This window comes from Aegilops tauschii, chromosome 4 (assembly GCF_002575655.3).
Source record: "Aegilops tauschii subsp. strangulata cultivar AL8/78 chromosome 4, Aet v6.0, whole genome shotgun sequence".
NCBI lineage: Eukaryota > Viridiplantae > Streptophyta > Magnoliopsida > Poales > Poaceae > Aegilops > Aegilops tauschii.
The window spans coordinates 487180918-487253006 of NC_053038.3; the positions used below are offsets into that span (position 1 = coordinate 487180918).

The 72089-nt window shown below is 45.8% G+C and overlaps 3 protein-coding genes across 3 annotated transcripts; 2 read left to right on the top strand and 1 right to left on the bottom strand.

The window, feature by feature from the left end:
* The first annotated feature begins 2273 nt into the window (after positions 1 to 2273).
* LOC109738152 (cortical cell-delineating protein-like) lies at positions 2274 to 2952 on the top strand. Its single transcript, XM_020297249.4, has one exon. It carries the CDS (start codon positions 2277 to 2279, stop codon positions 2754 to 2756), a length of 480 nt encoding a protein of 159 aa, XP_020152838.3. The 5' UTR covers positions 2274 to 2276; the 3' UTR covers positions 2757 to 2952.
* Positions 2953 to 28705: 25753 nt separating this feature from the next.
* LOC109738151 (uncharacterized) lies at positions 28706 to 38629 on the bottom strand. The gene is made up of 8 exons (XM_020297248.1): positions 38243 to 38629; positions 35618 to 35704; positions 34612 to 35547; positions 33789 to 33890; positions 33581 to 33631; positions 30305 to 30309; positions 28851 to 29085; positions 28706 to 28771 (listed from the first exon to the last, which is right to left on the bottom strand). The coding sequence occupies exons 1-8, from the start codon at positions 38627 to 38629 to the stop codon at positions 28706 to 28708; spliced, it is 1869 nt and encodes a 622-aa protein (XP_020152837.1).
* LOC141021432 (putative ripening-related protein 5) lies at positions 30951 to 31520 on the top strand. Its single transcript, XM_073497290.1, has one exon. The coding sequence runs from the start codon at positions 30951 to 30953 to the stop codon at positions 31518 to 31520; it is 570 nt and encodes a 189-aa protein (XP_073353391.1).
* Positions 38630 to 72089: the final 33460 nt, after the last annotated feature.

The window sequence follows — 72089 nt, forward strand, 5'->3', positions numbered from 1 at the left end:
CGCTGGTCAATTTTGTTTCTATCCACACACACACACGAATGGATAGATAGGAACCTTATCTCTTTGTCATGTTTCACCTAAATCCATCCATTCTTCTGTAATTCGTAAATTCATTTTTTTTTGTAGCTGCATGATCTAACTTTCTATGAGGTTGCAACCTACCGACCATGACAACGTAATGTGCAACTAGTCTACTGCGCCGGCCAACAACCTAGTAGTCGATGTGCAACCCTCATCCCTGCTCGTGGATGTGTAGTTTTTCACACTTTGCACACCCTGCCCCACCCCTCTACCAGTGCTATGTTCAACTTAGTCTGTTGTTCACGCCAACAACTTATTAGTCGATGTGCAACTCCCTCCCCACCCTTGTGGATATGTAGTTTCAGTTGGCGGGGGCAATATACGGAGTTGCACACGTCTGCTAGGCAGTTGGCCGGGGCAACATACGAAGTTGCACGTCTCACAGGCAGGATAGTTTGATGGTGAAAACTCCACATTCATGAGTGGAAAGTTGCATATAGACAGGACGCTAAAGTTGTACATCTCACTAGCAGGGGTGGTTTGGCCTAGGTGCTAGCAGGGAAATTACACATTCATGGGATACAAGAAAAAGTTGCACATCACTGTTAGACAGTTGGCCGTGGCAGTATCTGAAGTTGCACATCCACTGGTAGATATTTGGCCGATGCAGCAAACAGTGAAAGCACATCCATGAGCAGAGGGAAAGTTGCACATCAACTACTAGGAAGTTGGTCTGGGTCACAGACGAGGTTGCACATCTAAGTGGAAGGAGTTAGTTTAGGGGTGGAGGTGTCATCAATGAAAACCGCACGTCCACTGGGTAGGTGGAAAGTTGCACATCCAGTGTCAGTAGTTGCACATCGACGATTAGATAGTTGCACAAAACAGGGACTAAATTGCACAAAAAAAATTCATCAAAACATGCCCATGCGAAATTGCCCCTCACGCGCGGCAACTACCAAGCATTTGGCAGTGTAGTTAGCCGGGGCAGTTAGACGAAATTGCACATTTCACTGTTAGGGAGTAGTATGGGACGGTGCCATTAATGAAAACTGCATGTCCATTGTTAGAGGGAAAAGTTGCACATCGACTATCAACTAGTTGCACATCGATGGCTAAACTGTTGCACCAAACGGGGACTAAATTGCACAGAAAAAAGTTCGTCGAAACATACCCATGCGGGATCCAGTTTCGAAGAGCACGCCGCGAGGGTTCCAACGGTGAAAACGGATCTTAATTCCGAAACACAATTTAAAAATTATGACTTTTTAAAAAATTTAAAACTCAAATTAAATACGTTCATATCTGTTCACATGTATGCTTTTGTAGTATTTTTCTTGTACGTGGTACTTTTTCTAATTAGAATTGTTTTATTAATTGGAGGGGACAAATTATTATTTTTTATGGATTAGGGATCAAAATTTTCTGTTTTAGACCGGCCGCTTGAGACGACTAGCGAGCAGCCGGCCGCTCGCTAGATCGGTCCGGCTCAATATTGGTCTCACATGGAGGTAGCATAACCATCGATGTCGGCTTACCTTCCGGTACGGTGGCTATGCGCGCCCATATGCATATTATTATGGACTCCACTACCAATCTGATTTCAGATTTACCATGGTAAATCAAACATTTTTCATGGCAAATAATGTTCTCTGAGGATGGCATGTTTAGTTGGCAAGTATGTCAAATCCATCCCAGTTTATTTTAGCAAAAGATTGCCGTGCTTTGCAAACTAAATTTGTCATAATTGCGCAATATAAATTGCCATAAAAATGTCAGATTTATCATGCCTAAATTTCTAACGTCAAATTTTTAGTGTTTCCGATTATTATTTCCTTGTCCATTGCGCCGCGCGCGCATCGCTAATGAAGTCCAAGCGCTCGCACCGCATGGTTTAATTCTCAACTTGCTTGCATAATCTTGTCCTTTTTAATCTAAAATATGTTGTGTAGCATGACAAGGTTGGCTAACATGCATGAACATGCAAGGGTATTGCTCAACTTGTTGCCGTATATATCTTCAGGACTGATATTCCAAAACCATCAGTCCCTGATCATTCTACAATCTCGCCGTATCAAACAAATGATACACCCGGATGACAACCTAGCAGTCTCGACGCCGATCGAATCGCACATGGCCACGTACGATCGATCATGCATACATGCCCAAGCTACTACGCCAAACAGCTTGATCCCATGCACCACGCACCCATGCATATCCCCCGGCTATAAATACAACACTCTCTTCAAGCTCTCATGCATCCCAAACCCAAAGCACTAGTAGCTATCCCACTCAAGCACACGCTCACGATGGCATCCAGAGCTGCTACCTTCGTCGCCCTGAGCCTCCTCCTCTCCGCCGTCGCCACGCACGGCTGCGGACCCTATTGCCAGCCGCCAGTCGTCGTGCCGACACCGCCCGTTGTCGTTCCGCCGCCGTACCATGGAGGAGGAGCGCACGGCCACGGCGGGCAGTGCTCTATCGACGCCCTAAAGCTGAGGGTGTGCGCCAACGTTCTCGGCGGCCTGCTCGGCCTCAAGGTCGGCGTTCCGGCGCACGACGAGTGCTGCCCGCTGCTCCAGGGGTTGGTCGACCTTGACGCCGCCGTCTGCCTGTGCACCGCCGTCAGGGCCAACGTCCTCGGCATCCACCTCAACGTGCCTGTGGACATCAGCCTCCTCCTCAACCACTGCGGCAAGACGTGCCCGTCCGAGTTCACTTGCCCAGCCCATTAACGGACGCCTACTGCTCACGGGCGCCGAATAAAATTTGCTTTCGATCCGTACGTCGTTGTTATTTTCGTGTCCACATTTGAATCCTTGTAACCAGTACTACTCTTTTTGTAACAATCATCAGCCATCCAAATCATGATCTATTGACACATGGAACCTGAGTAATAATCCTGCATATATATGGCAGGCTTCGATGCACGGTAGCTCTTTTCACATTGTCCGTAGTAAGTAAAAACACTAAGAACAACTCCAACGCGCTGACTAAACGAACACGCCATTTGCTCGTTGTTTGTCCGTTTGGGTCGGCAGCCCGCTCGTTGTCCGCCCCTGTTTGCGTCTGCCGTGCGTCCAACGCGTACACCCATTTCATGTCCGTACATCCCAATTTTAAAAAGGTCCGCGGCCATACATCATGCCAGCGGTCATGCCATCGCCCAGAGTTCATGCATGCGCCATGTCAGCCATACATGCCAGTCTCCAAAAAACCACCACACAGTTCATGCTGGCACACTTGCCAGCGGCCGACACACATCCCAGCACATAAAAAAGGGGCGGGAGTTCAACCACGCCATCTCGGCCGTGGTCATGCCAGCGGGCATTTCCTCTGGTCCCCGGAGGATGATCCACCCGCCACAGGTGGGGCATTGAGGTCGATGGACATGGGCGCGAGCGTGGACGGCGCCACCATGCTCACCTGTCGTGAGCATTCCCCAGAGAAAACGGGAGGCTTGCGGATAGGGATAAAAGCCGGGAATCAAAGGCGTGGTAGACATGCGCTGCGACTCCGGAAGTGCCACATGAGGAAAGGCCGACGAGCCCTAGCTGGCTGCGGCCACAGCGGCACTGACGAGCTCGTGCTGGCCAGGGTTTAACCCTAGGAAGAGCAGGGCCTAACTCGTTGCCGCGACAACTCTGACATTGTTTTCCTCTTGCTGTGCGGCGGCGGCTGAAGGAAATATGCCCTAAAGGCAATAATAAAGTTATTATTTATTTCCTTATTTCATGATAAATGTTTATTATTCATACTATAATTGTATTAACCGGAAACTTAGTACATGTGTGAATACATAGACAAACAGAGTGTCCCTAGTGTGCCTCTACTTGACTAGCTCGTTAATCAAAGATGGTTAAGTTTCCTAGCCATAGACATGAGTTGTCATTTGATGAACGGGATCACATCATTAGTGAATGATGTGATGGACAAGACCCATCCATTAGCTTAGCACTATGATCGTTTAGTTTATTGCTATTGCTTTCTTCATGACTTATACATGTTCCTATGACTATGAGATTATGCAACTCCCGGATACCGGAGGAACACTTAGTGTGTTATCAAACGTCACAACATAACTGGGTGATTATAAAGATGCTCTACAGGTGTCTCCAATGGTGTCTGTTGAGTTGGCATAGATCGAGATTAGGATTTGTCACTCTGATTGTCGGAGAGGTATCTCTGGGCCCTCTCGGTAATGCACATCACTATAAGCCTTGCAAGCAATGTGACTAATAAGTTAGTTGCGGGATGATGCATTACGGAACGAGTAAAGAGACTTGCCGGTAACGAGATTGAACTAGGTATGATGATACCGACGATCGAATCTTGGGCACGTAACATACCGATGACAAAGGGAACAACGTATGTTGTTATGCGGTTTGACCGATAAAGATCTTCGTAGAATATGTAGGAGACAATATGAGCATCCAGATTCCGCTATTGGTTATTGACCGGAGATGTGTCTCGGTCATGTCTACATAGTTCTCGAACCCGTAAGGTCCGCACGCTTAAATTTCGATGACGATTTGTATTGTGAGTTTATGTTATTTGATGACCGAAGGTTGTTCGGAGTCTCGGATGAGATCACGGACATGACGAGGAGTCTCGAAATGGTCGAGACATAATGATTGATATATTGGAAGGCTATATTCGGACATCGGAAAGGTTCCGAGTGATTCGGGTATTTTTCGGAGTACCGGAGAGTTACGGGAATTCGCCGGGGGAAGTAGTGAGCCTTAATGGACCATACGGGAAAGGAGAGAAGGGCCTCAAGGGGTGGCCGCCCCCCCCCCCCCCCCCCATGGGCTGGTCCGAATTGGACTAGGAGGGGGCGGCGCCCCCCTCCTTCCTTCTCCCATCTTCCTCCTTCCCTCCTTCTCCTACTAGGAATAGGAAAGAGGAGGGGAATCCTACTTGGACTGGGGAGTCCTAGTAGGATTCCCCACACCTGGCGTGCCCCCTTGGGCCGGCCACCTCTTCCCTCCCCTCCTTTATATACGTGGCCAGGGGGCACCCCATAGACACATAAGTTGATCTTTAGCCGTGTGCGGTGCCCCACTCCACAGTTTTCCACCTCAGTCATAAAATTGTAGTGCTTAGGCGAAGCCCTGCGCCGGTAACTTCATCATCACCGTCACCACACCGTCATGCTGACGGAACTCTCCCTCGGTCTCAGCTGGATCTAGAGTTCAAGGGACGTCACCGAGCTGAACATGTGCAGATCGCGGAGGTGCCGTGCGTTCGGTACTTGATCGGTTGGATCGCGAAGACGTTCGACTACATCAACCGCGTTACTTAACGCTTCCGCTTTCGGTCTACGATGGTACGTGGACACGCTCTCCCGCTCGTTGCTATGCATCACATAGATAGATCTTGCGTGATCGTAGGTAATTTTTTTGAAATACCGCGTTCCCCAACAGTGGCATCAGAGCCAGGTCTATGCGTAGATGTTATATGCACGAGTAGAACACAAAGAGTTGTGGGCGATAATAGTCATACTGCTTACCAGCATGTCATACTTTGATTCGGCGGTATTGTTGGATGGAGCGGCTCAGACCGACATTACGCATACGCTTACGCGAGACTGGTTCTCTCTCCCGACGTGCTTCGCACACAGGTGGCTAGTGGGTGTCTGTTTCTCCATATCACCTGCAGTCTAGTGGTCAAGTAGAATTGAGTAATAGAGAGCTCAAATTAATTTTACAAAAGACTGTTAATAGATCTAGAAAGAATTGGTCCAAGAAACTTGATGATGCATTATGGGCCTATAGAACTGCATATAAAAATCCTATGGGTATGTCCCCGTATAAAATGGTTTATGGAAAAGCGTGCCACTTACCTCTTGAACTAGAACATAAGGCTTATTGGGCTATTAAAGAGCTCAATTATGATTTCAAACTTGCCGTTGAGAAGAGGTTATTTGATATTAGCTCACTTGATGAATGGAGAACCCAAGCTTATGAGAATGCCAAATTGTTTAAAGAAAAAGTTAAAAGATGGCATGACAAAAGAATACAAAAGCGTGAGTTTAATGTAGGTGATTACGTATTGCTATACAACTCTCGTTTAAGATTTTTTGCAAGAAAACTTCTCTCTAAATGGGAAGGTCCTTACGTTATCGAGAAGGTCTATCGTTCCGGTGCCATAAAAATCAACAACTTCGAGGGCACGAATCCGAAGGTGGTGAACGGTCAAAGAATTAAACATTATATCTCAGGTAATCCTATAAATGTTGAAAACAATGTTATTGAAACCGTAACCCCGGAGGAATACATAAGGGACACTTTCCGGAACGTTTCAGACTCCGAAAAGGAATAGGTATGTGGTACGGTAAGTAAACCGACTCCAAAACAGTTCTAATGGCAATATTTCTCCGTTTTGGAATATTTAGAAAAATAGAAAAATAAGAAGCAGACCGGGAAGGACACGAGGCCTCCACGAGGGTGGAGGGGGCGCCCCCCCTACCTCGTGTGCTCTCCGGACTCCGTTTTCTTACACGTTACGTATTTTGGTCGGTAAAAATTCATTATATAATCTCCTGAAGGTTTTAACTCCCGTATCACGCAAATATCCTCTATTCTTGTTTCAAGCTGTTTTCTGTCAGGTTTGTCAAGGCCGGGCATCATGTCGTCCCCCTCCTCCAACAATGGTGACAACGATGCTTGGCTAATGAAGATGGAGCTAAAGAGGGAAGAACCCATGGAGATCAACAAGGATGAAGGGATTAAGAAGGCCACGGAGGACCAAGTTCCGGCAATAGAAGACATCCTTCAACTTGATCACAATCCTCTTACCCCAACTGAGATCGAAGCTTTCAAGATGATTGAGTTAGCTTGTATACAAAACAAGTATCTCACACGTGAAAATATTTTGTTGAAGGAGCATATCGTTGCACTCAAGGGCATTATCCGCAAGCTGGAGGACCTCTTACGCACGATGTGCGACTATCCATCATCACCTCCACCTTCTTCACCGTCGCCGAAGAAGGAGACATAATCACATGGGTATGGGCACTCCCCTTGGCAACTGCCAAGCTTGGGGGAGGTGCCCCGGTATCGTATCTCAACCACATCTCCTACCTTTACCGTTTTTCTTAGTTCGATCCTATTAAGTAGTATCTTGATCTAGTAGAATAAAGTTTTGGTATGATCTAGTTTTGAGTTTTTTCGAGGTTTGGAGTCCCTAGATATTTAATGACTGATGGTGGTTCACATTTTATTCATGGTGCTTTTCGTAAAATGCTTGCAAAGTATGATGTTAATCATAGAATTGCATCTCCTTATCACCCGCAGTCTAGTGGTCAAGTAGAATTGAGTAATAGAGAGCTCAAATTAATTTTGCAAAAGACTGTTAATAGATCTAGAAAGAATTGGTCCAAGAAACTTGATGATGCATTATGGGCTTATAGAACTGCATATAAAAATCTTATGGGTATGTCTCCGTATAAAATGGTTTATGGAAAAGCGTGTCACTTACCTCTTGAGCTAGAACATAAGGCTTATTGGGCTATTAAAGAGCTCAATTATGATTTCAAACCTGCCGGTGAGAAGAGGTTATTTGATATTAGCTCACTTGATGAATGGAGAACCCAAGCTTATGAGAATGCCAAATTGTTTAAAGAAAAAGTTAAAAGATGGCATGAGAAAAGGATACAAAAGCGTGAGTTTAATGTAGGTGATTACGTATTGCTATACAACTCTCGTTTAAGATTTTTGCAGGAAAACTTCTCTCTAAATGGGAAGGTCCTTACGTTATCGAGGAGGTCTATCGTTCCGGTGCCATAAAAATCAACAACTTCGAGGGCACGAATCCGAAGGTGGTGAATGGTCAAAGAATTAAACATTATATCTCAGGTAATCCTATAAATGTTGAAAACAATGTTATTGAAACCGTAACCCCGGAGGAATACATAAGGGACACTTTCCGGAACGTTTCAGACTCCGAAAAGGAATAGGTATGTGGTATGGTAAGTAAACCGACTCCAAAACAGTTCTAATGGCAATATTTCTCCGTTTTGGAATATTTAGAAAAATAGAAAAATAAGAAGCAGTCCGGGAAGGACACGAGGCCTCCACGAGGGTGGAGGGCGCGCCCTACCCCCTGGCCGCGCCCCCCTACCTCGTGGGCACCTCGTGTGCTCTCCGGACTCTGTTTTCTTGCACGTTACATATTTTGGTCGGTAAAAATTCACTATATAATCTTCCGAAGGTTTTAAATCCCGTATCACGCAAATATCCTCTGTTCTTGTTTCGAGCTGTTATTTGTCAGGTTTGTCAAGGCCGGGCATCATGTCGTCCCCCTCCTCCAACAATGGTGACAAAGATGCTTGGCTAATGAAGATGGAGCTGAAGAGGGAAGAACCCATGGAGATCAACAAGGATGAAGGGATTAAGAAGGCCACGGAGGACCAAGTTCCGGCAACAGAAGACATCCTTCAACTTGATCACAATCCTCTTACCCCAACTGAGATCGAAGCTTTCAAGATGATTGAGTTAGCTTGTATACAAAACAAGTATCTCACACGTGAAAATATTTTGTTGAAGGAGCATATCGTTGCACTCAAGGGCATAATCCGCAAGCTGGAGGACCTCTTACGCTCGATGTGTGACTATCCATCATCACCTCCACCTTCTTCACCATCCCCGAAGAAGGAGACATAATCACATGGGTATGGGAACTCCCCTTGGCAACTGCCAAGCTTGGGGGAGGTGCCCCGGTATCGTATCACAACCACATCTCCTATCTTTACCGTTTTTCTTAGTTCGATCCTATTAAGTAGTATCTTGATCTAGTAGAATAAAGTTTTGGTATGATCTAGTTTTGAGTTTTGCTTTATGATCCCTCTATGTAATCGAGTCCGTGAGCTATATAATAAAGATTAGTGTTGAGTCAAAGGCTTGATTATCTTGCTATGATCTTGAGTAAATAAAAGAAAAGAGAAAAGAATAAAAAGAAATAAACAGATCATATTGATCTTATGAAGAGTAATGACTTCACATAGAAAGAGTATGATGATTAAAAATTGTTGGGAGTTGACAAACATAGCTTTGGTCATCGTTGCAATTAATAGGAAGTAATAAAGAAAGAGAGGTTTCACATATAAATATACTATCTTGGACATCTTTTATGATTGGGAGCACTCATTAAAATATGACATGCTAAAGAGTTGATGTTGGACAAGGAAGACAACGTAATGGGTTATGTTTTCTTATATCTAAGATAAAGTATATTGTCATGGATCATCCAACATGTTGAGCTTGCCTTTCCCCCTCATGCTAGCCAAATTCTTTGCACCAAGTAGAGATACTACTTGTGCTTCCAAAAACCCTCAAACCAGTTTTGCCATGAGAGTCCACCATATCTACCTATGGATTGAGTAAGATCCTTCAAATAAGTTGTCATCGGTGCAAGCAATAAAAATTGCTCTCTAAATATGTGTGATTGATTGGTGTGGAGGAAATAAGCTTTATACGATCTTGTGATGTGGAAGAAATAAAAGCGACGGACTGCATAATAAAGGTTCATATCACAAGTGGCAATATAAAGTGACGTTCTTTCGCATTAAGATTTTGTGCATCCAACCCTGAAAGCGCATGCCAACCTCTGCTTCCCTCTGTGAAGGGCCTATCTTTTATTATTATCTTCTACCTTATGCAAGAGTCATGCTGATCTTCACCTTTCCTTTTTACATTTTATCCTTTGGCAAGCACAGGGTGTTGGAAAGATCCTGATAAATATACCTAATTGGATGTAGGTTAGCATGAGCTATTATTGTTGACATTACCCTTGAGGTAAAAGGTTGGGAGGCGAAACCATAAGCCCCTATCTTTCTTTGTGTCCGATTAAAACTCCGTAACCACAAGTATTGCGTGAGTGTTAGCAATTATGAAAGACTAAATGATAGTTGAGTATGTGGACTTGCTAGAAAGCTCTGACATAGACTCTTTCTGATGTTATGATAAATTGCAATTGCCTCAATGACTGAGATTATAGTTTGTTAGTTCTCAATAAAGTTTCTGATTCATACTTTGCATTGTGAATAGATTATTACTTGAGCATAAGAAATCATATGACAATACCCATATATGTTGCTGTTATGAGAATAATCATGATGCCCTCATGTCCGTATTTTATTTTATCGACACCTCTACTGATACGTCCATTTTGCATCATGCTTTTATATCGATATTTATTGCATTATGGGCTGTTATTACACATTATGTCACAATACTTATGCCTATTCTCTCTTATTTTACAAGGTTTACATAAGGAAGGAGAATGCCGGCAGCTGGAATTCTGGGCTGGAAAAGGAGCAAATATTAGAGACCTATTCTGCACAATTCCAAAAGTCCTGAAACTCCACGAAAGTTATTTTTGGAAATAATAAAAAATACTGGAAGAAGAATCTACGTCAGGGGGGCTTCCACCTGTCCACGAGGGTGGGGGGCGCGCCCTACCCCCCTGGGCGCGCCTCCCTACCTCGTGGGCCCCCTGTTGGCCCTCCAGTGCCCATCTTCTGCTATATGAAGTCTTTCATCCAAAGAAAAATCATAAGCAAGCTTTCGGGACGAGACTCCGCCGCCACGAGGCGGAACCTTGGCGGAACCAATCTAGGGCTCCGGCAGAGCTGTTCTGCCGGGGACACTTCCCTCCGGGAGGGGGAAATCATCGCCATCGTCATCACCAACGCTCCTCTCATCGGGAGAGGGCAATCTCCATCAACATCTTCACCAGCACCATCTCATCTAAAACCCTAGTTCATCTCTTGTATCCAATTCTTGTCTCATAGTCTGGGATTGGTACCTGTAGGTTGTTAGTAGTGTTGATTACTCCTTGTAGTTGATGCTAGTTGATTTAATTGGTGGACGATCATATGTTCAGATCCTATATGCATATTAATACTCCTCTGATTATGAACATGAATATGCTTTGTGAGTAGTTACGTTTGTTCCTGAGGACATGGGAGAAGTCTTGCTATTAGTAGTCATGTGAATTTGGTATTCGTTCGATATTTTGATGAGATGTATGTTGTCTATCCTCTAGTGGTGTTATGTGAACGTTGACTACATGACACTTCACCATTATTTGGGCCTAGAGGAAGGCATTGGGAAGTAATAAGTAGATGATGGGTTGCTAGAGTGACAGAAGCTTAAACCCTAGTTTATGCGTTGCTTCGTAAGGGGCTGATTTGGATCCATATGTTTCATGCTATGGTTAGGTTTACCTTAATACTTTTGTTGTAGTTGCGGATGCTTGCAATAGAGGTTAATCATAAGTGGGATGCTTGTCCAAGTAAGGACAGCACCCAAGCACCGGTCCACCCACATATCAAATTATCAAAGTACCGAACGCGAATCATATGAACGTGATGAAAACCAGCTTGACGATAATTCCCATGTGTCCTCGGGAGCGCTTTTCTCTATATAAGAGTTTGTCCAGGCTTGTCCTCTGCTACAAAAAGGATTGGGCCACCTTGCTGCACTTTATTTACTTTTGTTACTTGTTGCTCGTTACCAATTATCTTATCACAAAACTATTTGTTACCTATAATTTCAGTGCTTGCAGAAAATACCTTGCTGAAAACCGCTTATCATTTCCTTCTGCTCCTCGTTGGGTTCGACACTCTTACTTATCGAAAGGACTACGATAGATCCCCTATACTTGTGGGTCATCATCTACCTCTAAACATGTGGACATATTTATCATTATCGGCTTCCGCTTGAGGACAAGCGAGGTCTAAGCTTGGGGGAGTTGATACGTCCATTTTGCATCATGCTTTTATATCGATATTTATTGCATTATGGGCTGTTATTACACATTATGTCACAATACTTATGCCTATTCTCTCTTATTTCACAAGGTTTACATAAGGAGGGAGAATGCCGGCAGCTGGAATTCTTGGCTGGAAAAGGAGCAAATATTAAAGACCTATTCTGCACAACTCCAAAAGTCCTGAAACTCCACGAAAGTTATTTTTGGAAATAATAAAAAATACTAAGCGGAAGAAATACGTCACGGGGGCCTCCACCTGTCCACGAGGGTGGGGGGCGCGCCCTACCCCCCTGGGCACGCCCCCTGCCTCGTGGGCCCCCTATTGGCCCTCCGGTGCCCATCTTCTGCTATATGAAGTCTTTCATACGAAGAAAAATCAGAAGCAAGCTTTCGGGACGAGACTCCGCCGCCACGAGGCGGAACCTTGGCGGAACCAATCTAGGGCTCCGGCAGAGCTGTTCTGCAGGGGACACTTCCCTCCGGGAGGGGGAAATCATCGCCATCGTCATCACCAATGCTCCTCTCATCGGGAGAGGGCAATCTCCATCAACATCTTCACCAGCACCATCTCCTCTCAAACCCTAGTTCATCTCTTGTATCCAATTCTTGTCTCATAGTCTGGGATTGGTACCTGTAGGTTGCTAGTAGTGTTGATTACTCCTTATAGTTGATGCTAGTTGGTTTATTTGGTGGAAGATCATATGTTCAGATCCTATATGCATATAAATACTCCTCTAATTATGAACATGAATATGCTTTGTGAGTAGTTACGTTTGTTCCTGAGGACATGGGAGAAGTCTTGCTATTAGTAGTCATGTGAATTTGGTATTCATTCGATATTTTTATGAGATGTATGTTGTCTATCCTCTAGTGGTGTTATGTGAACGTCGACTACATGACACTTCACCATTATTTGGGCCTAGAGGAAGGCATTGGGAAGTAATAAGTAGATGATGGGTTGCTAGAGTGACAGAAGCTTAAACCCTAGTTTATGCATTGCTTCGTAAGGGGCTGATTTGGATCCATATGTTTCATGCTATGGTTAGGTTTACCTTAATACTTTTGTTGTAGTTGCGGATGCTTGCAATAGACGTTAATCATAAGTGGGATGCTTGTCCAAGTAAGGGCAGCACCCAAGCACCGGTCCACCCACATATCAAATTATCAAAGTACTGAATGCGAATCATATGAACGTGATGAAAACTAGCTTGACGATAATTCCCTTGTGTCCTCGGGAGCGCTTTTCTCTATATAAGAGTTTGTTCAGGCTTGTCCTTTGCTACAAAAAGGATTGGGCCAACTTGCTGCACTTTATTTACTTTTTTTACTTGTTGCTCGTTACAAATTATCCTATCACAAAACTATCTGTTGCCTATTATTTCAGTGCTTGCAGAGAATACCTTGCTGAAAACTGCTTATCATTTCCTTCTGCTCCACATTGGGTTCGACACTCTTACTTATCGAAAGGACTACGATAGATCCCCTATACTTGTGGGTCATCAAGACTCTTTTCTGGCGCCGTTGCCGGGGAGTGAAGCGCCTTTGGTAGGTGGAATTTGGTAAGGAAAATTTTATATAGTGTGCTGAAATTTACTGTCACTTGTTACTATGGAAAGTAATCCTCTGAGGGGCTTGTTCGGGGTATCTTCACCCCGACCAGTAGAGCAAAGAGTTGCTCCTCAACCTACTGAACCTACTGAAGATGAAAATGTTTACTTCAAAATTCCTTCGGGTATGTTAGAAAAATTGCTAGCTAATCCTTTTGCAGGAGACGGAACAAAGCATCCTGATGAGCACCTAATCTATGTGGATGAAGTTTGTGGATTATTTAAGCTTGCAGGTATACCCGGTGATGTTATCAGGAAGAAGGTCTTCCCTTTATCTTTGAAGGGAGATGCTTTGACATGGTATAGGCTATGTGATGATATGGGATCATGGAACTACAAACGATTGAAATTGGAATTTCATCAGAAGTTTTATCCTATGCATCTTGTTCATAATGATCGCAATTATATATATAATTTTTGGCCTCGCGAAGGAGAAAGCATCACTCAAGCTTGGGGGAGGCTTAAATCAATGTTATATTCATGCCCCAATCATGAGCTCCCAAGAGAAATAATTATTCAAAGTTTTTATGCTCGGCTTTCTGATAACAATCGCACCATGCTCGATACTTCTTGTGCTGGCTCTTTCATGATGAAAACTATTGAATTCAAATGGGATTTATTGGAAAGAATTAAACGCAACTCTGAAGATTGGGTTCTCGACGAAGGTAAGGAGTCAGGTATGACACCTAAGTTTGATTGTGTTAAATCTTTTATGGATACCGATGTTTTCCGTAAATTTAGCACTAAATATGGACTTGACTCTCAGATAGTAGCTTCCTTTTGTGAATCTTTTGCTGCTCATATTGATCTCCCTAAGGAGAAGTGGTTTAAATATCATCCTCCCATAGAAGTAAAAGTAGTTGCACCTATTAAAGTTGAAGAAAAGACTATCACTTATAATGATCCTATTGTTCCTACTGCTTATGTTGAAAAACCACATTTCCCTGTTAGGATAAAAGATCATGCTAAAGCTTCAACTGTGGTTCGTAAAAGCAATATTAGAACTTATACACCTCCTGAGCAAATCAAAGTTGAACCTAATATTGCTATTGTTAAAGATCTCTTGGCTGATAATATTGATGGGCATGTTATTTATTTCTATGATGAAACTGCTAGAATTGCCAAACCTTGTGCTAAAGATAAACATAGACCCGTGGCAGGCATGCCTATCATTTCTGTTAAAATAGGAGATCATTGTTATCATGGCTTATGCGATATGGGTGCTAGTGCTATACCTCATGACTTATACAAAAAAATTATGCATGAAATTGCACCTGCTGAGATAGAAGATATTGATGTTACCATCAAACTTGCCAATAGAGATACAATATCACCCATTGGAATTGTTAGAGATGTTGAAGTCTTGTGTGGGAAAACTAAATATCCTGCTGATTTTCTTGTTCTTGGTTCCCCACAAGATAGCTTTTGTCCCATTATATTTGGTAGACCCTTCTTGAACACCGTTAATGCTAGGATAGACTGCGAAAAGGATGTTGTTACTATTGGTTTGGGTGATATGTCTCATGAGTTTAATTTCTCTAAATTTCGTAGACAACACCGTGAAGAGGAATTGCCTAGTAAGGATGAAATAATTGGTCTTGCTTCTATTGCTGTACCTCCTAATGATCCTTTAGAACAATATTTGCTAGACCATGAAAATGATATGTTTATGAATGAAAGAAGGGAAATAGATGAAGTATTCTTTAAACAGGAACCCATCCTGAAACACAATTTGCCTGTTGAAATCTTAGGGGATCCTCCTCCACCCAAGGGTGATCCCGTGTTTGAGCTTAAACCGTTACCTGATACTCTTAAATATGCTTATCTTGATGAGAAAAAGATATATCCTGTTATTATTAGTGCTAACCTTTCAGAGCATGAAGAAGAGAGATTATTGAAAACTCTGAAAAAGCACCGGGCTGCTATTGGATATACTCTTGATGATCTTAAGGGCATTAGTCCCACTCTATGTCAACACAAAATAAATTTGGAGAAAGATGCCAAACCAGTTCGTGATCACCAACGACGACTGAATCCTAAAATGAAAGAAGTGGTAAGAAAGGAAATACTAAAGCTCCTTGAGGCAGGTATAATTTATCCCGTTGCTGATAGCCAGTGGGTAAGTCCTGTCCATTGTGTCCCTAAGAAGGGAGGTATTACAGTGGTTCCTAATGATAAAGATGAATTGATCCCGCAAAGAATTATTACAGGTTATAGGATGGTAATTGATTTCCGCAAATTAAATAAAGCTACTAAAAAGGATCATTACCCCTTACCTTTTATCGATCAAATGCTAGAAAGATTATCCAAACATACACATTTTTGCTTTCTAGATAGCTATTCTGGTTTCTCTCAAATACCTGTGTCAGTCGATGATCAATCAAAGACCACTTTTACTTGCCCTTTTGGTACTTTTGCTTATAGACGTATGCCTTTTGGTTTATGTAATGCACCTGCTACCTTTCAAAGATGCATCATGGCTATATTCTCTGACTTTTGTGAAAAGATTTGTGAGGTTTTCATGGACGATTTTTCCGTCTATGGATCCTCTTTTGATGATTGCTTGAGAAACCTTGATCGAGTTTTGCAGAGATGTGAAGAAACTAATCTTGTCTTGAATTGGGAAAAGTGCCACTTTATGGTTAATGAAGGTATTGTCTTGGGGCATAAAGTTTCTGAAAGAGGTATTGAGGTTGATAAAGCCAAGGTTGATGCTATTGAAAAGATGCCATGTCCCAAGGACATCAAAGGTATAAGAAGTTTCCTTGGTCACGCCGGTTTTCATAGGAGGTACATTAAGGACTTCTCAAAAATTTCCCGGCCTCTGACTAATTTATTACAAAAATATATACCATTTGTCTTTGATGATGATTGTGTAGAAGCATTTGAAATACTTAAGAAAGCATTGATCTCTGCACCTATTGTTCAGCCACCTGATTGGAATTTACCTTTTGAAATTATGCGTGATGCTAGCGATTATGATGTAGGTGCTGTTCTAGGGCAAAGAGTTGATAAGAAATTAAATGTTATTCAATATTCTAGTAAAACTCTAGACAATGCCCAGAGAAATTATGCTACTACTAAAAAAGAATTCTTAGCAGTTGTATTTGCTTGTGATAAGTTCAGACCTTATATTGTTGATTCTAAAGTAACTATTCACACTGATCATGCTGCTATTAAATATCTTATGGAAAAGAAAGATGCTAAACCTAGAATTATTAGATGGGTTCTCTTGCTACAAGAATTTGATTTGCATATTATTGATAGAAAGGGAGCTGAGAACCCCGTTGCAGACAACTTGTCTAGGTTAGAAATTGTTCTTGATGACCCACTACCTATTGATGATAGCTTTCCTGATGAACAACTGAATGTCATAAATGCTTCTCGTACTGCTCCATGGTATGCTGATTATGCTAATTATATTGTTGCTAAATTTATACCACCTAGTTTCACATACCAGCAAAAAAAAGTTTTTCTATGATTTGAGACATTACTTTTGGGATGACCCACATCTTTATAAAGAAGGAGTAGATGGTGTTATTAGACGTTGTGTACCTGAGCATGAACAGGAACAGATCCTACGCAAGTGTCACTCCGAGGCTTATGGAGGACACCACGCTGGAGACAGAACTGCACATAAGGTATTGCAATCCAGTTTTTATTGGCCTACTCTCTTCAAGGATGCCCGTAAGTTTGTCTTATCTTGTGATGAATGTCAAAGAATTGGCAATATTAGTAGACGTCAAGAAATTTCTATGAACTATTCATTTGTTATTGAACCATTTGATGTTTGGGGCTTTGATTATATGGGACCTTTTCCTGCCTCTAATGGATACACACATATTTTAGTTGCTGTTGATTACGTTACTAAGTGGGTAGAAGCTATTCCAACTAGTAGTGCTGATCATAACACCTCTATTAAGATGCTTAAAGAAGTTATTTTTTCGAGGTTTGGAGTCCCTAGATATTTAATGACTGATGGTGGTTCACATTTTATTCATGGTGCTTTTCGTAAAATGCTTGCAAAGTATGATGTTAATCATAGAATTGCATCTCCTTATCACCCGCAGTCTAGTGGTCAAGTAGAATTGAGTAATAGAGAGCTCAAATTAATTTTGCAAAAGACTGTTAATAGATCTAGAAAGAATTGGTCCAAGAAACTTGATGATGCATTATGGGCTTATAGAACTGCATATAAAAATCTTATGGGTATGTCTCCGTATAAAATGGTTTATGGAAAAGCGTGTCACTTACCTCTTGAACTAGAACATAAGGCTTATTGGGCTATTAAAGAGCTCAATTATGATTTCAAACCTGCCGGTGAGAAGAGGTTATTTGATATTAGCTCACTTGATGAATGGAGAACCCAAGCTTATGAGAATGCCAAATTGTTTAAAGAAAAAGTTAAAAGATGGCATGAGAAAAGGATACAAAAGCGTGAGTTTAATGTAGGTGATTACGTATTGCTATACAACTCTCGTTTAAGATTTTTGCAGGAAAACTTCTCTCTAAATGGGAAGGTCCTTACGTTATCGAGGAGGTCTATCGTTCCGGTGCCATAAAAATCAACAACTTCGAGGGCACGAATCCGAAGGTGGTGAATGGTCAAAGAATTAAACATTATATCTCAGGTAATCCTATAAATGTTGAAAACAATGTTATTGAAACCGTAACCCCGGAGGACTACATAAGGGACACTTTCCGGAACGTTTCAGACTCCGAAAAGGAATAGGTATGTGGTATGGTAAGTAAACCGACTCCAAAACAGTTCTAATGGCAATATTTCTCCGTTTTGGAATATTTAGAAAAATAGAAAAATAAGAAGCAGTCCGGGAAGGACACGAGGCCTCCACGAGGGTGGAGGGCGCGCCCTACCCCCTGGCCGCGCCCCCCTACCTCGTGGGCACCTCGTGTGCTCTCCGGACTCCGTTTTCTTGCACGTTACATATTTTGGTCGGTAAAAATTCACTATATAATCTCCCGAAGGTTTTAAATCCCGTATCACGCAAATATCCTCTGTTCTTGTTTCGAGCTGTTTTTTGTCAGGTTTGTCAAGGCCGGGCATCATGTCGTCCCCCTCCTCCAACAATGGTGACAAAGATGCTTGGCTAATGAAGATGGAGCTGAAGAGGGAAGAACCCATGGAGATCAACAAGGATGAAGGGATTAAGAAGGCCACGGAGGACCAAGTTCCGGCAACAGAAGACATCCTTCAACTTGATCACAATCCTCTTACCCCAACTGAGATCGAAGCTTTCAAGATGATTGAGTTAGCTTGTATACAAAACAAGTATCTCACACGTGAAAATATTTTGTTGAAGGAGCATATCGTTGCACTCAAGGGCATTATCCGCAAGCTGGAGGACCTCTTACGCTCGATGTGTGACTATCCATCATCACCTCCACCTTCTTCACCATCCCCGAAGAAGGAGACATAATCACATGGGTATGGGAACTCCCCTTGGCAACTGCCAAGCTTGGGGGAGGTGCCCCGGTATCGTATCACAACCACATCTCCTACCTTTACCGTTTTTCTTAGTTCGATCCTATTAAGTAGTATCTTGATCTAGTAGAATAAAGTTTTGGTATGATCTAGTTTTGAGTTTTGCTTTATGATCCCTCTATGTAATCGAGTCCGTGAGCTATATAATAAAGATTAGTGTTGAGACAAGGGCTTGATTATCTTGCTATGATCTTGAGTAAATAAAAGAAAAGAGAAAATAATAAAAAGAAATAAAGAGATCATATTGATCTTATGAAGAGTAATGACTTCACATAGAAAGAGTATGATGATTAAAAATTGTTGAGAGTTGACAAACATAGCTTTGGTCATCGTTGCAATTAATAGGAAGTAATAAAGAAAGAGAGGTTTCACATATAAATATACTATCTTGGACATATTTTATGATTGGGAGCACTCATTAAAATATGGCATGCTAAAGAGTTGATGTTGGACAAGGAAGACAACGTAATGGGTTATGTTTTCTTATATCTGAGATAAAGTATATTTTCATGGATCATCCAACATGTTGAGCTTGCCTTTCCCCTTCATGCTAGCCAAATTCTTTGCACCAAGTAGAGATACTACTTGTGCTTCCAAAAACCCTCAAACCAGTTTTGCCATGAGAGTCCACCATATCTACCTATGGATTGAGTAAGATCCTTCAAGTAAGTTGTCATCGGTGCAAGCAATAAAAATTGCTCTCTAAACATGTATGATTGATTGGTGTGGAGGAAATAAGCTTTATACGATCTTGTGATGTGGAAGAAATAAAAGCGACGGACTGCATAATAAAGGTTCATATCACAAGTGGCAATATAAAGTGTCGTTCTTTCGCATTAAGATTTTGTGCATCCAACCTTGAAAGCGCATGGCAACCTCTGCTTCCCTCTGCGAAGGGCCTATCTATTATTATTATCTTCTACCTTATGCAAGAGTCATGGTGATCTTCACCTTTCCTTTTTACATTTTATCCTTTGTCAAGCACAGGATGTTGTAAAGATCCTGATAGATATATCTAATTGGATGTGGGTTAGCATGAATTATTATTGTTGACATTACCCCTGAGGTAAAAGGTTGGGAGGGGAAACTATAAGCCCCTATCTTTCTCTGTGTCTGATTAAAACTCCGTAACCACAAGTATTGCGTGAGTGTTAGCAATTATGAAAGACTAAATGATAGTTGAGTATGTGGACTTGCTAGAAAGCTCTGACATAGACTCTTTCTGATGTTATGATAAATTGCAATTGCCTCAATGACTGAGATTATTGTTTGTTAGTTCTCAATAAAGTTTCTGATTCATACTTTGCATTGTGAATAGATTATTACTTGAGCATAAGAAATCATATGACAATATCCCTATATGTTGCTATTATGAGAATAATCATGATGCCCTCATGTCCGTATTTTATTTTATCGACACCTCTACCTCTAAACATGTGGACATATTTATTGTTATCGGCTTCCGCTTGAGGACAAGCGAGGTCTAAGCTTGGGGGAGTTGATACGTCCATTTTGCATCATGCTTTTATACCAATATTTATTGCATTATGGGCTGTTATTACACATTATGTCACAATACTTATGCCTATTCTCTCTTATTTTACAAGGTTTACATAAGGAGGGAGAATGCCGGCAGCTGGAATTCTGGGCTGGAAAATGAGCAAATATTAGAGACCTATTCTGCACAACTCCAAAAGTCCTGAAACTCCACGAAAGTTATTTTTGGAAATAATAAAAAATACTGGAAGAAGAATCTACGTCAGGGGGGCCTCCACCTGTCCACGAGGGTGGGGGGCGCGCCCCCTGCCTCGTGGGCCCCCTGTTGGCCCTCTGGTGCCCATCTTCTGCTATATGAAGTCTTTCGTCCGAAGAAAAATCATAAGCAAGCTTTCGGGACGAGACTCCGCCGCCACGAGGCGGAACCTTGGCGGAACCAATATAGGGCTCCGGCAGAGCTGTTCTGCCGGGGACACTTCCCTCCGGGAGAGGGAAATCATCGCCATCGTCATCACCAACGCTCCTCTCATCGGGAGAGGACAGTCTCCATCAACATCTTCACCAGCACCATCTCCTCTCAAACCCTAGTTCATCTCTTGTATCCAATTCTTGTCTCATAGTCTGGGATTGGTACCTGTAGGTTGCTAGTAGTGTTGATTACTCCTTGTAGTTGATGCTAGTTGGTTTATTTGGTGGAAGATCATATGTTCAGATCCTATATGCATATTAATACTCCTCTGATTATGAACATGAATATGCTTTGTGAGTAGTTACGTTTGTTCCTGAGGACATGGGAGAAGTCTTGCTATTAGTAGTCATGTGAATTTGGTATTCGTTCGATATTTTGATGAGATGTATGTTGTCGATCCTCTAGTGGTGTTATGTGAACGTCGACTACATGACACTTCACCATTATTTGGGCCTAGAGGAAGGCATTGGGATGTAATAAGTAGATGATGGGTTGCTAGAGTGACAGAAGCTTAAACCCTAGTTTATGCATTACTTCGTAAGGGGCTGATTTGGATCCATATGTTTCATGCTATGGTTAGGTTTACCTTAATACTTTTGTTGTAGTTGCGGATGCTTGCAATAGAGGTTAATCATAAGTGGGATGCTTGTCCAAGTAAGGGCAGCACCCAAGCACCGGTCCACCCACATATCAAATTATCAAAGTACCGAACGCGAATCATATGAACGTGATGAAAACCAGCTTGACAATAATTCCCATGTGTCCTCGGGAGCGCTTTTCTCTATATAAGAGTTTGTTTAGGCTTGTCTTTTGCTACAAAAAGGATTGGGCCACCTTGCTGCACTTTATTTACTTTTGTTACTTGTTGCTCGTTACAAATTATCCTATCACAAAACTATTTGTTACCTATTATTTCAGTGCTTGCAGAGAATACCTTGCTGAAAACCGCTTATCATTTCTTTCTGCTCCTCGTTGGGTTCGACACTCTTACTGATCGAAAGGACTACGACAGATCCCCTATACTTGTGGGTCATCAAGACCGAAAGGTCGAGCATGAATCATATAGTAGATATGATCAACATAGAGATGTTCACCATTGAAAACTACTCCATCTCACGTGATGATCGGACATGGTTTAGTTGATTTGGATCACTGATCATTTAGATGACTAGAGGGATGTCTATCTAAGTGGGAGTTCTTAAGTAATATGATTAATTGGACTTTAATTTATCATGAACTTAGTCCTGATAGTATTTGCAAATCATGTTGTAGATCAATAGCTCGCGATGTAGCTCCTCATTTAATTTTTGATATGTTCCTAGAGAAAAATAAAGTTGAAAGATTTTAGTAGCAATGATGCGGATTGGATCCGTGATCTGAGGATTATCCTAATTGTTGCACAGAAAAAATTATGTCCTTGATGCACCGCCAGGTGACAGAACTATTGCAGGAGCAGATGCAGACGTTATGAACGTTTTCACAAGCTCGGTATGATGACTACTTGATAGTTAAGTGCACCATGCTTTACGGCTTAGAACCAGGACTTCAAAAATGTTTTGAACGCCACGAAGCATATAAGATGTTCCAAGAGTTGAAATTGGTATTTCATACTCATGCCCGTGTCAAGAGGTATGAGACCTCTGACAGTACTTTGCCTACAAGATGGAGGAGAATAGCTCAACCAGTGAGCATGTGCTCAGATTGTCTGGGTACTACAATTGCTTGAATCAAGTGGGAGTTAATCTTCCAGATAAGATAGTAATTGACAAAGTTCTCTAGTCACTATCACCAAGTTTCTAGAACTTCGTGATGAACTATAATATGCAAGGGATAAACAATTCCCAAGCTCTTCGCGATGCTAAAATCGGCGAAGGTAGAAATCAAGAAAAGTATCAAGTGTTGATGGTTGACAAGACCACTAGTTTCAAGAAAAAGGGCAAAGGGAAGAAGGGGAACTTCAAAAAGAACGGCAAGCAAGTTGCTGCTCAAGTGAAGAAGCCCAAGTCTGGACCTAAGCCTGAGACTAAGTGCTTCTACTGCAAAGGGACTGGTCACTGGAAGCGGAACTGCCCTAAGTATTTGGCGGATAAGAAGGATGGCAAAGTGATCAAAGGTATATTTGATATACATGTTATTGATGTGTACTTTACTAGTGTTTATAGCAACCCCTCAGTATTTGATACTAGTTCAGTTGCTAAGAGTAGTAACTCGAAACAGGAGTTGTAAAATAAACAGAGACTAGTTAAGGGCGAGGTGATGATGTGTGTTGGAAGTGGTTCCAAGGTTGATATGATCATCATCGCACACTCCCTATACTTTCGGGATTAGTGTTGAACCTAAATAAATGTTATTTGGTGTTTGCGTTGAGCATGAATATGATTTGATCATGTTTATTGCAATACGTTTATTCATTTAAAGTCCGAGAATAATTGTTGTTATGTTTACATGAATAAAACCTTTGATAGTCATACACCCAATGAAAATAGTTTGTTGGATCTCGATCGTAGTGATACACATATTCATAATATTGAAGCCAAAATATGCAAAGTTAATAATGATAGTGCACTGCCGTTTAGGTCATATTGGTGTAAAGCGCATGAAGAAACTCCATGCTGATGGGCTTTTGAAATCACTTGATTATGAATCATTTGATGCTTGCGAACCATGCCTCATGGGCAAGATGACTAAAACTCCGTTCTCCGAAACAATGGAGCGAGCTACTGACTTATTGGAAATAATACATACCGATGTACGCGGTCCGATGAGCGTTAAGGCTCGCGGCGGGTATCTTTATTTTCTGACCTTCACAGATGATTTGAGCAGATATGGGTATATCTACTTAATGAAACATAAATCTGAAAAGTTCAAAGAATTTCAGAGTGAAGTGGAGAATCATCGTAACAAGAAAATAAAGTTTCTACGATCTGATCGCGGAGGCAAATATTTTAGTTACGAGTTTGGCCTTCATTTAAAAAAAATGTGGAATAGTTTCACAACTCACGCCACCTGGAACACCACAGCGTAATAGTGTGTCCGAACGTCGTAACCATACTTTATTGGATATGGACCACTATCGTTTTGGGATTATGCATTAGAGACAGCTACATTCACGTTAAATAAGGCGCCATCTAAATCCGTTGAGACGACACCGTATGAACTATGGTTTAGCAATAAACCTAAGCTGTCATTTCTTAAAGTTTGGGGCTGCGATGCTTACGTGAAAAAGCTTCAACCTAATAAGCTCGAACCCAAATCGGAGAAATGCGTCTTCATAGGATCCCCAAAGGAGACTGTTGGGGACACCTTCTATCACAGATCCGAAGGCAACATGTTCGTTGCTAAGAATGGATCCTTTCTAGAGAAGGAGTTTCTCTCGAAAGAAGTGAGTGGGAGGAAAGTAGAACTTGATGAGGTAATTGTACCTTCTCCCAAATTGGAAAGAAGTTCATCACAAAAATCATTTCCAGTGATGCCTACACCAATAAGTGAGCAAGTTAATGATGATGATCATGAAACTTTGGATCAAGTTACTACCAAACCTCGCAGGTCAACCAGAGTATGTTCCGCACCAGAGTGGTACTGTAATCCTGTTCTGGAAGTCATGTTACTAGACCATGATGAACCTACGGACTATGAGGAAGCGATGATGAGCCCAGATACCACGAAATGGCTTGAGGCCATGAAATCTGAGATGGGATCCATGTATGAGAACAAAGTGTGGACTTTGGTTGACTTGCCCGATGATCGGCAAGCCATTTGAGAATAAATGGATCTTCAAGAGGAAGACGGACGCTGATAGTAGTGTTACTATCTACAAAGCTCGACTTGTCGAAAAAGGTTTTTGACAAGTTCAAGGTGTTGACTACGATGAGATTTTCTCACTCGTATCGATGCTTAAAGTCTGTCCGAATCATGTTAGCAATTGCCACATTTCATGAAATCTGGCAAATGGATGTCAAAACGGTATTCCTTAATGGATTTATTAAAAGAAGAGTTGTACATGATGCAACCAGAAGGTTTTCTCAATCCTAAAAGTGCTAACAAAGTGTGCAAGCTCCAGCGATCCATTTATGGACTGGTGCAAGCATCTCGGAGTTGGAATATACGCTTTGATGAGTTGATCAAAGCATATAGTTTTATACAGACTTGCGGTGAAGCCTGTATTTACAAGAAAGTGAGTGGGAGCACTACAGCCTGTCTGATAAGTATATGTGAATGACATATTGTTGATCAGAAATGATGTAGAATTTTCTGGAAAGCATAAAGGAGTGTTTGAAAGGAGTTTTTCAAAGAAATACTTCGGTGAAGCTGCTTACATATTGGGCATCAAGATCTATAGAGATAGATCAAGACGCTTGATAAGATTTTCAATGAGTACATACCTTGACAAGATTTTGAAGTAGTTCAAAATGGAACAGTCAAAGAAAGAGTTCTTGCCTGTGTTGCAAGGAGTGAAGTTGAGTAAAGACTCAAAACCCGACCACGGCAGAAAATAGAAAGAGAATGAAAAGTCATTCCCTGTGCCTCAGTCATAGGTTCTATAAAGTATGCTATGCTGTGTACCAGACCTATTGAGTATCTTGCTATGAGTTTGGCAAGGGAGTACAATAGTGATCTAGGAGTAGATCACGGGACAGCAGTCAAAATTATCCTTAGAAGACTAAGGAAATATTTCTCGGTTATGGAGGTGACAAAGAGTTCGTCATAAAGAGTTACGTCGATGCAAGCTTTTACACCGATCCAGATGACTCTGCGTCCCAATCTGGATACATATTGAAAGTGGGAGCAATTAGGTAGAGTAGCTCCGTGCAGAGCATTATAGACATAGAAATTTGCAAAATACTTACGGATCTGAATGTGGCAGACCCGTAGACTAAAACTTCTCTCACAAGCAAAACATGATCACACCTAAGTACTCTTTGGGTGTTAATCACATAGAGATGTGAACTAGATTATTGACTCTAGTAAACCCTTTGGGTGTTGGTCACATGGCGATGTGAACTATGGGTGTTAATCACATGGTGATGTGAACTCTTGGTGTTAATCACATGCTGATGTGATCTAGATTATTGACTCTAGTGCAAGTGGGAGACTGAAGAAAATATGCCGTAGAGGCAATAATAAAGTTATTATTTATTTCCTTATTTCATGATAAATGTTTATTATTCATGCTATAATTGTATTAACCGGAAACTTAGTACATGTGTGAATACATAGACAAACAGAGTGTCCCTAGTGTGCCTCTACTTGACTAGCTCGTTAATCAAAGATGGTTAAGTTTCCTAGCCATAGACATGAGTTGTCATTTGATGAACGGGATCACATCATTAGTGAATGATGTGATGGACAAGACCCATCCGTTAGCTTAGCACTATGATTGTTTAGTTTATTGCTATTGCTTTCTTCATGACTTATACATGTTCCTATGACTATGAGATTATGCAACTCCTGGATACCGGAGGAACACTTAGTGTGCGCAACGTCACAACGTAACTGGGTGATTATAAAGATGCTCTACAGGTGTCTCCGATGGTGTCTGTTGAATTGGCATAGATCGAGATGAGGATTTGTCACTCCGATTGTCGGAGAGGTATCTCTGGGCCCTCTCGGTAATGCACATCACTATAAGCCTTGCAAGCAATGTGACTAATGAGTTAGTTGCGGGATGATGCATTACGGAACGAGTAAAGAGACTTGCCGGTAACGAGATTGAACTAGGTATGATGATACCGACGATCGAATCTCGGGCAAGTAACATACCGATGACAAAGGGAACAACGTATGTTGTTATGCGGTTTGACCGATAAAGATCTTCGTAGAATATGTAGGATACAATATGAGCATCCAGGTTCCGCTATTGGTTATTGACCGGAGATGTGTCTCGGTCATGTCTACATAGTTCCCAAACCCGTAGGGTCCGCACGCTTAACGTTCGATGACGATTTGTAGTATGAGTTTATGTTATTTGATGACCGAAAGTTGTTCGGAGTCTCGGATGAGATCACGGACATGACGAGGAGTATCGAAATGGTCGAGACATAAAGATTGATATATTGGAAGGCTATATTCGGACCAGCCCATGGGGGGGAGGGGCGCGGCCACCCCTTGAGGCCCTTCTCCCCTCTTCCTCCTTCCCTCCTTCTCCTACTAGGAATAGGAAAGAGGAGGGGAATCCTACTTGGACTGGGGAGTCCTAGTAGGATTCCCCACACCTGGCGCGCCCCCTTGGGCCGGCCACCTCTTCCCTCCCCTCCTTTATATACGTGGCCAGGGGGCACCCCATAGACACATAAGTTGATCTTTAGCCGTGTGCGGTGCCCCACTCCACAGTTTTCCACCTCAGTCATAAAATTGTAGTGCTTAGGCGAAGCCCTGCGCCGGTAACTTCATCATCACCGTCACCACACCGTCGTGCTGACGGAACTCTCCCTCGGTCTTAGCTGGATCTAGAGTTCAAGGGACGTCACCGAGCTGAACATGTGCAGATCGCGGAGGTGCCGTGCGTTCGGTACTTGATCGGTTGGATCGCGAAGACGTTCGACTACATCAACCGCGTTACTTAACGCTTCCGCTTTCGGTCTACGAGGGTACATGGACACACTCTCCCGCTCGTTGCTATGCAGCACATAGATAGATCTTGCGTGATCGTAGGTAAAAAATTTGAAATACTGCGTTCCCCAACAACGGCTAGGGCGGCGGAGGACGCGGCTTCGGGCTTGCAGTCCTTCGTGTGCCTCCGATCCTTCCTCTTGGCGGATTGCACAGCCCGCTGCTTGGCCGTCAACGGCTTCTTCTTGGGCGGTGCCGCCATCTTGTGGGTGGCGCGAGGCTTGCCTTTGGCGGAGGCGACAGAGGTGAGGCCGGAGGCGAGGCCGGCGGCAGCATCGAGGATCGGCACGTCGTCCATGGCGAGCGGCGGGGAGTTTTTTTGGGGAAAGAGGAGGAAATGGGGGTGGTTGTGCCACGTACTGGTGGGCCAGGGGGAGGAATAGGCGGGCGTCGCGCGCGTCCGTTTCGTGTCCACACCGACGCAAATGAGGCCCAAATTTGGGTCGGGAATGGGTCGGCAGGCAAACAAAAAGCGAACGAGCGTCCATTTGGGTCGACACGTTGGGCCGATTTTTTTGTCCGTTTCGATCCAAACAGACACGCACGAACAAAATGGGTCGGCACGTTGGAGTTGCTCTAATGCATGCCTAGCAACATGTACCATGCCTGAACAAACCCTTACGGACTAGGCATAGACAGGCTCAAACCCGGGTTTTACCAAGAAATACTTCTACGAGGGACCAAGTTTACCCGGTAAAAATTTGCAAAGATTAATTTTGAAAATAAAAATCTAATATGCACTATATTTTTGGACAGAGGGAATAGCAAAATAGGCAAATTTATCTAAAAAAAGGCACAAAGAGGGAAAATCATGGCAAAGATAAGAGAACCAGCATCACATGAAAAAGGGAGAAAAAAATATACAGTAAACTCATGCGGAATTAAAATTCCTATAAATTTCTTGTGGGAAGGCTGCCGTTGTAAAGGAATTTTCAATAAACATTAAGTCCAACATCATGGAAAAGTTTCTGTTTCTCTTGCAAAATTCTTAACACGAGGAAAAATTTCCTTCTCACTTCCGGAAATTCCAGCCTCATGAAAAACTAGGTCCAAACTCGTGAAAGAAAAGATCGTTCTGTACCAACATTAGGTCCAACATCACGGAAGTTTCAGGAACTTCTCCCTATATTTCTGCAAAATCCATGAAATTTCCACAGAAACATTATGTTGTTCCTGTAGGATTGCACAATGCATGCCCTATAGTACAACCAGCATATATCTTCAGTAAAAGCCTCGCCGTGGCCGCTCCTTGGCAACCTCCACTAGCAGGGTACGTCCCTCAAGAATCTGCACAAAATTCAAAGTGAAAACCAGATCTCTGAACTGAATGGTGACTCAAACTGGCAGTCGACACTTGAACACTGACCTGTTTGTTCAGAGCATAAACAGCGTCATAAGTTTCCTCCTCCCTCGCCATCGTGACAAAACCAAAACCCCGCGAACGCCAGGTCCCTCCTCTGCGCTCGTACACGATTCTTGCATCAAACACATCGCCGTGCTCACTGAACAGCTCCTCCAACCAAGAGTCGTCCACCTGCCACGGCAGATTTCCCACGTAGATTCCGAACCGATGCCAAGATCGGCGCCGAGGAGTTTCCACCCTTGATGATCTTGGTGTTGCTGCCTTGTTTGCGGAATGACGGCGAGGGGTGTCCATTCGCAAGCCTCTTGATCTAGGAGTTGCATTGTTCACTGATCGACGGCGAGGGGTGTCCATTCGGAAGCCTCTTGATCCAGGAGTTGCATTGTCGTTCACAGATCGACGTGGAGTTTCCACCCTTGCACCACTAGTTCTATGAGCTGCCTTATGCACGGTCAGACGCCTGCCGTACACTTCCTGTCCAGAAAGGTTAGTCAGACAAGATGCAATTTCCATGTTCTTTAGCACCAGCTTAGATCATCGACCATGTGGATTACACATGACTCTGGCATTTAAAGGTCAACAACAATTACTTCAAAGAATCAAGAACACTCTCTTCTCATAGCATTCCGATGATTGAATAAGGCTGTAAATTAAGTTAGGAGAATAAAATGGCCGACGATTAAGTTTGCTTCAGGTTAAGGTTTTCCTCAGATCAGGAACTGCGAGCACGGTCACGTACACCCACAAGAACTTAAAATGAGAAAAACCAGTACCACATTACTTAAGGAATGTATTGCTTGAAAATTTGCAAGGTGTGTGTGCAAATGCAAACCAGAAGAAGCTCATTTTCATGCATACTGCAAGTAGATTGGTTACTAGCAGGTCCTATTTAACTTTTAACTAAATTCATTAAGAAAATATAAAGAAACTAGAAAGGTCAACAAAACAAGTCAACAGCTACTTGAAAGGATCAAGAACACTCTCATCTCATGGCATGCCGATGAATAAGGTGGCAAATTAACTTCGGAGAATAAAATGGCCGATGATTAAGTTTGCTTCAGATTGAGGTTTCCTCAGATCAGCAACTGAGAGCACGGTCACATACACCCACAAGAACTTAAAATGAGAAGACCAGTACCAGATTATTGTTGGAATGTACTGCTTGAAAGGTTGAAAGGTGTGTGTGCAAATGCAAACCGGGAGTAGTTCATTTTCATTCATGCTGCAAGCAGATTGGTTACTAGCAGGTCCTATTTAATTCTTAATTAAATTCAGAAAATATAAAGAAACTAGACCCATCAAGATATAGAGTATACTTACATAGCGATGGAACATCTCTGCAGCCCTCTCAGCCTCCGCAACAGAACTCATGGTGACAAACCCAAACCCACGACTCTGGCCTGTGTTCCTGTTGCAAATGACCTGCACACACACAAAGTTGAAACTGACATCATCACCAACTCTAAGATGATCTTGTTGAGCACTTGTGGGAACTTGACGGCGGTTGATTCATGCACTTTTACCACGTTTATTTGGATTATTACTTCATTAGGACTATAATGGTGTGTTTCGGGTTTAAATATTTAATTCAAAAACTTGAATTTGAAGTATTGTTTTATCAAGTTCTGAATTAATGTGTGGTGCATACGTAGTTCAAATGGAGTTTGCATGCAGAAGCAAAAGATGGGAGAGAAAAGGAAAAGAAAAACTGTTTGCGCTAAATTTTAAGATGCTACAGATGCTCATACTGTTGGTCGCGATCGGAAGCATCGGGAAAAGGGTGCCGAAGTGTTGCTATCAATTCCTTCAGTTCCTTGAACCTATTCTGCAGTATTTTATCATCGGTCTTTCCGATGGATCACGCTGAGAGACAGAATATGTCCGTCCTATTTATCGAACCATTTGGTACGTTACGGACTTTCATGTCTGAACTTACGAACGATTTGCCGTGGAGAGCATGCAACTAATTGGTGTTCACAACTGAAGTAGGAGTAGATCACTATATAAAGTCGACCCTGCAGCTCTCTAACCACGCAAAAACAAACCAGTGTAGCAGCAACCAAAAAAAAGAAGGTTACAGTTCAAGTGTGTTCAGTAGCTAAGATGGCTACCGCAAGAGCTCTAGCCACCATCGCAATCTTCCTGCTGGCGGCGCTCTCCACCTCCCACATCGCGTCCTCACTCCGCCCGGGTCTTGGCGTCTGCCGTGCAAGTGGCTATCTTCCAGGAAAGTCGGGCAACTGCGAGAAGAGCAACGACCCGGACTGCTGTGAGGACGGCAAGAGATACCCGCAGTACCACTGCTCGCCCCCGGTCACCGCGACCACCAAGGCCGTCTTGACGCTCAACAGCTTCGAGAAGGGCAAGGACGGCGGTGGCCCATCGGAGTGTGACAACGCCTACCATAGCGACGTGGAGATGGTCGTCGCGCTCTCCACCGGCTGGTTCAAGAACATGGCCCGTTGCGGGCACCGTATCAAGATCAGTGCCAATGGCAACTCCGTGTACGCCAAGGTGGTGGACGAGTGCGACTCCGTGTATGGCTGCGACGAGGACCACAACTACGAGCCACCCTGTGCCAACAACATCGTCGACGCGTCTCCGGCGGTGTGGAACGCATTGGGGCTCGACCAGAACGTCGGCATGGAGGGCATCACCTGGTCTGACGAGTGAGCACCTTCGTTTTTCTAAACGTACCACTTTGTCGGTCACAGTGTCATGTATATAATTTTCGTTGTCAGTTACACAGATCCTATAGGGAGCTCAGATTATGCATATGATTGTGTGATTGTATAAAATAAACAGTGCAGCCTATGGTTTAGCACCGATGAGAAGTTATTGTGTGTGATCTTCTAACTGCCTCTCAACACCCGCACAAACTGACGAACAAATAGTATAAAGAAACAACTTTACTCCCATAACAGATTAATAAGTAGCATGGCATATCCAAATAATAAGATATATACTATATCCGATTCAGCTTTCCCTCCACACAGAACAAGCATCCATTGCAAAATTTGTAATTTTGTAGATGTGTGTAGATTATTAAGGAGTCAGACATGGGTATTGGATAATGAGAGCTAAAAGGCTCACCTTGGAGTCTTCAACGATACCGGCATACTCGAAGAGTTCGGCGAGATACCGGCTGTCAATGTCGTAGTGTAGGTTCCCGACATACACACTAGTAGAAAAAGAGGCTTCCATACGCCCCCATTAGTCCCCAAAATAATCGAACCGCGACCAAAGGGGTCTTTAGTCGCGGTTCGGGAGGAGACCCGCGACCAACTATCTGGGCCCAGCGCGCTCGGTCGACAGCTGGCGGACGGGAGGGGCTTTAGTCCCGGTTGGCCTGGCCAACCGGGACTAAAGGTCCTCAGGCTGGCCCGAAGGCCTTTAGTCGCGGTTGGCCAGACCAACCGGGATTAAAGGTTAGACCTTTAGTCCCGGTTGGTCTGGCCAACCGCGACTAATGGCCCGAACCTTTAGTCGCGGTTGGCCAGACCAACCGGGACTAAAGGTTAGACCTTTAGCCCCGGTTGGTCTGGCCAACCGCGACTAAAGGGATTTGAGGCCTCATTTTCAAACTCTACCCCCCCCCCCCATCGCCTTTTCAGTTTTAGAAAAAACAAAAGAAAATGATGGAAATGTCAAAAAAATAAAATAAAATAAATTTCTCATGTGATATGTGGTCTAGTTGTTGGGAAAATTAACAAATATGAATTTCGACTTTATTTGCAAAATCTCTCTGGAATTTCTTAAAATGGGCATAACTTTTGCATACGAACTCGGATGAAAAAGTTTTTTATATGAAAAATCATCTACTCGAAAAGTTACATCCGAATTTAATCGGGGGAACCCCGTTAAACATTTTCAAAATCCTCAAAAACCTAACAGAAAAAAAGATACGGGGCTTTTAAGATCTGGAGAGGCAAAAAAATTCAAAAAAATTCAAATTGTGGTCAAACTGTGGTCAAACAATGGTCAAACTAATTATTCTAGAATATTAGTGTTATTAAATAATTATTTCAGTTTTTTTTAAATTTTGGTCAAATCTGGTCAAACAGTGGTCAAACTAATTATTGCCGAAATATTAGTGTCACTAAATAATTATTGTTTTTTAAAACAATAGTTTCAATCTCAAACAGTGAAATGTGTCACTTCATGCTGAAGCTAAATTCCTGAGGGTTAATAGAATTGACATCCTACTATTGTCAGGAAAACAACAAGTGCAGACTTGGAAACGAGGGAGAATAGAACCCGGAAGTTAAGCGTGCTCAGGCTGGAGTAGTGAGAGGATGGGTGACCGTCCGGGAAGTTAGATGATTTGGAATGATGAGGGGTGATTAGAGATTAGAGGATAAATTGAGCAGTGATGAGGGGTGGTGATTAGAGATTAGAGGTTAAAATAATTCAGAAATTTGAAAATAAAAAAAATTAAAAAAATTCGCAAAAAAACCAGGTTTAAACCTGCGGAGGCCTTTAGTCCCGGTTAGCCACGAGAACCGGGACTAAAGCCTTTAGTCGCGGTTCGTAAGAGGCGCGACTAAAGGGGGGGTCTTTAGTCGCGCATATTTAGTCCTGGTTGCACAGCCGGGACTAAAGGCCTTTGCGAATCGGGACTAAAGGCCTTTTTTCTACCAGTGACACCTTGGCTTCCTCGAGCAGCTCGTCGTCGTACTCAGACGTATAATCCTCATCCCCTTCCTGCTGGTATGACTCTTGTCGCTGGGGGCGGCGCCTCTAGGAGCTGCCTTGCGCACAATCAGACGTCTGCCGTACACTTCCTGCCCACATTGAAGGCCAATCAGAAAAGCATGAGAATTCTACATTCTTTACCACAAGCTACATCTCATATGAATTAACCATGACAACCAAAAGAAACGAATTGAATTTCGGGAAATACAAATAAACAAGCCTCATCAAGTTGCAAAATATACTCACATAGCCATGGTAGATCCTCACAGCCCTCTCAGCCTCCTGAACAGTACCCATGGTGACAAACCCAAATCCACGGCTCTGGCCTGTTTCTCTGTCGTAAACGACCTGCAAATCCCAACAGTACATATTATATTTATCTGTTGTTTTAGAACAGAGAGCCAAAAAGAAAACATGCATATCCTTCTGCCGAATGCTGATGAAATTATCTCAAAGAAAAAAGGAGTGCCGACGAAACAAACGACACTAGTGCAGTACTGATAAAAACAGATCACCTAGCAATTTAATGAGTAGTGATCAATCCGAGTGGTAAGATTCAACCTAGACATATTTTGCAAGAAATTACAAACTAGCCAACTGACTCTAGCAGCCAAGGTTTTGGTTACCGGTCGAAATTTCAAGATTTCCCATGGTTACGGCGTATTTCCACGCCCCTGGGTAAATCCCCATACCGAGCAAAAAATACCAATTTTTTGAATTTAAACACTCGACTTTTAGTAAAGTACATAGGATCTAATTAATGCCGTGAGAGTTGGTTCTAACGTGTTGGTAGCAACCTAGTTCTTGTTTTGAGAGGTCTCTGGTTTGAATGTTTGTTCATTCACTTATTTGAATTCAAAATTCAACTATAAAATTCGTTCGAAATAAATATTCTCGGTATTTCTTGGTAACCGTGGTAACCACGTTTACCAGTCCCCCTCGATAAAATTGCCTCATTCGATAACCAAAACCTTGCTAGCAGCTTCAATTGCGCATAAGCCCATTCGTGCTGGTAAAGGATTTCACATATCGATGAGCAGATATGGCAATGAAGAGCGATGAGTCTCACCTTCGAGGACAGGACGGCGCCGGCATGCTCGAAGCTCAACGCGAGGGCCCTGTTGCCAATGTTGTAAGGTAGGTTCCCAACATACAACTTTGTGCCATCTCGCACGTATTCCTCCTCTGTCATGTACTCCCTGTCCTCTTCATGCCTGTCTGGCTCTGGCAGGTAGCTGAAGGCAGTGGAAGGGTACGTATTTTCAGCGGTGTGAGCATTGCTAGCATGTCTTGCAGCTCTCGTCGCAGCAGTTGCAGCGTATTCTCTTGATGCACTGACAGTTTGCTCCACACGGTGACTAATTTGAGAAGTGTAACCATTGTGTGTATCTCTTGCAGCTCTTATCACAAGGTTTGCTCTTGGTGCACCGGCAGTTGGATCTATGGGTTGAGTGATCTGAGCAGTGTGAGCATTGCTTGTAACTCTTCCAGCTCTTATCGCAGGGTGTGGCATTGCTGCAATGACTGTTGGTTCTAAAGGGGGAGTTACTTGAGCGGTGTGAGCATTGCTTGTACCACTTGAAGCTCTTATTGCGGGGTGTGGCCTTGGTGCACTGATAGTCGGCTCTACTAGGTGAGTAACCTGAGCAGTGTGAGCATTGCTTGCTCTTGTCGCAGGGCTTGGTGCACTGGCAGTTCGCTGTACATTCAGTGGCGCTCTAACTGAAGTATGACCTTCTTGGTTTCGGTTCACAACATTCCGAAGAGGACTCCGGTTGGCAAGTGAAAGGCGGCTGAAAACTGATGTCACTGTTGGGTGCACCATTGTAGGGTATACAAGGTTTTCCTTTTCTGGATGAGATGCCTGAAGCCCTTTGCACTTGAATGCAAGCCTCATCGTTTTCCATTTTGTTTCCTTATCCGTAGCATGACAATGATCATCAGCCGAGAGACCTTTACCCCAATAAGCGCACGGAGCTGGGGCGTCGCATACAAAGCAGTAGCACTGCATTTGGAAAACAACAATGAATTCGCATTGCCAGCAGGATCAGGGAGTGAAAATGCTTGCAACTCACCATGGTACAGTGCTTCTCGTGGGAGGTAGCGCCGAAGGGCATAGTAGAACATAAATGGCGTGAGTGAGGGAAGTCGCGGCATGCTACCTGCAGAGCAAAAACAGAGCCAATAATGAAGGAATGCTAGCGCAGTTAAACAATAGTACTACATGTTCTGCATAAAAGAAATGTATAATGGGCGTCTATGTAACAATTTTTTCCTTTTCTGAAATGCGCATCTAAATGGGCCTTATTTTGTATTAGAAGAAACAAGCCCAAATATCAAAAATATATAATGGCATCGGTAGTGACCACGAACGCCCAACCAAGCTATATTTTGCAATGAAAAACTTAGCGGCCTGCTCTAAGACAAATACAAAGAAATAAAAAATAATAGGCTAAAGTAGATAATTGCACAATAGTCAGGTACTCAGGTGGGCCAAGTATGGAAGGGCAGAAACCATGTTACAGGTTGAATAATGCATCTTTCACATTATTTGGAATCATAAGTTGTGTTCTGCAGCAGTGACTGAACACACGATAGACTCTTAAATTTTTGTCTCCTGTTTTCTGTAAAGAAATCCACATGCTCTCCGAATCACCTTTGCAACTCGATTCTGAAGACAAACACACATACATGTCCAATAAATCAGGACTAGGTATGCACACCACTGCTCGTACGGTATTTGCGGGATCAAAATGCAATTCTACATATCAAAATGGAGGGAAACAAAATAGCTTGCCTTCCTCAGTAACTACCTGTCAATGCCCCCCCCCCTCCCTCGCGCTGCCCTCCCCAGGGCGGCTCGAGGGCGCCTAGGGTTTCCCCGGTGCCGCCCCCTCCATCCTCCCTCCCTCCCTTGCCGTCACCCGAGGCGGTCGCCGGGCAGCGCCTGTGTGGCTGCCGATGACGGTGGCGGCGAGGCCTCCGTCCCTTCTCTCTCGAGAAGGACTCCGGATCCAGGGCGGCGGCCCTTGGCGGCGAGGCGGTGCCGTCTCCGGCTGGCGGCGTGCGCGGGAGGTGCGGGCCGGCTTCCTCGGCTGCTCGGGTGGCGAGGAGCGGGCGGATTGCGGCTGTGGGGCGGCGAGGTCATCCTTCCTCCGCTCTAGATCTGAAGGTCAGGCTCCCCTCTCTGCTCTCTTCCTCTGCTGGCTCGTTCGATTTGGGGCCTCTGGCCGCTGGATCCGGTGCCGGCGGGGTGCGCCCCAAACTGGTGGTGTGGGTTGAGCCCGGGGGGAACCCCTGTTTGGTCTTTTCCAGCACGGCGGCGGCGGCGCCTTTTGACGTCGTTCTACTCCCTGGAGTCGCCGTTGTGGGCTCCCCTCCACACCATGGCCAATGTTCCCGGGCGAAAGCTCGAATCCCTGCTGGATGGGCGGCGGCGGCGCCAGGTGTGTCGTGTCCTCCTTGGAGGCGCCGCCTGGGAAAGATTGGTGCTTTGGGGTTGCGTGCAGCAGCTTGTAGGTGGGCGGCTGGTGTCTATCGAGTCTCTGTGGCTCGGTAGCTCCTTCACTTCGGCAACTCTTCCGGCGGCTTACCCTCTACGATTGGCCGCCTTCGGTGTCTGCGGTGTTGTTGTTGTGTGTGTGCTCCAACTTGTGGTCGTGCTCCGTGGCGGGCCCAGTCTCGAGACCAACCTTTGCTCAAGCTCTCGGGTGAGCGTCTCTTCATTCGACGGTGCGGCGCCTTCGAGCCTAGGCGAGGGGAAGGGATCCCCTTCGATGTTAGAGAGGGCAGGTGTTGGGTCATCTCCTCTGCTGGTTTCCAGTCCTGTCTTCGATTCCTCTGCCGGTGCTGATCCTCGAGGCTGCACTCGTAGTCATATTGGTGCCTTGCTGTAGTGGGCTTATCCTCAACTAGCAGTTCTTCATAGTTAATCTTCTGTTTGCTGGTTGTAGGTGTAGCGTTGTAAGCTGTTCTTGCAGCCCCCTTGTATCGTTTGGCCGATGTTGTGTGGTGTTCTTGTTCTTGTACTCCTGGCCGGTTGATGGCTTTGTTAATTCAAAGCCGGACTCTTCTTGAGCCTTCGTTCTAAAAAAAAAACTACCTGTCAATGTAAATAACAAATGAATGACACTGCAGGCAGTGTCGGAGCTATGCATGCTTGGTGTGTGTGTGTGTGGGGGGGGGGGGGGGGGGGGGGCTGTGGCCCCCTAGCCTTGGGAAAATGTGTGAAGGAATTTTTTTGAGAGGGCTTAGATGAGAAGAAAAATAGTATTAGGCCTGGTACAGCTTTTACCCAAAAGCTTCTTGATTAGAGAAAACCCCTTATATGCAATTTTCTGCAGACTAATCCCTTGTCTACCTGTCATTCTTTTTGGGCCTACATCCGGAAATCTGCAAGGCCTTGATGGCTTTTATTTTGATCCCTGATTTAGTTCCGCGCATATTTTTGGGGGCGTCATTAAATGAACACAGAATGTTAAAATTAATATATCATCTCTAAAGTCTATACGACGTTTGCAACTCGATTCTGAAGTTAAGTCATGCACACGTAGATGTCCGATCAGATCAGGTCCGATACGTTACGTAGTCTATGGCACAGTGCAAAAACATATCATCTCCATACGTAGTCTCCAATTTTCGCAAGGTGCTTCTGTTCCATGGCACACACAGAATGAATGCAGTGTCATGGATCGAATTACCTGGCCTTTCTCTGCAACTATCTGCAACTCATCCGAGCCGCCATCGTTCCCCGCAGCCCCGTCCTCATCCGCAACGGCGACGGCCGCATAAGGGTCGCCGTCCAGAACCACGCAGTCGCCGTCGTCCTCGCCAACGCCGTCGGCACCACCGGACTCGCCCTTCTTCACCACGAGATCGCAGACCCCGCCATCAGCTGCATCGTCAAAACGCAGCTTCCTGGCCACGGGGGGAGATCCGTCCTCCTCCTCCTCCTCCTCATCGGAGCTGATCTCCACAACGTCCGGCGCCGCGGGACCCGTCCTTCCGCCCACAGAATCCTTGGCTGGACCAGGCGCAGGCCTCCGAGAAACCAGGAAGCCGTGAAGGAGGCCACAGTATCCCGCCATGGACGTACGAATCCCGGACCCCAGAGGCTGCCGCTGCCAAGAAACGGACTTTATGGGATCGCGCGTAGAAATGCAGCAGATCTTGGCTCGATCGGTGGCGCTCGCTTCTACCGCCGGTGAATTCGGCGTCGATTGCGGTTGCGGGCACCTCTGCTCTGCTGTGCGTATGGGCGGTTCACTTTTTTTGAAATTTGACTTCCAACCCCCTACGAGCCGTTTCGTAAAAGCGACGTGGGCCGGGCCGGTGGGAAAACATTGCCCAGCCCGGTTATCATTGGCTCCAGTACAATTTCTCGTTACTAAAAAAAAACATACAATTTCTCAAAAGAAAAAAAAACACCTGCAACACATATTTTTGTTTACTTTGCTCAAAACAAAATTGGGCATGGAACAGCTGCAATACATGACCGATATACAATGGTGTCGTTCTTTCACCAGCACGCCTCCTACCGGAAGCAGAAGGAGGTGATATATATAGGACGCAGAGTTTCTGCTCCCGAGTTCAAATGTTCTCGGGTGAACAGTAAAATCAAAACAAAATCGAAAAAATTCAAAAAATTTCAGTCTTTTTGGGAGAAATATTGACAAAAGTTTTAAGTGCCTTCAAAATTTCGTCATGAAATCACACTCTTAGAAGGCATGGCAAAAAAATCGGTACTCTGAAAATGCTACTTTCAAAAGCATTGGAGCACTGAGTTTTTTTTTTTGCCATGCCTTACAGGAATGTGATTCCATGACGAATTTTTGCAAGCATTTGGAACTATTTTCAATGTTTCTCCCAAAGAAAGTTGGATTTTTGAAAAAAAAAATGATTTTACTGTTCACCGAGCTCATTTGAGCTCGGGAGCAGAAAGGCACTTTCGATATATGTAGCTAACTTCTTTTGTATGCATTGGTGGCTAACTTCTTTTCACAATTGTGGTATGTAGCTCAGCATTGCTCAAGAATTGTACAAGGGCAAAGCAAAGAAAGGCAATGCATTCGGTTTACACCATTGTTGGGTGGACCTTCGCAATGTGGAGAAATCGAAGAATTGCCTCATCAACAAAATTCCAAATAATAAGAAACCACATAGCTTGGTTGGAAATGCTTTACAAGTTGACACCGACGATGATGCATCAACTGTCAAGGAGTGAAAAAGAAGCCCCGCTTCCAACTTGGATGCTACCAAGAGGCTCAATGGATGAAGAAAGGCAAGAAGAAGTTGAAGAAGGGAGGAGACAATGACTACAAGGAATCATTGGGCAACATCATATAGAATAAGAAAGGAGACGGCCGTTGAAAGGGCGGCTCTCACCGGTCATCGTGTCGCTCCAGGGGAAACTCTGACCCCCGGGTCAGGCGGTGGCGGCGCGCTAGCGTCGTAACCTTCTTGGAGGCGCCGCCTTGGAGCTCACGGTTCGTCATATGCGGCTTCATCTCTTCGCGGTGGCGTGTTCACGGTGGAGGTCCCCGATTGCTCTTGTAGTGTTAGGGATGGTGTTGCTGCGCTCAGCGCCTATGTATCCCGCCTTGGGTGTGTGCGTATGTTGTCGTGGGGTGTGTTTGTACTTGGGTTGTGGTTGATCTGTGCTTTATATATAAAGCGGGGCGAAAGCCTTTTTCGGTAAGGGCGACATTGGAGATAAAATAAATGAAGGAGAGGAGGGAGGCTGAGGAGAGGAGGGAGGCTGAGGAGAGGAGGGCGGCAGCCGATGAGTGGAGGGCGGAGGTTGGGGAGAGGAAGGTGGCCTACGATGAAAGAATCAAGAGCTTGGAAGCATCGAAACACGATCATCTTTCACAATGCACAACTTGTCTTAGTTCGCCTACTTGACACATTTAAGTCGCATGCTAGGGAATGGATGATGACGTGCGCGAGGGATATGGTGGTGTTGCTTCCGGTGGTGGCAATCTCTAGCACTGGGAGGCATCAAGTTGTAATTTGTAGTTACGGGGGTGTTTCTCTTCTTAGGGCTTGTACAAACATTTCATTCTATTAATGTATCTAGACGCAAGGCTTTTGCATTTTTTTGAAAAAACAACAAGAGAGGGAAAACGTGGCAAGGATGGCAATATGTAACCCAACATCACATGGAAGCCAGTTTGAACCCCGATGGGAGACGGAGGAAATTTGGAACCTTTGGAAAAGTTTTAACTATGCAATGCCATTTTGACTTTAAGTTCAAGGTAATACACTTCAGGATTCCTATGCATGCCCTACTTTAACTGAGTTTTGGAGGATAACAAACAATCACTCCTTGGCGGCTGACTGCCCTCGCGGTCATGCCCGACCCCATATTCATAATATAAAGCAAAGATGGTATTTGAAGCATCTCCATAAATTATCATGATTTTATTAGAAGGTGACTGGATATATTATATTGAAGAATTTATTTCTCAAATAGACAGTAAATGAAACTAACTTTGATTCGAAAATATTGTACTGGACATGGCATTTTTTTTCATATATGTAGTTTATATGCATAGAGGAGCATCTAGGATTTCTCGCAAAAAAGAGAGGAGCTTCTAGGGTTTCTGTTATAGAATTTTATCACAAGTGGATATGAGGGTTTGTTTGTAAATTCAGGGCTAGAGTTTGTTATTTTAATAAACTAGATCATCAATGCTGCACCCGTCTATTCTTGTATTCAAATGGTATGAATATTCATAGAATTTAGATACAAATCGACCTGTTTGTAGTATAAGGCTGTGAGAGAACGTCGTACCCTGCCTAGGGCGACGGCTTCGTGTTATATAGGGTCGGGGCGCAACTCCCGCATAACGTACAGAGGTTGATTACATCGTTGGGATCCTGACTTGAGACCCAAGGGATAGACTAGAGAGATAGAGATAGTTACAATAGATAAGAGAGAATCACAACTACCCTAGTCTACAGCTTCGGTTGAGGTGGACTCCTGGTCGAACCCATGCGTCAACTCTGTCGTGGTAGATACGTTGCTTAACACCCTCCCTTAATCACAACTGCGTTAAGTTGAGATTACGTTTGAACTCTTCAAAGTTTCTTGTGGGCAATGCTTTTGTAAAGTCATCTGCAACTCGGTCTCGTGAATGAACAAACCGAATTTCCAATTGTCTGTTGACAACTCTTTCTCTGACAAAGTGAAAATCTATCTCGATGTGTTTTGTTCTTGCATGGAACACTGGATTAGCAGATAGATAAGTGGCACCCAAGTTGTCACACCATAAACAAGGAATTCTGGTGTGCTTCACACCAAGTTCTCTTAACATGGACTGAACCCAGATAATTTCTGTTGTAGCATTTCCTAATGCTTTATACTCTGCTTCAGTGCTTGACCTGGATACAGTAGCCTGTTTCTTAGCACACCATGATATCAAATTTGGTCCAAAGAACACTGCAAATCCACCAGTGGATCGTCTATCATCGACACTTCCTGCCCAATCAGAGTCAGAGAATGCACTAACAAGATTGGATGATGACTTGCTGAAAGTAAGACCAAGATTCACAGTATGTTTTACATATATCACAATGCGTTTGGCAGCAGTCCAGTGGACTGTGGTGGGTGCATGAAGAAACTGGCAGACCTTGTTGACAGCAAAAGATATATCAGGTCTGGTCAAGGTTAAGTAATGAAGAGCCCCTACCAAACTCCTGTATCTAGTACTGTCTTCTTGATTCAAGAGAACTCCCTCTTCAAGTGATAATTTTTCTGTGCTTGAGAGAGGAGTCAATGAAGGCTTGCATCCTTGTAAACCAACTCTTCTTACCAGGTCAGTAGCATATTTTTCCTGAGATAGGTGGAGGCCATCTTCATGTTTCTTTACCTCAATACCTAGAAAGAAATGCAAGTCTCCCAAGTCCTTGGGAGCAAATTCAGCACTTAGATCTTTTAACAGCCCTGCCACAGCTTCATCTAATGAACTTGTGACAATGGTATCATCTACATAAATCAACACAAATATTGATGTATTTGATTTATTGTAAATAAACAGAGATGTATCAGACTTGGAGGGAGTAAAGCCAAGTGCTTGCAATTTCTGACTCAGACGTGAGTACCATGCTCTGGGAGCCTGCTTCAGTCCATATAGAGCTTTATCAAGCTTGCACACATGAAAAGGCTTACTCTTGTTTTCAAACCCAGGAGGCTGTTTCATGTATACTTCCTCTTCCAGAACGCCATGAAGGAACGCATTTTGTACATCCAGTTGCCTAAGGCTCCATCCCCTGGAAACGGCAATAGACAGCACAAGACGGATAGTGGCAGCTTTAACAACGGGACTAAATGTGTCCTCATAGTCAATACCATACCGTTGCTTGAAGCCTTTTGCAACCAATCTGGCCTTGTAGCGATCTATAGTTCCATCAGACTTTCTCTTTATTCTGTAAACCCACTTGCAATCAATTAAATTTTTACCTTGTCGTGGGGGAACTAAATGCCATCTTCTGTTTTTCTGAAGTGCCATGTATTCTTCTTCCATGGCATTTGAAAGATCGTGGATGTCGCCTAGAGGGGGGGGGGGTGAATAGGCGCTTTAAAATAATTACGGTTTAGGCTTGAACAAATGCGGAATAAACCTAGCGGTTAATTTGACAAGCACAAAACCTACAACAACTAGGCTCACCTATGTGCACCAACAACTTATGCAAAGCAAGATAAACAACTAAGTGATAGCAAGATATATGACAAGAAACAATATGGCTATCACAAAGTAAAGTGCATAAGTAAAGGGTTCGGGTAAGAGATAACCGAGGCACGCGGAGACGACGATGTATCCCGAAGTTCACACCCTTGCGGATGCTAATCTCCGTTTGGAGCGGTGTGGAGGCACAATGCTCCCCAAGAAGCCACTAGGGTCACCGTAATCTCCTCACGCCCTCGCACAATGCAAGATGCCGTGATTCCACTAAAGGACCCTTGAGGGCGGTCACCGAACCCGTACAAATGGCAACCCTTGGGGGCGGTCACCGAACCCATACACTTTGGCAACCCTTGGGGGTGGTCACCGGTACCCGTCAAATTGCTCGGGGCGATCTCCACAACCTAATTGGAGACCCCGACACTTGCCCGGAGCTTTACACCACAATGATTGAGCTCCGAACACCACCAACCGTCTAGGGCGCCCAAGCACCCAAGAGGAACAAGCTCAAGGGCACCAAGCACCCAAGAGTAATAAGCTTCTCAACTTGTAACTTCCACGTATCACCGTGGAGAACTCAAACCGATGCACCAAATGTAATGGCAAGGGCACACGGAGTGCCCAAGTCCTTCTCTCTCAATCCCACCGAAGCAACTAATGCTAGGGAGGAAAAAGAGAGGAAGAACAAGAAGGAGAACACAAAGAACTCCAAGATCTAGATCCAAGGGGTTCCCCTCACATAGAGGAGAAAGTGATTGGTGGAAATGTGGATCTAGATCTCCTCTCTCTTTTCCCTCAAAAACTAGCAAGAATCCATGGAGGGATTGAGAGTTAGCAAGCTAGAAGAAGGTCAACAATGGGGGAAGAACACGAGCTCAAGAGATAAGGTAGAATGGGGAAGAAGACCCCCTTATATAGTGGGGGGGACAATCCAACCGTTACCCCCAAAACAGCCCCGCAGAGGGCGGTACTACCGCAGGAGGCAGCGGTACTACCGCTGATCACAATGGTACTACCGCTCCCCCGGGCGGTACTACCATGGAGTCTGGAGGGCAGGAGAGTGACAGACCCGAGCGGTACTGCCGCGGTGGTTGGGCGGTACTACCGCTCGTGAGCGGTACTGCCGCCCTACTGCCGCTGCGAAGTACCGCACTATCCGACATGAAAAATGACCCCTCGAGTCGACGCGGTAGGGGCCTGGTACCGTAGCGGTACTACTGCTGAGGACCCACCAGCGGTACTACCGCTGCAGAGCGGTACTGCCGCTTGTGACCCCTAAGTGGTACTACCGCTGGGACCATCCTAAAGCCACTTCCACGAAAACAAGAATACTCCACGGGAAACCAAAACTGCCATAACTTCTGCATATGAGCTCCAAATTGAGCAAACTCAAGCTTGTTGGATACAAGACGACGAGTAGCATCAAAATAGAGGAGTGAAACCTCCAACCGAGAAGAACCGGCATAACCTTCCAACATCGAAAACATCATAGAAGATGCGAGTGAACTCCGTTTTCGATGAACTCGAGCTTGTCATCAAGATGACCATAGGCTCCAAAACTCACAAAGAGAAGAACCAAACAAGAACCAAGAAAGATGATGCAAGGATGCAATGGTTTGAGCTCTCTACGAATGATACGATCAAGCTACTCATCGAGAGCCCCCCTTGATAGTACGACAATCGATCCTATAACCCGGTCTCCCAACTACCATCACGAGACCGGTAAAATAGAAAACCTATCAAGGGCAAACCTTTGCCTTGCACATGGTCCACTTGAGCTAGATGATGACGATCTTGACTCCCTCAAGTTGGACCACCTTTCTTGGTTGCGTTGGCTCAATGAAGACTAGTTGATTGCTCCCCCATACTCCACTATGAGTGAGCCACTCTTCCGCACATCTTCACAAGTCCATTGTCAACACAATGGACGGCAAGCTTCAAGCATTTGATCTCTTCATGATGCTTCAATTGAACTTGCACACCGCAACCTAACCCCACAAAGAACTCTCACGAAGATCATGGGTTAGTACACAAAGCGTAATTGACAATGCTTACCACACCATGGGATCGCTTGATCCCTCTCGGTACATCTTCTACGCTTTGTGAGTTGATCAAGTTGATTCACTATTGACTTAGTCTTGATCAACCTTGAATCTTTTCAACTCTCTTCTTTTGGATGATGTCTTGAAGATATACATGAATGATCACACAATCTTCTTCTCCAAGACATGCTTGCAATAAGCTCAACTCTCACATGACCAATCTTTGGATAATTCCTTAATAACACCTTGGTCACCACATAAACTCCTTGAAACCAACACATGGACTTCAAGAAATGCCTATGGACAAATCCTTCAAATATAACTCAAGGCAACCATTAGTCCATAGAGATTGTCATCAATTACCAAAACCAAACATGGGGGCACCGCATGTTCTTTCAGCATTTTTCCACCGTACATCACCAAGCGCTTCATCAAGAGTATGTGGTTCACCTGTGGAGCAAGCTAAACCGAATTTGGTTACCTGCTTATAATTAACAGGTTGAATTACTCCCCTTTGTAGCCTTGTACGCGGAGGAGCAGGAGAGGCCGCACTGTTGCCCTCCACAGAAGATCCAGCCTCTGGTCGGGGCGATCTCGAGGCAGACAGGGTTGGCGCGCCCGACGCGGTGTCTCCTGTAGCGGCTGGATTTTCTGTGGCGTCTGCAGTTGGTGTGGACGTATTCGTTGGAGTAGAAGACCTCGCGGCGCGCATGTGATCTGCGTCAGGCCCATCATGGCGCAATGATTGCGTGGGCCTGGGCAAATCCACCTCTAATCGCGCGCTCGTGGCAGGTCGGGCGGGATCAGCACAGGATCCCGTGCCTGCACCAGATTCCGCGCCTGGAGGCCCACCTGGTTGGTGGCGCATGTAGTGGCGGGGTCCGCCCGCTGGCCAGCGAGATGGGGGCTGGCACGCGTCGTCGGGTGATCGGCGCGGAGTGGAGGCCGCGGCTGGCCTGGTTGGAGAGGCCCGCGTGGCGGCGATTGGCTGGCTGCTGCCGCGCCGCACAGGGGACGCGGGATCCGATGCGCCGATGCCCTGCCGCAGCGTGGATCCCGTGGATGATTCGCTGGCGCGCTACTGAGGCATCGATCCCGAGCCGGATCTGTCTCCCGTCGAGCGACACAACAAATATCGCTCATTTGGAGCGTGTTGTGCACCGTTTTGAGCGTTTTCTTCACCATTTTCTTCAGCGTTTGCATCTGCATCAGCACAAAACTCAAGAGCACGGTTATGAGGATTAGTCAATAGTTGATCATCACAATCATTTCCCCCTTGATCAACGCCAGTGAGACTAGATGGTAGAAGAAGTATTTCTTGACGTAGGAGAGCACCGGCATTGGGGTGGAGATTGGCGAAAGGAAATTTTGTTTCATCAAATACGACATCTCGAGAGATATAGACGCGATCCGTGGAAATGTCAAGACACTTGACGCCTTTGTGTTGAGCACTATAGCCAATGAATGCACACTGTTTGGATCTAAGCATGAGTTTACGATCATTGTAGGGACGAAGATTAGGCCAACAGGCGCATCCAAACACACGAAGAGACGTGTAGTCTGGTTTGGTGTGAAATAGCCTTTCCATGGGAGTTTCATTGTTAATTACACGACTAGGTAGCATATTGATAATGTGGACAGCAGTGAGGAAAGCCTCGTCTCAAAATTTGAGGGGCATGGAGGCGCCGGCTAGAAGGGAAAACCCAACATCGACAATGTGTTGATGCTTGCGCTCGGCTGACCCATTCTGTTGATGGGCATGAGGACACGAAACATGATGGGATATGCCAAGTTTTTGGAAGAATGAGTTTAGTTTCTCATACTCCCCTCCCCAATCAGATTGGAGAGCGAGGATTTTACTATCAAATTTTCTTTCAACGAGGGCTTGAAAATTGAGAAAGACTTGGCAAACATCCGAACGTTTCTTAAGGAGATAGATCCATGTGAACTTGATATAGTCGTCAATGAAACTCACATAATATGTATGTCTACCAACAGAAGAGGGAGCGGGCCCCCATACATCAGAAAAATGAGTTGGTAAGGTTTGGTAGAAATACTAGTAGAAATTGGATAAGGCAATTGGTGGCTCTTGGCCCTTTGACACGAATCACAAACTGTTTCAACATCACGATCCCCAACATATGGGAGTTTATTTTTCCTAATCAAACGCTCAACTAAAGAGAAACTTGCATGGCCTAATCGATCGTGCCACCGTGTTGAAGACACTTTGGTGGCACTAAGAACTTGTTTGAATCTTCTAATCTCCGGGATCAACGGATAAAGCCCACGAACGCATCTACCTCGATACAGCACCCTCCTCGTTGCCTGGTCCTTGATCAAAAAGAAGAAGGGGTGAAATTCAAGAAAGACGTGATTATCAATGGCAATGCGGTGGACGGAAAGAAGATTTTTGTTGGCACTAGGAACATGCAAGATTCTTTTTAGATGGATTTTCCTATGAGGGGTTTTAACAATTGAGTGACCAATATGACCAATCTTCACACCTTCTCCACTAGCGGTGTGGATGTGGTCTTGGCCGCGGTATTTTTCCCGCATGGTCACCTTCTCCAGCTCACCGGTGATGTGGTTGGTAGCACCGCTGTCGACGTACCAATTTGTGTCGACGCCATAGGAGGCTTCAGCAGCCCCGGCCACCTTTTCATCTTGAGATGAGTCTTCATCTTCATCAAACCGGTACCAACAGTCCTTGGCGGAGTGGCCCAGCTTACCGCAGATTTGGCAGTGGACAGCATCAGGGCGAGATTTGTTGGTCGAGCCATTCGATCGCCGGCTGCCCTTGGTGTTGGAGTAGGAAGGGCGACCGCCGCCGCGTGTGTTGTTGTTGCCGCTGGTGTTGCCCCCGCCAGGGCCCCTGCTCTTCCCGCAAGGAGGGCCGCGAGAGCGGGAACCACCGCCACGCCCGCGGGTGGCGACGTTTGCCGATGACTTGAAGCCACCACCGGTCCCAGCCCCTTGGAAGAGGGCCACTCGTTGATCGAAGTTGCTCATCTAAGCGAACAGTTCGTCAAGAGTGACCGGGATGACACGAGCATCCAGGGCAGAGACCAGCGGCTGGTATTCCATGTCCAGGGCGTTGATGATGTAGGAGATGAGCTCGTCGTCGTCCAGGGGTTTGCCGGCCGCCGCGAGCTCGTCAGCGAGAGATCGCATGTGCGCGAACAAGGTCGCCACAGACTGCGTGCCCTTCTGCGTGTTGGTGAGCGCCGCCCGGATGTTGTTGACGCGGGACAGCGAGGTCGACGAGAACATCTTTGCCAGCGCCGACCAGAGCTCGTGTGCATGGACGATTGAGGTGACCTGCACGAGCACTTCCTTCGAGAGATTATTCAGGAGATATCCCAGTACTTGCTGATCCTCTTGGATCCACATGTGGTGAAGAGGATTGGGGATGGACTCCTCCTTGCCATCCTTGTCCTTGGTGATGACGACTTTGGCCGGCTCGGGTACGCTCCCATCAACGTACCCGAAGAAACCAGCACCTCGGAGCTGCGGCGTGATCTGGGTGCGCCAGAGGATGTAGTTGGTGCGGGTGAGTGCTACCTCTTGAACACTGCGTTGGTTTTCCCTTGAAGAGGAAAGGGTGATGCAGTAAAGTAGCGTAAGTATTTCCCTCAGTTTTTGAGAACCAAGGTATCAATCCAGTAGGAGGCCACGCACGAGTCTCTCGCACCTACACAAACAAATAAATCCTCGCAACCAACGCAATAAAGGGGTTGTCAATCCCTTCACGGTCACTTACGAGAGTGAGATCTGACAGATATGATAAGATAATATTTTTGGTATTTTTATGATAAAGATGCAAAGTAAAGAAAGCAAAATAAAAACGACGACAGAAATAGATTTTTGTCGGGAGATTAAATATGATGGAAAATAGACCCGGGGGCCATAGGTTTCACTAGTGGCTTCTCTCGAGAGCATAAGTATTACGGTGGGTAAACAAATTACTGTTGAGCAATTGACAGAATTGAGCATAGTTATGAGAATATCTAGGTATGATCATGTATATAGGCATCACGTCCGAGACAAGTAGACCGACTCCTGCCTGCATCTACTGCTATTACTCCACACATCGACCGCTATCCAACATGCATCTAGAGTATTAAGTTCAAAAGAACAGAGTAATGCCTTAAGGAAGATGACATGATGTAGATGCTGGAAATATGCCCTAGAGGCAATAATAAAATGGTTATTATTATATTTCCTTGTTCATGATAATTGTCTATTGTTCATGCTTTAATTGTGTTATCCGGAAATCGTAATACATATGTGAATACATAGACCATAACATGTCCCTAGTGAGCCTCTAGTTGACTAGCTCGTTGATCAATAGATGGTTACGGTTTCCTGACCATGGACATTGGATGTCATTGATAACGGGATCACATCATTAGGAGAATGATGTGATGCGAGATGGCTACTCATTTAAATCCGAGAATAATGGTTGTTCTATTTATATGAGAGATATGTTTTATGGTCATGCCCCGCTGGTCAATGGTTTATTCTTAATGAATCTCGAACGTGATGTTACACATATTCATAGTGTGAATGCCAAGAAATGTAAGGTTGATAATGATAGTCCCACATACTTGTGGCACTGCCGCCTTGGTCACATTGGTGTCAAACGCATGAAGAAACTCCATGCAGATGGACTTTTGGAGTCTCTTGATTATGAATCATTTGACACGTGCGAACCATGCCTCATGGGCAAAATGACCAAGACTCCGTTCTCCGGAACAGTGGAGCGAGCAACCAACTTATTGGAAATCATACATACTGATGTGTGCGGTCCAATGAGCGTTGAGGCTCGCGGTGGCTATCGTTATGTTCTCACCCTCACTGATGACTTGAGTAGATATGGGTATGTCTACTTAATGAAACACAAGTCTGAGACCTTTGAAAAGTTCAAGGAATTTCAGAGTGAGGTTGAGAATTAACGTGACAGGAAAATAAAGTTCTTACGATCAGATCGTGGAGGGGAATATTTGAGTCACGAATTTGGCACACACTTAAGGAAATGTGGAATTGTTTCACAACTCACGCCGCCTGGAACACCTCAGCGTAATGGTGTGTCCGAACATCGTAATCGCACTCTATTGGATATGGTGCGATCTATGATGTCTCTTACCGATCTACCGCTATCATTCTGGGGTTATGCTTTAGAGACTGCCACATTCACTTTAAATAGGGCTCCGTCGAAATCCGTTGAGACGACACCGTATGAATTATGGTTTGGAAAGAAATCTAAGCTGTCGTTTCTTAAAGTTTGGGGATGCGATGCTTATGTCAAGAAACTTCAACCTGAAAAGCTCAAACCCAAGTCGGAAAAATGCATCTTCATAGGATACCCTAAGGAAACCATTGGGTATACCTTCTACCTCAGATCCGAAGGCAAGATCTTCGTTGCTAAGAACGGGTTCTTTCTGGAGAAAGAGTTTCTCTCGAAAGAAGTAAGTGGGAGGAAAGTGGAACTTGATGAGATGACCCCTCTCGAACCAGAAAGTAGCGCAGCACAAGAAAATGTTTCTGTGGTGCCTGCACCGACTAGAGAGGAAGTTAATGATGACGATCATGATCAAGTTACCACTAAACTTCGTAGGTCCACAAGGACACGTTCCGCACCAGAGTGGTACGGCAACCCTGTCCTGGAAATCATGTTGTTGGACAACGGTGAACCTTCGAACTATGAAGAAGCAATGGCGGGTCCAGATTCCAACAAATGGCTTGAAGCCATGCAATCCGAGATAGGATCCATGTATGAAAACAAAGTATGGACTTTGACAGACTTGCCCGATGATCGGCGAGCGATAGAAAATAAATGGATCTTTAAGAAGAAGACGGACGCGGATGGAAATGTTACCATCTATAAAGCTCGACTTGTCGCTAAGGGTTATCGACAAGTTCAAGGAGTTGACTACGATGAGACCTTCTCACCCGTAGCGAAGCCGAAGTCCGTCCGAATCATGTTAGCAATTGCCGGATTCTATGATTATGAAATATGGAAAATGGACGTCAAAACGGCATTCCTTAACGGCTTCCTTAAGGAAGAATTGTATATGATGCAGCCGGAAGGTTTTGTCGATCCTAAGAATGCTGACAAAGTATGCAAGCTCCAGCGCTCAATCTATGGGCTGGTGCAGGCATCTCGGAGTTGGAACATTCGCTTTGATGAGATGATCAAAGCGTTTGGGTTTACGCAGACTTATGGAGAAGCCTGTGTTTACAAGAAAGTGAGTGGGAGCTCTGTAGCATTTCTCTTATTATATGTGGATGACATACTATTGATGGGAAATGATATAGAATTCTTGGAAAGTATAAAGGCCTACTTGAATAAGTGTTTTTCAATGAAGGGCCTTGGAGAAGTTGCTTACATATTAGGCATCAAGATCTATAGGGATAGATCGAGACGCCTCATAGGTCTTTCACAAAGCACATACCTTGACAAGATATTGAAGAAGTTCAATATGGATCAGTCCAAGAAGGGGTTCTTGCCTGTATTGCAAGGTGTGAGATTGAGCACGGCTCAATGCCCGACCACGGCAGAAGATAGAGAAAAGATGAGTGTCGTCCCCTATGCCTCGGCCATAGGGTCTATTATGTACGCCATGCTGTGTACCAGACCTGATGTAAACCTTGCCGTAAGTTTGGTAGGACGGTACCAAAGTAATCCCGGCATGGAACACTGGACAACGGTCAAGAACATCCTGAAGTACCTGAAAAGGACTAAGGATATGTTTCTCGTTTATGGAGGTGACGAAGAGCTCGTCGTAAAGGGTTACGTCGATGCTAGCTTCGACACAGATCTGGATGACTCTAAGTCACAAACCGGATACGTGTATATTTTGAATGGTGGGGCAGTCAGCTGGTGCAGTTGCAAGCAAAGCGTCGTGGCGGGATCTACATGTGAAGCGGAGTACATGGCAGCCTCGGAGGCAGCACATGAAGCAATCTGGATGAAGGAGTTCATTGCCGACCTAGGAGTTATTCCCAATGCATCGGGGCCGATGACTCTCTTCTGTGACAACACTGGAGCTATTGCCCTTGCCAAGGAGCCCAGGTTTCACAAGAAGACCAGGCACATCAAGCGTCGCTTCAACTCCATTCATGAAAATGTTCAAAATGGAGACATAGATATTTGTAAAGTGCATACGGATTTGAATGTCGCAGATCCGTTGACTAAACCTCTTCCACGAGCAAAACATGATCAACACCAGAACTCTATGGGTGTACGATTCATCACAATGTAACTAGATTATTGACTCTAGTGCAAGTGGGATACTGTTGGAAATATGCCCTAGAGGCAATAATAAAATGGTTATTACTATATTTCCTTGTTCATGATAATTGTCTATTGTTCATGCTTTAATTGTGTTATCCGGAAATCGAAATACATATGTGAATACATAGACCATAACATGTCCCTAGTGAGCCTCTAGTTGACTAGCTCGTTGATCAATAGATGGTTACGGTTTCCTGACCATGGACATTGGATGTCATTGATAACGGGATCACATCATTAGGAGAATGATGTGATGGACAAGACCCAATCCTAAGCATAGCACTAGATCGTGTAGTTCGTTTGCTAAAGCTTTTATAATGTCAAGTATCATTTCCTTAGACCATGAGATCGTGCAACTCCCGGATACCGTAGGAATGCTTTGGGTGTACCAAACGTCACAACGTAACTGGGTGGCTATAAAGGTGCACTACAGGTATCTCCGAAAGTGTCTGTTGCGTTGGCTCGGATCGAGACTGGGATTTGTCACTCCGTATGACGGAGAGGTATCTCTGGGCCCACTCGGTATTGCATCATCATAATGAGCTCAATGTGACTAAGTAGTTAGTCACGGGATCATGCATTACGGAACGAGTAAAGTGACTTGCCGGTAACGAGATTGAACGAGGTATTGGGATACCGACGATCGAATCTCGGGCAAGTAACGTACCGATTGACAAAGGGAATTGTATACGGGATTGCTTGAATCCTCGACATCGTGGTTCATCCGATGAGATCATCGTGGAACATGTGGGAGCCAACATGGGTATCCAGATCCCGTTGTTGGTTATTGGCTACAGAGGTGTCTCGGTCATGTCTGCATGATTCCCGAACCCGTAGGGTCTACACACTTAAGGTTCGATGACGCTAGGGTTATAAGGAAGGTTTGTTTGTGATTAACGAATGTTGTTAGGAGTCCCGGATGAGATCCCGGACGTCACGAGGAGTTCCGGAATGGTCCGGAGGTAAAGATTTATATATGGGAAGTCACCATACGGTCACCGGAAATATTCGGGGGTATACCGGTATTGTACCGGGACCACCGGAGGGGTTCCGGGGGTCCACCGGGAGGGTCCACCTGCCCCGGAGGGCCTTATGGGCTGTAGGTGGAAGGGAACCAGCCCTTAGTGGGCTGGGCACCAACCCCCCTAGGGCCCATGCGCCTAGGGTTTGGGGGAAACCCTAAAGGCCCCCCCCCCTTGCTTGGGGGGCAAGCCACCTTCCCCTTGGCCGCCGCCCCCCCTCTAGATCCCATCTAGAGGGGCCGGCCCCCTTTCCCCTTCTCCCTATAAATAGAGGGGTGAGGGGAGGGCTGCAGCACCACATCCAAGGCGCAGCCCCTCCCCTCCCCAACACCTCTCCTCCTCCGCGTGTGCTTGGCGAAGCCCTGCCGGAGAACTGTCACTCCACCACCACCACGCCGCCGTGCTGCTGTTGGAGTCTTCTTCCTCAACCTCTCCCTCCTCCTTGCTGGATCAAGGCGTGGGAGACGTCACCGCTCCGTACGTGTGTTGAACGCGGAGGTGCCGTCCGTTCGGCGCTTGGATCATCGATGATTTGGATCACGACGAGTACGACTCCATCAACCCCATTCTCTTGAACGCTTCCGCTCGCGATCTACAAGGGTATGTAGATGCACTCCTCCCCTCTCGTTGCTAGTAAACTCCATAGATTGATCTTGGTGATGCGTAGAAAATTTTAATTTCTGCTACGATCCCCAACAGTAGAGGGATAAACTCATGCAATATGACATAAACCCCATCTTGTTATCCTCGATGGCAACAATACAATACGTGCCTTGCTGCCCCTACTGTCACTGGGAAAGGACACCGCAAGATTGAACCCAAAGCTAAGCACTTCTCCCATTGCAAGAAAGATCAATCTAGTAGGCCAAACCAAACTGATAATTCGAAGAGACTTGCAAAGATAACCAATCATACATAAAAGAATTCAGAGAAGATTCAAATATTGTTCATAGATAAACTTGATCATAAACCCACAATTCATCGGTCTCAACAAACACACTGCAAAAGAAGATTACATCGAATAGATCTCCACAAGAGAGGGGGAGAACATTGTATTGAGATCCAAAAAGAGAGAAGAAGCCATCTAGCTAATAACTATGGACCCAAAGGTCTGAGGTAAACTACTCACACATCATCGGAGAGGCTATGGTGTTGATGTAGAAGCCCTCCGTGATCGATGACCCCTCCGGCGGAGCTCCGGAAAAGGCCCCAAGATGGGATCTCACGGGTACAGAAGGTTGCGGTGGTGGAATTAGGTTTTTGGCTCCGTATCTGGTAGTTTGGGGGTACGTAGGTATATATAGGAGGAAGAAGTACGTCGGTGGAGCAACATGGGGCCCACGAGGGTGGAGGGCGCCCCCCTACCTCGTGCCTTCCTGGTTGATGTCTTGACGTAGGGTCCATGTCCTCTGGATGACGTTCGTTCCAAAAATCACGTTCCCGAAGGTTTCATTCCGTTTGGACTCCGTTTGATATTCTTTTCTGCGAAACTCTGAAATAGGCAAAAAACATCAATTCTGGGTTGGGCCTCCGGTTAATAGGTTAGTCCCAAAATAGTATAAAAGTGTATAATAAAGCCCATTAATGTCCAAAACAGAATATAATATAACATGGAACAATAAAAAATTATAGATACGTTGGAGACGTATCAAGCATCCCCAAGCTTAATTCTTGCTCGTCCTCGAGTAGGTAAATGATAAAAAACAGAATTTTTGATGTGGAATGCTACTTGGCATAATTTCAATGTAATTCTCTTAATTGTGGTATGAATATTCAGATCCGAAAGTTTCAAGACAAAATTTAATATTGACATAAAAATAATAATACTTCAAGCATACTAACTAAGCAATTATGTCTTCTCAAAATAACATGGCCAAAAGAAAGTTATCCCTACAAAATCATATAGTCTGGCTATGCTCTATCTTCACCACACAAAGTATTTAAATCATGCACAACCCCGATGACAAGCCAAGCAATTGTTTCATAATTTTGATGTTCTCAAACTTTTTCAATCTTCACGCAATACATGAGCGTGAGCCATGGACATAGCACTATACGTGGAATAGAATGGTGGTTGTGGAGAAGACAAAAAGGAGAAGATAGTCTTGTTGGGAATCGTAGCATAATTTAAAATTTTTCTACGCTCACCAAGATGCATCTATGGAGTCTACTAGCAACGAGGGGAAAGGAGTGCATCTACATACCCTTGTAGATCGCGAGCGGAAGCGTTCCAATGAACGTGGATGACGGAGTCGTACTCGCCGTGATCCAAATCACCGATGACCGAGTGCCGAACGGACGGCACCTCCGCGTTCAACACACGTACGGTGCAGCGACGTCTCCTCCTTCTTGATCCAGCAAGGGGGAAGGAGAGGTTGATGGAGATCCAGCAGCACGACGGCGTGGTGGTGGATGTAGCGTGTCTCGGCAGGGCTTTGCCAAGCTTCTGCGAGAGAGAGAGAGGTGTTGCAGGGGAGGAGGGAGGCGCCCAAGGCTGTAGGTTGCTGCCCTCCCTCCCCCCCTTTATATAGGCCCCCTGGGGGGCGCCGGCCCAGGGAGATGGGATCTCCAAGGGGGGGCGGCGGCCAAAGAGGGGGAAGGGTTGCCTTGCCCCCCAAGGCAAGGGGGAAGCTCCCCCCTAGGGTTCCCAACCCTAGGCGCATGGGGGAGGCCCAAGGGGGGGCGCCCCAGCCCACTAAAGGCTGGTTCCCTTCCACTTTCAGCCCACGGGGCCCTCCGGGATAGGTGGCCCCACCCGGTGGATCCCCGGGACCCTTCCGGTGGTCCCGGTACAATACCGGTAACCCCCGAAACTTTCCCGGTGGCCGAAACTTGACTTCCTATATATAATTCTTCACCTCCGGACCATTCCGGAACCTCTCGTGACGTCCGGGATCTCATCCGGGACTCCGAACAACTTTCGGGTTTCCGCATACATATATCTCTACAACCCTAGCATCACCGAACCTTAAGTGTGTAGACCCTACGGGTTCGGGAGACATGCAGACATGATCGAGACGCCTCTCCGGTCAATAACCAACAGCGGGATCTGGATACCCATGTTGGCTCCCACATGTTCCACGATGATCTCATCGAATGAACCACGGTATCGAGGATTCAATCAATCCCGTATACAATTCCCTTTGTCAATCGGTATGTTACTTGCCCGAGATTCGATCGTCGGTATCCCAATACCTTGTTCAATCTCGTTACCGGCAAGTCTCTTTACTCGTACCACAATGCATGATCCCGTGACCAACGCCTTAGTCACATTGAGCTCATTATGATGATGCATTACCGAGTGGGCCCAGAGATACCTCTCCGTCACACGGAGTGACAAATCCCAGTCTCGATCCGTGCCAACCCAACAGACACTTTCGGAGATACCCGTAGTGCACCTTTATAGTCACCCAGTTACGTTGTGACGTTTGGCACACCCAAAGTACTCCTACGGTATCCGGGAGTTGCACGATCTCATGGTCTAAGGAAAAGATACTTGACATTGGAAAAGCTCTAGCAAACGAAACTACACGATCTTTTATGCTATGCTTAGGATTGGGTCTTGTCCATCACATCATTCTCCTAATGATGTGATCCCGTTATCAATGACATCCAATGTCCATAGTCAGGAAACCATGACTATTTGTTGATCAACGAGCTAGTCAACTAGAGGCTTACTAGGGACACGTTGTGGTCTATGTATTCACACATGTATTACGATTTCCGGACAATACAATTATAGCATGAACAATAGACAATTACCATGAACAAAGAAATATAATAATAACCATTTATTATTGCCTCTAGGGCATATTTCCAACAAGTCTCACATCAACTAGGCGTATCAACGGGCTATGGAGATACCCATTAATAGATATCAATGTGAGTGAGTAGGGATTGCCATGCAACGGATGCACTAGAGCTATAAGTATATGCAAGCTCAACAAAAGAAACTAAGTTGGTGTGCATCCAACTCGCTTGCTCACGAAGACCTAGGGCATTTTGAGGAAGCCCATCATTGGAATATACAAGCCAAGTTCTATAATGAAAATTTCCCACTAGTATATGAAATTAATATCATCGGAGACTCTCTATCATGAAGATCATGGTGCTACTTTGAAGCACAAGTGTGTTAAAAGGATAGTAACATTGTCCCTTCTCTCTTTTTCTCTCATTTTTTTATTTGGGACTTTTCTTTTTTTATGTCGTCTTTTCTTTTTATTTAGTCCGAAGTCTCATCCCGACTTGTGGGGGAATCATAGTCTCCATCATCCTTTCCTCACTTGGGACAATGCTCTAAAAATGATGATCATCACACTTCTATTTACTTACAACTCAACAATTACAACTCAATACTTAGAACAAAATATGACTCTATGTGAATGCCTCCGGCGGTGTACCGGGATATGAAATGAATCAAGAGTGACATGTATGAAAGAATTATGAACGGTGGCTTTACCACAAATACAATGTCAACTACATGATCATGCAAAGCAATATGACAATGATGGAGCATGTCATAGTAAACGGAACGGTGGAAAGTTGCATGGCAATATATCTCGGAATGGCTATGGAAATGCCATGATAGGTAGGTATGGTGACTGTTTTGAGGAAGGTATATGGTGGGTGTATGATACCGGCGAAAAGTGCGCGGTATTAGAGAGGCTAGCAATGGTGGAAGGAAGAAAAGTGTGTATAATCCATGGACTCAACATTAGTCATAAAGAACTCATATACTTATTGCAAAAATCTACAAGTTATCAAAGCAAAGTATTACGCGCATGCTCCTAGGGGGATAGATTGGTAGGAAAAGACCATCGCTCGTCCCCGACCGCCACTCATAAGGAAGACAATCAATAAATAAATCATGCTTCGACTTCATCACATAACGGTTCACCATACGTGCATGCTATGGGAATCACAAACTTTAACACAAGTATTTCTCAAATTCACAACTACTCAACTAGCATGACTCTAATATCGTCATCTCCATATCTCAAAACAATTATCAAGTATCAAACTTCTCATAGTATTCAACACACTCATAAGAAATTTTTTACTAATCTTGAATGCCTATCATAATTAAAGCAAATTACCATGCTATTTTGTAGGACTCTCAAAATAATCTAAGTGAAGCATGAGAGAACAATAGTTTCTATAAAACAAATCCACCACCGTGCTCTAAAAGATATAGAGCAAAAACTATATAACTCAAAAGATATAAGTGAAGCACATAGAGTATTCTAACCATTTTAATCATGTGTGTCTCTCTCAAAAGGTGTGTACACCAAGGATGATTGTGGCAAACTAACAAACAAAGACTCAAATAATACAAGACGCTCCAAGAAAAACACATATCATGTGGTGAATAAAAATATAGCTCCAAGTAAAGTTACCGATGGAAGTAGACGAAAGAGGGGATGCCTTCCGGGGCATCCCAAGCTTTGGCTTTTAGGTGTCCTTAGATTATCTTGGGGTGCCATGGGCATCCCCAAACTTAGGCTCTTGCCACTCCTTGTTCCATAATCCATCAAATCTTTCACCCAAAACTTGAAAACTTCACAACACAAAACTTAACAGAAAATCTCGTGAGCTCCGTTAGCGAAAGAAAACAAAACACCACTTCAAGGTACTATAATGAACTCATTCTTTACTTATATTGGTGTTAAACCTACTGTATTCCCACTTCTCTCTGATTTATAAACTATTTTACTAGCCATAGATTCATCAAAATAAGCAAACAACACATGAAAAACAGAATCTGTCAAAAACAGAACAGTCTATAGTAATCTGTAACTAACGCAAACTTCTGGAACTCAAAAAATTCAGCCCAAATAGGACGACCTAGACAATTTGTTTATTGATCAGCAGCAATTGGAATAAATTTTTATTTTATCACATTCTGGTGATTTTTAACAATTATTTTCGTGAATAGAAAGTTTCTGGAATTTTCAGCAAGATCAAATAACTATCATCCAAGGAGATCTTATAGCTTAAACTTGGCACAAACACTAATTAAAACATAAAAACACATCTAACCAGAGGCTAGATCAAATATTTATTCCTAAGCAGAAGCAAAAAGCAAAAAACTAAAAATAAAATTGGGTTGCCTCCCAACAAGCGCTATCGTTTAACGCCCCTAGCTAGGCATAATAGCAAGGATAGATCTAGGTACTGCCATCTTTGATAGGCAATCCATAAGTGGCTTGTTGAGGATATGGACCTTAGAGTCACCCGCCAGGAGGGGCCGGGTTACTCATATGGTCGTTGCCAGAAGCCCGGAGCCAAGCTTGAAGACGATGGGCCAGAGATGGGCTTAAGACCCGGATATGGCTTAAGGCCCGTAGTTACAATGCTTATTATGGTAGAACTTGTAGTGTAAGGCAAGAATAGTTAAGAGTCTGAGCCGGACACTCTTATGAGCCGGCCGGGACTCTGAGAACTGCTGGGCGTCAGCCTCCCTATATAAAGGGACGACCCGGTAGCGGTTTAGGGACAAGAACGACCTCGACGAAAGCCAGGCATAGCAGTTAAGCTCCTTGGTCATCGAAACCCTAATCAATACCACCGCAAACTGGACGTAGGCTTTTACCTTCACCGTAAGGGGCCGAACCAGTATAAACCCTCGTATTCCTTGTCCCACTTAACCCCTTCAAGCTTCCTAGTAGCGATGGCTCCACGATTAAGTCCTAGCTCGAGGACATCTGCCGTGACAATTCCACGACAGTTGGCGCCCACCGTGGGGCCAGCGCACGGTGGATTTGAGTTCTTGAAGGGCAGCTTCGAAGGGCTCAAGGGATACGCTGTGGGCCGGATGACCAAGAGTCATCGCGGCAAGCTTTACATCGACGATGCAGACTGGGGCCCCGATGCCGGCTCAATTGAGTACGGGTACCGGGTCCCCTTCGGCGGAATTCATGTTTTCATCGGCAAGGTTGGTGAGCCGGGCCCTGAGCCGGATCTCTGCACCGATCTCATCGAGGTGTCTCAGCGCGCACGACCCGCCCGGGCCCGGCCTGCCTTAAGGCATGCTTTTGTGGGGTGTATCCACGGAGGACTCTCTGATCGATCTGGATCTGGTGATGAGACGGCCGCCGGCTCTGACGGCGAGTCGGCCACCGGTGAGTCAAACTCGTTGTATCAACTTCAAGGTGGCAGGCTCATGGGTTGTTCCGATGGTGACAGTATTCCGGACCTATTTGAGCCGCCAAGCCGGGTGGGAATCTTTATGGCCGATGCACAGCCTGTTCAGAACCCCGCGGCTGGAGTAGGAAACCCGGTGCCTTCTCTGGCTCAGGTACTGATGGATCTCACGGACAAGATGACGGCCCTGTTAACCGCCACGGTTGACCCGGCGGATCAAGCTCAGCATGATGCGGAGGTGGCACAGTTAAGATTGGATCTAGTGAAAGCTAAGGAGGACCTCGCAGCGGAAGGGATCAGGATGGCTGCGGAGAGGGCGGCCCTCGATGCCCAAACTCAGTTGATCCAGGCGCAGTCCTTCCAACTCACGATGGATCAGAACGCGTCCAATGAGGTCATGAGAAGGAGGTATCAAAAGACCCAATCTCGGCTCCCGCCGGTTTACGATCCACGCAACCTCTTCAGCACGCCAGGTGCAGGGTCTAGTAACCCGCCAGGGGTCATAGCGCCCGGGTCTGGGCCCCCTATTCAGCCACGAGTGATGGGGCCTCCCCAGGTGCCCCCTGCCACACCTCAGTATGTGCCAACACCCCCGGTTCATTATAATAACCCGTTGGAGAACATGGTTGCTGCGGCAGCATGGCTGGCGGCTCTCCCAGTTGACGGCGACTCTCCGACGGCTATTGAAACCCGGCGGGTCAGGGAACTCCTTCAGACAGCACTGGCGCAGCAAGAGGCGTACTCCTACAGCCGGGATAGGATCCACTCGACCCCTCGTCCGGGCCGGAGCCCGAGTTACAGCAGGCACATGGTCTCAGCGACCGGCTCAAGCAACGTCCGACGCCATGACCCGCCCCTGGCCACGGCCCGGTTTATAACGGGGCCTATCACGCAGTGGACCAAGACAGAGCGCGGCAAGAGGCGGAGCAGGTGCCTCAATTGACGGCTTACCAGACCCCCCCGGCTTATCCGACGACTTCCGTCGACGTGGGTATCCCTACCAGGACGGGAGGTGTCCCCTGTTTAGTGCCGGCTATCCGCAATGAACGTTTACCCAAGGACTTCAAAGGCCCTAGAAAGGTGCCCAACTACACGGCTGACTTACAACCCGCAGCCTGGATCGAGAGTTATGAGATGGCCATGGAGCTACTGGAGGTCAGTGAGGCGGCAATGGCCAAGTACTTCACCATGATGTTGGATGGGACTGCCCGCACTTGGTTAAAAGGGCTACCACCAAATTCCATTGGGTCTTGGGCTGAGCTGAAAGCCCATTTCATCCAAAACTTCAAAGATACCTGTAGGCAGTCTATGTCAATTGTGGATTTGACTAACTGTAAGCAGCAGGAGGGTGAGTCTATGACACATTGGGTTCGCCGGGTTAAAGAGATCATACACTCGTCGGACAAGATGGATGCCGGCTCAGCAGTCTTAATGCTGGAGCAAAATTGTCGTTTTGTGCCCCTGAAGATGAAACTCGGGCAGCTTAAGCGCGACTGCAGTGACATGGGTACACTAATGGCGGCTCTTGTCAAGTACGCCGATTCTGATGGTACCAAGGATCCCCCTTCAGATGATGAAAGGACAGGGAAGGGAAAGAAGAATGGCAATGGCAAGGGTCCCCAGCATAACCCGGGGAACCAAGGAGGAGGCAAGCGCAAGGCAGATGGCAGCCTAGAGTTTGTAGCCAACGCCAGCGCACAAGGCAATAACCAGCGACGCAAGGGGAGACCCCCTCCCCGAGGCGGCGGGTCAGGACCGACACTGGAGCAGCTGTTGAATGAGCCTTGTCCAAGGCATGGCTCTAGAGAGAAGCCAGCGACTCATCTATGGAAGGATTGTGCAATCATGAAGGCCTTTAAGAACTACAATGGCCCAGGCGGCGGCTCAGGCGCCGGCGGTTTTCATGGCCCGGGCGGCGGCTCAAATTCTAATCCTCAGAATGGTCAAGGGGGCTTTAATCAGTAGTCTGGCCAGGGTCATCAGCAGCAGCAGGGAGGTTATCAGACCAATCCAAAGCAGCTTAGCGGTGGACAATATCATGTGTTTACCACCAGTCTGTGTAAACGAGATCAGAAGCTTCATAAAAGGGCAGTAAATGCCGTTGAGCCGGCGGTTCCACGCTACTTGCGGTGGTCTGAACAGCCCATAGTGTGGAGTAGGGAGGATCACCCTCCCCGGGTGGATAATCCGGGTCACTTGGCCTTGGTAGTGGCTCCTCAGGTAGGAGGATATAAGTTCACTAAAGTGCTCATGGATGGAGGCAGCAGCATCAACATCCTCTATTATGAGACTTTCCGTCGTATGGGGTTGATTGATAAAAACCTCAGCCAGTCCAACACTATTTTCCACGGTGTGGTACCGGGTAAGTCGGCTTATCCAGTCGGCAAGATTGAATTGGAAGTGGCCTTTGGAGATGAGAACAACTACAGGGTGGAGAAATTGACCTTTGAGGTGGTCAAGATAAGGAGCCCGTACCATGCTATATTTGGACGGCCGGCTTACGCCAAGTTCATGGCACGGCCGTGTTATGTGTGCTTACAGCTCAAGATGCCGGGTCACAATGGGACCATTACGGTTCACGGCAGCCGGAAGGTGGCCTTGGAATGTGAGGAAGGCGATGCAGCTTATGCAGAATCTGTTTGTGCAACGGAGGAGTTGAAGTTTTACAAAGACAATGTTGACCCAACAGATATGACCTCTCTGAAAAAGCCGACTACGGAAAATGAGCCGGCGATGAAATTTAAGTCGGCTGATGAAACTAAGCTCGTTGATTTTGTCCCAGGAGATTCATCTCAGCAGTTTAGCATCAGTGCAAATCTGGATCCGAAATAGGAAGGCGCGCTCATCGAGTTCATCCGTGAGAATAGGGACATCTTCGCATGGAAACCTTCTGACATGCCAGGTGTACCTAGGGAACTCGCTGAGCACACTCTCAATGTTGATCCGAAATTTAAGCCGGTCAGACAGTTCCTTCGGCGGTTTAATGAAGAGAGGCGGAAAGCCATTGGTGAAGAGGTGGCTCGGCTCTTGGCGGCCGGGTTTATTGTTGAAGTCTTCCACCCAGAGTGGTTAGCTAACCCGGTGCTCGTACTCAAGAAGAACGGCACTTGGCGGATGTGTGTAGACTAGACGGACTTGAACAAGGCGTGTCCGGCTGATCCTTTTGCCCTTCCCCGTATTGATCAAATTATTGATGCTACGGCCGGTTGTGCGCGTTTAAGTTTTCTGGACGCTTATTCTGGATATCATCAGATTAAAATGGTGGTTAAGGACCAGGAGAAGACGGCGTTCATCACTCCCTTTGGAGCCTTCTGCTATGTGTCCATGCCCTTTGGACTCAAGTGTGCACAGGCGACTTATCAGCGTTGCGTGCAGAACTGTCTTCATAAACAGATTGGGCGCAATGTTCACGCCTATGTGGACGATATTGTGGTTAAGTCCATAAAGGAGGAAACCCTGATAGATGATTTGAGAGAAACCTTTGATAATCTCCGGGTCTACAAGATGATGCTTAACCCGGCCAAGTGTGTCTTTGGTGTTCCCGCAGGCAAACTCTTGGGTTTTTTGGTTTCTGACAGAGGCATTGAAGCTAACCCAGAGAAGATCAAGGCCATCACCTCCCTGGCTAAGCCGGCGTGTATAAATGACGTTCAGTGCTTGGCGGGTCGCATCGCTGCATTAAGCCGGTTTATAAGCCGTCTGGGTGAGAAGGCCATGCCATTATATCAGTTGATGAAAAAGACTGATAACTTTGTCTGGAATGATGCAGCTAATACAGCCTTCGAGGATTTGAAGAAGCAGCTGGCAGAGCCTCCAGTCCTTGCTGCTCCGGTTGATAAGGAGCCCTTATTATTATATGTAGCGGCGAACACACGAGCCGTCAATGTGGCTATTGTGGTGGAGCGCAAGGAGGAGGGTAAGGAGCATCCGGTTCAGCGGCCGGTTTATTATGTCAGCGAGGTGCTCATTGAGTCCAAGCAGCGGTACCCGCATTGGCAGAAGCTTGTGTATGGTGTGTTCATGGCAAGCCGGAAACTTAAGCATTATTTTCAGGGTCATCCCATCATTGTCGTCAGTTCTGCCCCTCTTGGTGATATCATTCAAAACAGAGAGGCCACAGGGAGAATTGCTAAGTGGGCTATAGAACTTGGACCCCATGGTCTCAAATACGTGCCACGCACTGCTGTTAAATCTCAGGCCTTGGTGGATTTCATCAATGATTGGACAGAGTCGCAGGTGCCCGAGCGGAAGCCGGATAACACATATTGGACTATTTACTTTGATGGGTCCAGGCAGTTGGAGGGCTCGGGGGCCGGAGTCGTGTTAGCTTCTCCTAAAGGTGACAAGTTCCATTATGTGCTACAGTTGCTGTTTCCTTGTACTAACAACGCGGCTGAGTACGAGGCCTTGCTCCATGGTCTTCGGATGGCTAAAGAGATGAGCTTAAGCCGGGTAAGGTGCTTCGGCGACTCAGACTTGGTGGCTCAACAAGTATCAGGGAAGTGGGATTCCAAGGACCCTCTCATGGCGGCTTATCGCCGCGAGGTTGATGCCATTGCTGGGCATTTTCAGGGTTACCAGGTGGAACACATCGACCGCAGGAAGAACGAGGCGGCGGATGCTTTAAGCCGGCTAGGCTCTCAGCGAAAGCCGGTGCCGCCTAACACTTTCCTGGACGTCCTGTATAGCCCTTCTGTTAAGTTGCCTACAGAGGAAGACTTGGCTGTCCCTGACCCGGAGGCACGACTGGTGGCGGCTCTCCATATCATACCAGACTGGACAATGCCGTATCTGGCTTACATGACCCGGGGCGAGTTGCCCGAGGATGAAACCTTGGCCAGGCAAATAACCCGGTGGGCTAAGTCAATGATTGTTATCAATGGGGAATTGCATCACCGCAGTGTGACGGGAGCGTTTCAGCGTTGTGTTTCCCCTGAGGAAGGTCAAGAAATCTTGCGTGAGGTTCATGAAGGGGATTGTGGCCATCACGCCGGCTCAAAGTCTCTTGTGGCCAAGGCTTTTCTTCATGGTTTCTATTGGTTGACGGCTCATGCTGATGCAGAGGACTTGGTTAGTAAATGTGATGGTTGCCAAAGGTTCTCGCGACGGGCTCACATACCGGCTCAAGAGCTGAGGATGATCCCAATTACTTGGCCCTTTGCGGTCTGGGGGCTTGATATGGTTGGGCCTTTCAAAAGGTCCAAGGATAAGAAGACCCACCTTTTGGTGGCAGTTGACAAGTTTACCAAGTGGGTTGAAGCGGAGCCCGTTAGCAAGTGTGATGCAGCCACGGCGGTTCAGTTTATGAAAAAGGTGATCTTTCGCTTTGGTTTTCCGCACAGTATTATCACTGACAATGGCACCAATCTCTCCAAAGGCGCCATGGAAGAATTTTGTCAACGAGAGCATATCCGACTTGATGTTTCCTCAGTAGCTCATCCTCAATCCAATGGTCAAGCTGAGAGAGCTAATCAGGAGATTCTGAAGGGCATCAAGCCCCGGCTTTTGGTCCCTTTGCAACGAACGCCGGGTTGTTGGGTGGAGGAGTTGCCCTCCGTGTTATGGAGTATCAACACTACTCCTAACAAGTCTATGGGCTTCACGCCTTTCTTCATGGTTTACGGGGCAGAAGCAGTCCTCCCCAGTGACATCCGTCATGACTCACCACGAGTGGCGGCTTATGTTGAGGTGGATAATGAGCAGGCGCGCCAAGATGCTCTTGACTTGCTGGACGAACAGCGTGATGTGGCAGCAGCCCGTTCAGCGATTTACCAACAAGACCTGCGCCGTTATCATAGCCGCCGGGTTAAATCCCGGGTCTTTCAGGAAGGGGATCTGGTGCTCCGGCTTATCCAAGATCAAACTGATACGCACAAACTATCCCCGCCTTGGGAAGGGCCCTTTGTGGTCAGCAAGAACTTGCACAACGGGTCGTATTACCTCATTGACGTCCGGGAGCACAAAGATTCACGTAAGTCGGAGGAAGAGACCCGTCGGCCGTGGAACATAGCTCAGCTTCGGCCTTACTACACTTGAGCCACCGGCTTTCATAATGTACATATTTCTCTCAGCCATGTATATATTATGATAAAGCAATAAAGCAGGACCGCTGTCCTTTTTCTCCTCCAAATGTGCATGTGTTTTCTTTGCAAGATCAACATGGTAACTTGAAGGAGGATCCGGCTCATGATCGTATTCGAATCTAGCCGCAGGTAATAAGGTCACTTGGGGGCTTCCTGTTCAAACATGGGTCGTATTCGAACCAAAGAGAACATAGCTGTCGATACCCATTTGATTGGCAAAGTGCCGAGCTCATTGGGAGGTTTTCTCTGATCATATTTGAATCATAGTTTAACCCCTTTGAGAACCAACGTGGATCGTATTTGAATCAGCGTCGTTAAACAATTCTTAAAATCACTTGGGGGCTTCCTGTTCAAACATGGGTCGTATTCGAACCAAAGAGAACATAGCTGTCGGTACCCTCTTGATTGGCATCGCCACACCCACTGGGGGCTATATGATCGTATCCGAATCTTAGCTTAACCCCTTTGGGCCGGGTCTCTGGTCGAATTCGAACCGGAAGCCCCCAAGTTCTTCTGCTTTATCACAAGATTTCTCTGATTATGTCAAGGTGTGTACAGCCAGGTCTCGCTTGGCCGGTTTAAATTTTGATTTCTAGTGTTGTTTCGGCACAATAGGTGTCATTAAAACAGATACACCAGAGTTAAGGTACCACCCTTCTTACCCGGGTTATCTAAACCGGAAAGGCGCTGGCAGGCCGCTAAGTGCGTCATCACGGCTATATTAAAGACATGATTAAGAGTCAATCTTTTTGATTCATATCCGGGTTATATATCTAAAACCGATGATTCTCAGCGCGGTAAGCCGCCCAGAGACTTGTGATTTGTCCTTGTATGCAGGATAGTTCAAGGCAATTATTTGAGACTAAGGAGAATGAATGACCCGGAGAAATATCAAAGAGACAACTTCAATAGGCTTCAGCATTCAATATGTGCACGATGGCACGGCAAAGATAAACTGTTGCACCTACTCTATTACAAGACTCATCGAGTCCAAAAGGGTGGAGCATTGTTTGGTAAACCGGCTGCAGAAGTTAAGACGCTTGCTGGGTGGAAGTCTCCGACTCATCTCTTCCTTCTCCTCCGGCTGTCCCCAAGGTCTGGAAGGTCGACGACTTCCAGTCGATCCCGCTCAGCGCTTCGAATTGGGCTTCCTCGTCAATTAACCCGGCCGGGTCAATCTCCGGGGCAAAGGTGTGCTGACGAGCCGGCGGAATTAAACTCAGAGCTTCATAGCGAGGGGTTGGAATCCTCTGATTTTCCGCATTATAACCCGGCTGGTACTTGGTCAGATCCGTGTCGTTTCCAATAAGAGCCGCCACCGGGCGCACGATCTTCACGCAGGCGGCGAAGTCTTTTTGGTCGAAAGTCGTGCCATCCTCCTTCAGACTTGGATAGCCGAGGGCGATGTCTGCCGGGTCTAGCTCCGGCAGGAAAGCCTTGGCCCGGCTCAGCGCGGCGATCGCTCCGGATCTCGCAGAGGCTCGTCACAGCTCTTGGATACGTTGCGGAAGGACGGCGAGCCGGCGAAGAACCTCCGCCAAGTGAGTCGGCACCTCGTTGGATAAGGCTACCACAGCTAAGGCACGTTGTGACCCGGTGTAGAGTTGCTCCACCAGGGTGTACACGGCCTTTAGCTTGGTTACCACACTCTGGTTGAGGTTGGCACTTCTGGAACCTGTTTCATAGAGCAGGACAAGCCGCCGACCAGGGTGAGTTATGAGGCATTAAAATTTAAATTGAATAAAAGCCGGTGGATGACTTACCAAAGATTGCAGCAACCATTTGAGACACTTGGCGCTTTAAGCCGGAGAGTTCGGCCGTCTTCTCTGACAGGGCCCTCTCCGCCTGATCAGCCCGGTTCACCAATGCGGCCTTTTCTTCGGCCCACGCTTTTCGTTCAGCGTCAAACTCTGTCTTCAGCTTCTCTTGTGAGGCGATGCTGGACACGAACTTGGCATTTGCCTTCTGGGTCTCCATCTCTTGCATCTTCAGCCGGTTCTTGAGGTCAGCGAGGTCAGCCTCAAGTTTCTTGCCAGCAGCCTGTATAAATGTCCGGGTTATGAAATGCACAGTTGCTATACAAATTTAAAGTCCCAAGTGTTTTCCAAGCAAAGACACTTGGCACTTGGGGGCTAATGCATGTTCAATGTTTCTATTTACCAATTTCCGGTTCATGGAAGCAAGCCGGAAGATAAGTCCCAAGTGTTTTCTAAAGCAAAGACACCTGGCACTTGGGGGCTAATGTGTATCGAAGGCTCTTATCTACAAATTACCGGTTTAATTTGTAAAGCCGGAACTTCAGTCTACAACATATTCAATCATAAGTTGTTGACTTAAGGGCTAGCATGGTAAAAGTAACTAGGCAGTAAGTAAGAGGACAGAAGATAATACCTCAGATTTCTGCTGGATCTGGGTCACCATGGCAACCTCTGGGTCCCGGCTCTTGTGCACTTGGTTGATGTAGCCGGAGACAAGCTCTCCGATGCTCAGGTTGGCATAGTCAGTTAGATCCAGACTGACCCGGTGGGGCTGCAGTACTTCCCCCTTGGCAGAGCACTTGGCCAGTGCCGTAGGCCTCCCCGGCTCAACGAATTCCGTCCGGGTGATTTCCACGTCCGGTTGATTTCCACGTCCGGGTCATTTGTTGGCTGAGCCGAGCCGGAGGCCTCCGGGTCAGCAGAAGCTTCTACAGGTGCCTTGTCGATTGGAGCGGTGGCTTCGGGGGCGGAGGCAGCTGGCGGTTCTTGAACCGTCACCTCCGGTTCAGGCAAATCCGGCTCTCCGGCCGACTTGGTTTTCTTCGCCCTCTTGGTGAGCTTTGCCTGGGCACTGAAAGAATAACAAAGGTTAGTACAAAAAGTATGAGCAAAGATCAGAACAACATGAGATGGTTATCATTACCCGGGCACGGTCTTGAAAGTTGGCAGATTCGACTGCATAGAATCGCCGGAAGAAGGGGAAGTCTCCTGATAATTTGAATCAGAGGAATTAAGCGGTTGGCGTATAACACCCGCAAAAGGATGAAAAGGGTACAATTTTGTAGTCACTCGGTCCGACGTTTCCTTGATGCATCAGGTAACCCGGAGGAGAGGTCAGCGTCCTTGTTGGTCCGGGTATGCCGCCGGCTTTCATGAACCTGTCGCTTCAAAATAAATTGAGGATCTTGGTAAGCTAAAGGATGGGAAAAGCTTACTTTCCGGGTTACTCTTCGGGTTTTCGGCCGTGGCAAGGGCTCCGAGTCGGAGGAAAGTATTGTTACCTCTTCAACCACCGGGTTACTGGCTCCGGTGTCCTCCTGTTGATAAACAGCATTGATAAGGCGGACAAACTAAAGCAACAAGTATAACAAGAGCTTACAGGTTTAGGAATTACCTCAGACTCGGAGCTGTCACTCAGCTGCAACAGCTCCGAAGCAGTGGGCCTACTTCCCTTCTTACGGGGAGCGGCTTTCTTGGTGGCTTTCTTCGCCTTTCTGGCCTTTTTGGCGGCGTCATGGTCATACTTGACCCGCCAGAACTTGTCATCAGCCTGAAAAATACAATGATGAATTTTTAAAACGGTTCAGATGAAAGTTATATGCAGGAGAAGATAAAATGTTAAAGTCAGCGGCTTACCGCTGGGGCTGGGTTGGTCTTGCAGAAGGGGGCTAACCCGGTCCTCCCGCAGTCTGCCAGGGTCTCGTTCAGAAGAGCGTTGGTCATATCTTCTGCAACGTCTTCAGGAAGATCGTTGCGGCTGTGTCTCTGAGGGTCATCCTTTCGGCCTGTGTACTCGCACATTAAGCCGTGGCGGCGGCTCAATGGGATCACCCGCCACGATATCCAGACCCGGACCAGATCGATCCCATTCAGACCATTGCCCAGGAGAGCCTTGATCTTGTTGATGGTGGGGAGCAGAGGTTGGCGCTCCGCTCGAGTCAGCTTGTCTGACAGTGGGTGAGTCGGCTCCAGACGCGAGGGGCGAAAGCCGGGCAACGGACTCTCGTCAGCCGGCGACGTGTCTTGGCAGTAAAACCACGTCAGATTCCAGTCCTTGGGATGGCTGGGCGGCTCTGCGTAAGGGAAGAGGCAGTCCCTACGCCGCTGGATGGAGATGCCACCTAGCTCCAGACTTGGCCCATTGGCGCACTCATTCTGACGGTTCAAGTAAAAAAGCTCTCTGAAGAGCAGCAGACTAGGTTCTTCTCCAAGGTAAACCTCGCAGAATACTTGGAAGTTGCAGATGTTGGACACTGAGTTGGGTCCTATGTCCTGAGGCCGCAAGTCGAAGAAGTTTAGAACGTCTCTAAAAAACTTTGAGCCGGGCGGTGCGAAGCCCCGGCTCATGTGATCCGCAAAAATCACTACCTCCTCGTCCTGTGGCTGGGGTCTCTCTTCTGACGGGTCAGGGGCACGGTAGGACATGACGTCCTTCTTGGGCAGATATCCAGACTTAACAAAATCTGCTAGTGTCTCACTGGTGACATTGGACCTCATCCAGTTGCAAGTGATGGAGGCTTTGGGAGCTTTGGGAGGCATGGTGAAAGTCGGCAGTCTATGACAAAAAGGAAAACGTCCGGATTAATTATAAGCCGGGGGAAATCTACAGCTCAAAGTCAAGGTGGCGGCTTATGAAGGGGACTAATGGTATATACCTAAGTACAGCGGGTTATTTAAGCCGCAAGGGTATTCAGAATAATTTGATTGTCTACGGTCTTATCACAGCCAAGCCGGAGGATTCTACGGAGCATGATTTTCTTTAACCCGGAAGGTTCTATGGCGTGTGGTTTCTTTAAGCCGGAAATGTAAACTGCCGTGATTCAATGGTTGCAGTTTTTTACTAAGTGTGGTAAAACAGGTTTCACACTTTGCAGTAACTATTTCGGATCAAAATGGTCGGGCGAAAGAAACGTTTCTAGACCTAGAAACAGAAGCGAGGGAGTTCTTGGGCTCGAACAAGGCTCCTATGCAGTAAAAAGAGGGTTGCTTGCATGTAAAATGGGTGCTAAACCGTCACCGCAATAGTTCTATGCAGGTCTAAGATCAAAAGGAGGCAGTAAAAATCAAATCTACTAAGGCCCGCGATGAACTACGAGGAACACGGATGAACTACTCGAACCCTACTGCAGATCTGTTCTACAGGGCAGAAGAAACTTACAGGGGCTGGTGAGTCGCGGAGGTCGTCGCGTTTCTCTGGTCAAATCAGGGTGATGCAGCGGCCTGAGCTGGTGACGACGAGAAGACCCGCGGCGGCGGCGGCAGCAGAGCTTGAGCAGGGGAGCAGTGGCGCGAGGAA

Bases quoted from the DNA above. Each gene is read 5' to 3' on its own strand.
- LOC109738152 (XM_020297249.4), top strand. From the start codon at position 2,277: ATGCATCCCAAACCCAAAGCACTAGTAGCTATCCCACTCAAGCACACG.
- LOC141021432 (XM_073497290.1), top strand. From the start codon at position 30,951: ATGGCTACCGCAAGAGCTCTAGCCACCATCGCAATCTTCCTGCTGGCG.
- LOC109738151 (XM_020297248.1), bottom strand. From the start codon at position 38,629: ATGGCGGGATACTGTGGCCTCCTTCACGGCTTCCTGGTTTCTCGGAGG. The intron at 35,705-38,242 runs GTAATTCGATCC...TTTGCTCTGCAG, and splicing joins TAGTTGCAGAGAAAGGCCAG to GTAGCATGCCGCGACTTCCC. The intron at 33,891-34,611 runs GTGAGACTCATC...TGGGATTTGCAG, and splicing joins GCGCCGTCCTGTCCTCGAAG to GTCGTTTACGACAGAGAAAC.